At 33.8% G+C, this 51148-nt stretch overlaps 3 protein-coding genes across 4 annotated transcripts; 2 read left to right on the forward strand and 1 right to left on the reverse strand.

Moving 5' to 3' along the window:
- The first annotated feature begins 5410 nt into the window (after positions 1–5410).
- On the forward strand, positions 5411–24192 carry LOC109813423 (phospholipid-transporting ATPase 3). 2 transcript variants are annotated; one of them, XM_083070082.1, is made up of 27 exons: positions 5411–5717; positions 8931–8996; positions 9859–9920; positions 11181–11262; positions 11667–11777; positions 12770–12847; positions 12942–13038; positions 14111–14217; positions 14441–14506; positions 15060–15181; positions 15665–15755; positions 15849–15926; positions 16014–16130; positions 16300–16446; positions 16525–16629; positions 17315–17457; positions 19167–19268; positions 19356–19419; positions 19519–19737; positions 21358–21523; positions 21640–21719; positions 21805–22044; positions 22253–22474; positions 22557–22724; positions 22839–23201; positions 23312–23418; positions 23541–24192. In XM_083070082.1, the coding sequence occupies exons 1-27, from the start codon at positions 5547–5549 to the stop codon at positions 23845–23847; spliced, it is 3681 nt and encodes a 1226-aa protein (XP_082926208.1). In that variant the 5' UTR covers positions 5411–5546; the 3' UTR covers positions 23848–24192. The 2 variants fall into 2 exon arrangements, with proteins under 2 accessions (XP_082926208.1, XP_082926209.1); XM_083070083.1 differs by lacking the exons at positions 5411–5717; positions 11181–11262.
- A 4002-nt stretch (positions 24193–28194) lies between these two features.
- LOC109813420 (uncharacterized) lies at positions 28195–35889 on the reverse strand. Its single transcript, XM_083070081.1, has 6 exons — positions 35040–35889; positions 33654–34767; positions 32162–32569; positions 30181–31782; positions 29041–29640; positions 28195–28560 (listed from the first exon to the last, which is right to left on the reverse strand). The coding sequence occupies exons 1-5, from the start codon at positions 35525–35527 to the stop codon at positions 29101–29103; spliced, it is 4152 nt and encodes a 1383-aa protein (XP_082926207.1). The 5' UTR covers positions 35528–35889; the 3' UTR covers positions 28195–28560; positions 29041–29100.
- Positions 35890–43076: 7187 nt separating this feature from the next.
- On the forward strand, positions 43077–49445 carry LOC109813436 (uncharacterized). The gene is made up of 5 exons (XM_083070084.1): positions 43077–43648; positions 43921–45034; positions 45957–46364; positions 46744–48345; positions 48609–49445. Exons 1-5 carry the CDS (start codon positions 43140–43142, stop codon positions 49140–49142), a joined length of 4167 nt encoding a protein of 1388 aa, XP_082926210.1. The 5' UTR covers positions 43077–43139; the 3' UTR covers positions 49143–49445.
- Positions 49446–51148: the final 1703 nt, after the last annotated feature.

Genomic DNA, 51148 nt, shown 5'->3' on the forward strand with positions numbered 1-51148 from the left:
TTATTAACGGTTGCAAATAAACCTCACCACCAAAAACACAGGGTAAAAAGCCAGTCTGAACTTCGTCATAACAAAAATCAGGGTGGAAATAGCAACACCTAAACAAAACTTGCATAACTGAGAAGTATAATCCATAAGACAGTCAGAAACAGGAAATACAAAAATTATCCTATACAGAGGCATTGTCACTAGAACTCTCGTCGACGTCGTCCTCTCGGTCTAACCGCCCGAAGCGGACAACCTTCTCTAAGTGCATCCCGGAAAGGTCGAACCCCGGCGCAAGGAGCCTAGCCTGCTGGGCCGCCTTAAGAAAGCCTCTCTTATGTTCCACCACGATTGAGCGCTTGACTTCCTCGAGTCTCTTCCTCAAAGCGGCATTCTCGGCCTCTAGAGCTGAAAGACTCTCCCTCTGATGGACCACCTCCGCCTCCTTAGTACTGAGGACCACCTCGTCGCAAAGACGTTCCTCAGATACAGACACCATTTCACCCTTCCAAAAGGATATCAACTCCTCCAGAGAGCGAACCTGGCTAGCATAAGCCTCGTTAGAACGGAGGGCCGCCTCTAACGATCCCCGGGCATCGGCAAGATCCCTCTGCGCCGCCTGAAGCTCGACCCCCTACAGCTTCGCCTCGAGCAGAGTGGCGGCCAGAACTTTATTCTCCTCCATCAAGGGCTGCACCTGGCCCTTCAACCTTGATAACTCCTCCTGCTGTCGGGACCATTTGCGCTTCCAATAATCCACAATGGCCGTGCCCCTCTGCAAAAAGATCTGGGCAGCGTCAAAACTTGCCACGGGCCCGGCGGATTCAAACATCGCTTGATCGGCCGCACTCAAGGAGCCCTGCAGAAAAAACTTCTCAGGCGTCAGCGAGGCGCTCCACCAAGAGTCGATCGCCTCCGACGCACTCAGGTGCTCCAACCGTGTTGGCGCACCCTCCTGAGCATAACGATACGCAAGGTAGGGACGCTTGGGCGGCCCCCTCGTCGCAGGCGTAGGAGCCGGAGCCCCAGAACCAGAGCCCTCACCACGACGATCGGTTGAGGAGGAGGAGGCCACCGGCCCAACCGCTGGTCCAGTCGCCGGGACGTTACCCCCCACCACCGGTGACCTTCGACCATCAGAAACCCCTGCGGTGCTCCCCGCCTACAAAAAATATAGAGCAAAAAAATATAAAAATTTCACCAACTAAACAAGAGACGCAACAATGTAGCAGATCACAGCCACACGCTGCCCACCTCAACAATAGGAGCGAGCCGCCCAACGGTCGGAATCTCCGCTTCAGAAGGCACACCAGCTTGGCCAACGGCCCGGGAAGTCGAGCCAACGACAGCCTCCACCTACGAGGAACGATCCCAACTCAGAAACACTAAGAAAAAGCATGCAAAGGAAAAGCTAACAAGGTGACAAATAGTCCCTACCCCTCGACCAGCAGCCTGCACAGGCACTCCAGCAGAAGGGCGGAGGGGCTCGATATCCGGCTCCGCCACCCGGGCCCCCCCGCCAATAGAGAGGTCCCAGTTGAGCCCGCCGCCTCGACACCGAAGGCCCCTGGAACGACCCCCTCTGCCTCGTGAAGGGCAGCGACTCCCCCGGTCTCCGCTGGGACCCTCTTCCTCTTCCGGTTTATCTTCTGGGTGGAGACCTCCTCCTCCCCCTGGACCTCAGGACCCTCAAGCTCGGCCACATTGTAGTCATAGCGCTGCTTCCAACCACACCACGGGTCCCTTCCCACAATATCTAAGTACAGAAATCAGAGCACATCAGCAGACATTAAACCCCAACAGCTAAACGAAAACAACAAGATACCCACCCTCCAAGTCTCTCTCCCTGTGCGCCGAACGCTCGAGCGACAGGATGAGCTTGCAGTCCAGCGGACGAGGAAGTGCCTTCAAAGCTTCAACAGCAGCCGTCTCCGACAGCGTTAACTTCGACGGATCCACCCCATGAAACCCAACAAGGTCGTGGCACCAATAGAAAGGAAACCTTGGCAGCCCGCCAAAGTAGAATCCCCCGTCCTCCAAAGGGTTGACACCAGCAAGAGTAACCCGAAAAAACTCCTGTCTGTAATTTTTATATGAAGGGGAGTAGGGGGTAAACAGACCCCCCTCCTTACCTCCATTTAAAGACAAGGTCCCGTACATAGGACCACCCGCCTTCAACTGGTAAAAAGAAAGGAAGACCGACAGGGATACCTCCATCCCTAGAACTCCACTCAAGATCTCGAACGCCCTCAAAAAGCCCCAGCTGTTGGGATGCAACTGACTGGGGGCCGCATTAATATAGTTCAAAAAATCACTTTCGAACTGCGTAAAGGGAAGGCAAACACCCAAATCTCTGAAAAAGCTCTCATATACATAAAATGAGGGGGGATCAGCAGACCTTTTCATGTACACACCCTCGCCAGCCGAACAAGGCTCCAGTCGGACCATCCGAGAGACGGAGGGGTCACAAATCCTGTGCGTCTCCCACAGCGAATCGACCTCCGGTTGCGAATCAAAGACACTCGCAAACCTGGCCATTTCGTGTTTGACCCACTCATAACCAGGAATGCCCAACTCTGAGTCTCCGGGCGGAGGCGCCCCTTTTGCCTCGGCGGCGACCACCGCCTTGCCACGTACCCTACCCCTAGTGGAGGCAGAAGACTTGCCGCCATAACCGCCAGCCATCAAGAAAACACAAAGAAAACGGAAATGAGGAGCAAGCAAAGACGAGACGTGCGCAAGAAGGGAAAAGGCGCGAGAAAGGGAAAAGCCTCTCCCCGAAATTCAAAACCGCCAGGCTACGTGTCGACCAAGGGGCACGCCTGACAAAACATTAAATGCAAGCCATCATCGCTTAACCGCCATTTCCTTTAGTGCGCCGACCGCACGTTTCAGAAATGAACAGCCGCGCCACGTGGCGAAGCTCCAGATAGCGTACGCACCAAGTCGCTCCCCCTCCAGCAAGCCCGGTCTTAACTCCTCAACCTACGGCTTTCGGAGCTCGGGGGGCTAGTGTACTAACCGTACTTCGCACCCGGGCTCCTAGCCCGGATTAGTGTTGCAAACAAGTAACCCCGGGCACGCGGTGCATGACGTCAGCCCGACATTTGAGCGAATCATACCTGATTCCGAGGATCTCGTCCCAGACCAGATCCGCCCTTCAATTATATCATATCATATCATGATATATCTTATCTCAAGCCCAAAGGCCCAAGACAACCCTAACTCACACAAAGGTATGTGCATTATATATATACGAGACTCATACTCATACAAACCCTAATTTTAGCATCGGAGTCTCTTTTGCAGGTACCTCCCCCATCTCGGAGCACCAATACACCCAGCGAAGGAAGCTCACCAATCTTACCCGGCGGATCAGCTCTACAACAGATTTCCGGTAAGAACAGAAATAGATGACACTTAACTATTATTGTTTTTAAAGTTAAACTCTGCTAAATAAAAACAATAACTTTGATATACATAATATTAAAAAAATTTAAAATAGAAAAAAGTTAGAGGTAAGCCCCTCAAATATATGCTAACAAAATAATATACATATGCTTGACATATTATAAGTACGCGTCATTTACTATTAAATGATAACAAATACCATGTTTAAAATTTGCAAATGCTTGACATGCCATAATTAAGTGCGTGCTATATTACTATTAAATGACAACAAATACGATGTTCTATATTACTATTAAATGATAACAAATACTATGTTCAAAACTTATACAGACTAAAATTAATAATAAATACTTAAATTTTTTTGAAACAAATTTATCATTTTTACATAAACTAAAAAAATAAACATTATAATTTGTTTATCCCTAACCAAAGGACTTGAGTTTGATTTTCATCTTATGGAAAGTAATACTTTATTTTTATAAAGATTAATTTAATGAGAAAGAGTTATAATTCTTTATAAGAAAAATAAAAATAAAATTGTTTATCCTCAAGTCTCTTGCTGAAGGATGATGAGAACTAGGAAGCATCCGGTCTTTGCTTTGTTAAATGGAAGGTATTACTTGATCCGAGTAGACCTGGAAAAATGAGTTGGCTAAGGAAAATAATAATCAACAACTTATGAATTTTGAATACTTCTACAAGGAACGGGTCAAGGTAGCATTGAAAAAACAATTGCAAGTTACACGTCGCTTGTTAAGAAAAATGGTTAAGGTCAAGGGAATGAATTTTGGAATTTTTCTTTTGACACAGTCTGGAAATTAATCTCGCTTGCAATAATACAATTTTTAGGGATGATAAATAAATTCATATCCGTGGATATTATCCGAACCTATCCTGACTTTAACGGGAAATATACGGTTTGATAGTTCCCGTACCCCTATCCATCCTTAGTTTAATACTCACCCTCTATTTAATTATATTAAATAATTTTAATATTTTATTATGTGTAATTATTTATTATAATGTGAAATATTTATAATTGTTTAATTATTAAGAAATTTTTTGATTAAAATATGAGATAAAAAAATAATTTAATTATAATTATAATATAATAAAAAAATAATTTAAAAATACTGTATATTTTTTTACAATTTTTCTGATAGATACAGGTATGAGTATGAGTATGTTCGATACTCGATGGGGACGAGAATGAGGATGAAAATAATATATACAAATACGGGTACATGGATGAGTTTGAGTTGCAAGATCAAGGACGAGTATAATGAAACCCGTATCCGATTCACTCCGTTGTCATTTCTAACAATTCCCTCTCTTTCAGTATTATATTTTTTTTTTAAGATTTAGTTTTCTAAAATGATAATGGGTAAAGTAACTAACATTAATTGTAAATAAAAACAATAATTAATAGTTTAACATATTTTCAATTTGTTATGTATATAATATTAATTTATCTGAGATTACTTGTTTTATTATTTAAAGTGAATTATTTACTTAATCATAAAATTAAATTAAAATTAAAAAAAAAATCTATATTTATAAAGTGAATACCTGTTATTCATGAATAATATTTTTTTTTGTTTGTCCCTGGAGTATCCATCACTGATAGCAGTGACTAATTTTCTCGTTACGTTGGAGACACCTCAAAGGATGAGATAGATAGTCCCAAGATTTAACGTGACTGCATACACAAGGCAGAATTCGAATCCTCCTAGCCCCAAAATAAGTATCTTTTTACTTATTGTTATGTAATTTTCATTATTTTTTTAATATAAATTGAAAATGTCCAAAATATTTATAGAATTTAATAAAATAAAAATATTATTGTGATGCGAAGAAGGGAATGTAGCGTGAGCCCGAGGGAATTTAGCACGCCTACAGCAACGCGAACGCGGGTTCCGGAAAAAGAAAAAAATTAAAAGTTTTTAAAAAAAAAAGAAGAAGGGAAGGGCAAAATGGTAAAAGCAGGTGTGGGGGGGTTGAATCTCTTGGTTTCAGCGTTGTTGGAAGGAGCACCAAACCAACCCAAGTAGCGTTTGCGCCTTCGAAATTCATTGGCGTGTTAAAATAAAAGCAATTGGTTGGTTGATTCGCAGAGAAAGAGAAGAAGCGATCGCATGAAAAATTGAACCATGAAGGGATGGGATGGGATTCAATCTACTTTCTCTTCGCGATCGAGTTCCACGTTGGGCCATCAAACTACCTCTCGAACGGTTCGACTCGGCCGAGTTCAGCCTCAGGCTCCCACTCACCGCACCATCTTCTGCAACGATCGCGAGGCCAATCTTCCCATCCGATTCAAGGTTCCCTCCTATTCCTCTGAGATTTCCTTTTTCTTCTTAACTAGCTTCCCCGATTGCTTCTTTTTTTCTTTTCATATTTTTATTCGTCTTTGTTTTTGCGGTTAATTGCCGTTTGTGCCTGGCTATGTAGAGCTTGACGATGTTTCAGTGTTTGTTTGAGTAAGTTTGTTGATTGTGGAAGTTAGTGATTGGTTAATTGGTGTTTTGTTGATGTGTAATTGTAACGAAGATCCAAGGTTAGTTCAACTTTGATGAGTAGACGTGTTTCTTATTTAAACAAGTGCGTTTTGATTGTTCTTCGAATTGGTTGAAGAATTTCCACCTGCAAGTTCCATTTTACACTTCGAAACTCTAAATAAACTATCATTTTGTTTTTACTGGGTCTATTCGTTGACGGAAGATAGTCTAATAACACCTACGGAGTTTGCTTGAGGAATGCCTTGTCAGTCACTTAATAAAAGACAGTGAAATTCATTCACATGGACGGTTCAGCATTTCAAGCTGCTATCAAATAGAATAATAAGAAATAAAAACATGGATTACTTCGTTTTGGCGTTTTCCTTTTCTTTGAAGGAGACGTTTAATTTAATGTTTTGATTATGAGATGATATAAAGTTCGGGTGGGCACATCCTTTCCTTTTCAAGTTTTTTTGAATTTACTTCTCAAGTAATTTCTCTCACCAGACAATATAGGTTTATGAATGACAACGTTAGAGAGGAAGTTGGGGTAGCACCTATTGTAAAAATGACGGTAGAATGCTCGCCTTAGGTGGTTTGAACAAGTAATGGAGAAGACCTGTAGCAGCTCTAGTGAATAAAGTAAATCAGATGAAGGTCACCCCTGTTGCTAGAGATGTACTATAAGTGAAGCAATTAAGAAGGATTCAGGATTCAGAGGTTAATAGTTCAATTATAGACATGATTTGCAATTGAACTTTATGGTGCAGTTTGATTCATGTGGTTAATTCTACCCAGAGTTCTCATTGTGCACTTTAATGGCACTAGTGACATTGCGTTGCTTCATGGCTATGGCTGCTCCATTGAAGGCCATTGCGTCACAGCTTGCTGTTGCACCTGGAGTGGTGTAAATTGTGGTCATATTAGTGACTATTTGCGGCATTAGTGTGCATGACTTTGGTTAATGGTTGAAAACCAGGGGGAGTGACAATTTCATGATTTTGCTTCCCTTATTTGGGGTTTGAAATCAAAACCCTATTGCAAAACAATCATGCGCCCGTGTTTCTGAAATATGACCCATTATTCTTTGGCCGTATCCCTGGACATTTCTACTGTTTTGCAGCACCTTTTGTGGTGTTTCGGCCTTGTTCTGTTCTTTGGCACCATCTTTGATGTTTTGTTCTTTTGTTTCTATTCAGTTCAGTCTCTTGCTGTTCCATGCTCTTTCTTGGAGAATGTTCTTCCCTCCCTTTCATTTTATATTCAGAGTTTGTCTTCATCCCTCTACTTTTCTCTAATCCCTACAATATCAGAAGTTGGCAATTCTGTATATTTAGTCTTGAGAAATGCTAAGAACACACTTTTTGACACACTCTTTTAAACACTCAAATTTTACTTGCTTTGCTTCTCCCCATCAGATGTAAGTCTAACTGTCCCCAATACTCTAGTCTAACTGTCCAAGATGTCCCCATCTCCAGCCTCTCTAATATATTCAGTATATTTTCTTTTAGTGTGCTCAAGTCTAATTAATTGTATTCAGAGTGTTAGAATATTCAGAAAATATCTCATAATATCATTGTTATATTCAGAGTATCTTATGTCTTGTTTACTTTGACAATTTTTTTTGGTTTAATTACTTGTTTTCTTTTTTATTACAAAAATGCCCAATTATTTTAACTTAATTTATTATTTTCTAAGATTTATATATGAAACAGTGAAAACAATATAAACATTTTAATACAAAAAACCTTTGAATATAATTAAGTAACATTTTTATTATCAAAATTGAAAACTAAAATCATTTTGTCAAGTCAAATATACCGTTAGATGATCTTTTAGGAATGCTTTCCTTATTTCATCATATTTCCTAGTATATTTCATATTTAATTAGCATTTGGAATCTGAAATTAGAGTAAGTAGGGATTGATGCTCTTTGTATTTTGTAACATACTGGTACATGCTATATATCAATATCATATTCTATTATTCAGAGTTTGCTCTCTCTTTCCTCCTTTACTTAAATCCCTATAATTCCAATTGGTAACATTTGACATCGTTTTGAAGTTATTTGTTACATTATGAAGGTTTAACTGCGCCAATTGATTGCATTGTTCTATTTTTTCAATGTTTAAGATTGGCTGAGAGTAGGAATAGCAATTAACTGCATTTTAGAACTTTTTGTAGCATTTTTTCTGAATAAAAGGCATAGTGTAAAAGAGTAATTTACTCTCATGTATAACTCCTTTCTGTATTTAGTTTAGTAAACAACTATAGGTGAATAACTATAGTTAAGCTGTAACTGCTTTAGTTCACAGTTGTCACTAACCTGTGTCCTGTAGCTAAGCCTCTGTATAAATACATCACTGTAAACAGAAGCTTAGCACCTTTTGTACATTTTACTCATTTCATAATATACAGAATTTCATTTCTTTCTACAATGTTTGATTTTGAATTCTTAAAACAGTTTTTGAAAGTTATGAATTGATATGAAAGAAGTTAGAATCTTGTGAAGCATAAAATATAGGTTATTGGTGAGTGAATTTTTATTTTCCAAGACAGTATGGTTTCTAACAGTTTGGATCTTTCAGATTATCTAGGATGGAAAATGTACATATAAAAAGATTGTGATGTCTAACATTGCCATTATTTTTCAGTCAGACATTTGAAAATAAAAGTTTCGTGAAATTTTCCTCCTTTTTATAAGTTAGCTTTAAGCATGAATGTCAGTTGAAATTTAGTTGAGGAAATCATAGTGCAGTTTGCCTTACAGTTAATTGATTAATAATTAATATGAAATCAAATTGATTTTATTTATTTCTACTGTTATGCTATGCATACATCTTAAGAATGTTCATTAATTTTTTGTTTCCATGCTTCATGGAATCAGAGTTTTCCATTTCATACAAGATATTATAATGTGTGTCTGTATGTGTGTGTGTGTGTGTGTGTGTGTATATATATATATATATATATATATATATATATTTGACATGCCTAAATTTAGTAATTTTGATTAGTTAATATCCATCATTACAGGGGAATTCTATATCAACTACCAAATATAACTTCTTCACCTTTCTGCCAAAAGGATTATTTGAACAGGTAAGTTACTCTAAGCTTTTGATTTTGGAGAACATGTGAGATGCAATTGATTTCCAGTTTTTTTTTTAAAAATGAGGCTTTTCTTACCATGTGTTTTTGCATTTTCTGGAGACTATATTCTTCAGTAGTTTTTGAAAGTACATTGTGGCTCTTTCAGATGACACACTTCGGCTTATATGATTTGTGCTATGTTTTAGAGCACTTTTTACATTTTTTATATGTTCATTTCGTCAAGGAACATTAAATGTATGGTTATTGTTTGGTTGTCCAGATTGATGTTTGTCTTGAGGTACCAACCAGTAATGAATTAATTAATTTATGTTTTGACTAGTGGGATCGAGACACTTCGTGACTTTATTAAAAATAAAAATTAAGTAATGAATGTATGTTGATCTAGTGTTATGATTAGTCCATTAATTTTAAGATCTTGATTTTGGTAAAAAATATTTTTTTTCCAATTTTTTAAAATGAAAGGGTATAGTGGTCAACAAAATGTGGAGACCAAGGTGGTTACTAAAATGAGTATCCCTTTATATATTAGTATAGATATGTGATTATTTGAGGCATTCTTTACACTGCTGATTATGTTTTGTTTTGTTTTACTGTCTTTGATTCTTTTTCCTCTTAAATTAGCCTTCTTGCATCGGTTCTGTTACAAATTCACGAGAGTGGAGTCACATATAAAATGGCTCTACAACCTGTGTTCTCAAATATATTTGCCTTTATTTTTTCTTATTTATTCTTATTTATAAAATTGTATATTATTGACTAAAGTTAAATCATGCTTGTAAGTGATGGGGTTATCCTTTGTTACATTATCTTATGTTACTCAGAAGATAGAAAATTTCTGTTTGTCCTGCAGTTCAGACGGGTGGCTAATCTCTACTTTCTTACAATCTCAATTTTGTCAACCACACCAATTAGGTATGTAAATACTAGTCAACTTCGCAGTTAAAAGCTTATTTTGCAAGTTGCAAGCATTATTGAGATAAGTAAGCAATTAGTACTCACTGGAGGGGCATAGTACCATCTTAATTTTTCATGAAAAATTATCTTCTTCAGTTGACTGCTATCTTATGGCAAGGGTGGTATTAGATCTTGAATACTTAGGTGCCTTTTATTAGAGTGAGTATTTTTATGGATAAGATGCATTGTGGCTACATTGGATCTTAATCTTCCTCAATGGGTCTAATATGGGAATTTATTTTTTGTACTTCATGCATGGTTGATATAGGACAATGAAAGGTTTAGGATTTAATGGTTTGCATTCAGGATTTTCTATGGTTAATTCATGGTGGAAATTGGTGCATTGAAGGTTCATTGGGTAATCCGAGGATTAGTGTTGTTTGGAAGCCATTGAACAGGTTTAAGGGTCAAATTCGTGGCTATTAGAAAGTTGTGTAGAATACCTGCAAGGCAATGACATTAGAATTTGGGGTTGGGAAAAATTAAGCAAGAGATAGCTAGGGTTTTGGTCCTTTTTTTATTTTGATTAAAGTTTCTTTGCATTGATCGAGTATTTTGGTTGACAAGGTATTATATTAAGTGAACTTGGTATTACTCAAATGCTCTCTGCATGATCTGTTATGTGTCATCTTGAATTTCTAACAATTTCTCTAGGAATTATATTGATTTATTGGTATGTACTATGTAATTTTCCCATTCAACTCATTGTTCTCATCGTTATGGTTGTTGTGCCATATCTATTTGTTACTTTATTGATACACCATAACAAAACAAACAAGAGAATGGAAGGAAACGAATGCTATGTGGGGAGATTATTTTTTATTTGGAATTCAGCAGAAACATAGACTAACATGGACAACACTGAGTTACAGTTTATAGCTACTTTCAAGAAGCAAATTTGCAAATGGGTCCAACCAACTAGATCTGATCTAGCTTGACCGAGTTAACAAGCTAGCTTTCTATTAGTAGAGTTCTACTTACGAAAATCTTTACCATTTCATTCATAAATTAATTACTTAATTACTCTTAGCTATAGTAGCATTTATCCTGTTTTTCTTGAATCTTGCATTATGCTTTACTACATTCCTGCCTTGCTTTAATTGTTATGAAGTTTGTTATCAATAATATGTACTTCATATGGTGAATGCATTATGGTAAAATTATATTTTCATGAAAGAAGTTAGTTTAGGTCTAATTTCAAATTTTCTTATGTTGTAGTCCTGTGTCTCCAATAACTAATGTGCTTCCTCTATCTCTGGTGCTTCTTGTCTCTCTTATTAAGGAAGCTTTTGAGGACTGGGTAAGAATATCTTTAGCTCTCCTTGGACATTGCTTTCTTTTTAACATGTCTTAAGATTTTGAGGGCAAGCAGCAAGGGAATAAACATTTCATCTTTCAGACAGAAATTTAACGGGAAACATTGGCAGAGGGTGGATGTTATAGAAGAATGTTGAATATATATTTTCTAGAATGTAGAAATAATCATTTAATTGTACAAGGTGCTTAGTTTCTTACAAGTTTGTGAAATAGTTTACATCTTTTGTTTAAAGAATGTGGCTATGACCTCATTTTATTTTATATTTCTTAATGGCATCCTTAATTGAAATTGTCCACACTTTCTCACAGATTGGATTATGCCAATAGGTTTCTATGTCTATTCCTCTTACTAATTTTTTTCTTTCCCCTTTAAATTGTGTATAACAGAAGCGTTTTCAAAATGACATGTCCATAAACAATAATATGATAGATGTTTTGCAAGATCAAAAGTGGGAGTCTATACCCTGGAAAAAGTTGCAGGTTGGAGACATCATCAAGGTGAGTGTATCATATAATTCTGTCCTAGATTTAATTTTGACATGTACTATGTTTTGAGCTCGGACTTGTTTTGTGCCTGTTCTATATATGCTATTTCCCTCTTCTATTCCATAAATATATGACCAATGTACTTATAATGAGTTGGGAATCCTCCCCCTTGATGTAGCTTTTGGGTTTGAGTTTGGCCTGGTTCATTCTTAATTTTAATATGGTATCAGAGTGTATCCATTGCAATGTTGGGCCACTGCAAACGTTTAGTCCCAAAAACTTCATACTCCGTGTGTTCTGTCTTGGGTGTGTTAAGATTTCATAGTAGGTGGGTATATGGTTAAAGTACTACTTGTAATGAGTTGGATAATCCTCTCCCCTTGAAGCTAGCTTTTGGTGTTGAATTAGCCCTACTTTATTTTTTTATTGTAATGGGTGAAACTCTTTTTTATCATCACGGTTCTATATCTAGATAACAATAGTTTTCCTTCTTTCCATTATACAATATTAAGTAGTAATGATTTATTTAATTTAATTTTATTATACAGAAACCTAGCACTATTATGGCTTTTTTTTTTTTAAATTTACTCCTGTACCCTTGGTTTATTTCTGTTTTGTTTGTTTCACAATGTTGCAGATAATTTGTATTGCTTACAATTGTTGTATAGTTTGCTCAAATATTCGATTATCTTGTTGGATGCTTTGGTTTCGTTAATATATTTGGTTGAGATGTGTGTATTTCTTTCTCTTTAGTATTTTTGAATCTATTTTTTGATTTCTGAGCTGCTGAATTATATTTTTGAATTTTTTTATTGGTCTGAAAAAGATGTGTGGGGTGGAAATCATCGATTTTTGTCATGGTTTTAGTTTCCTTTTCAATATATGATTTCAATTCTTAACTGTATGTATGGTTTTCAGATGTGTGTAATATAAGACCCATGGGTTTGCTCTCCTGAGCTGTTTGTTATGATTTTTCTGTTACTATAGGTTATACTGTGTTGCAGGTTAAGCAGGATGGATTCTTTCCTGCAGATCTGCTTTTATTGGCTAGCACTAATGCAGACGGTGTCTGCTACATTGAGGTTTATTTATTTATATTTTTCAATCTGGTGTGAGTGTTTTCTTGATGTTGTTTAACAGTGCTTGCAGCTTATTAACATTGGGTTTGGGTGACAGACTGCTAATTTGGATGGGGAAACCAATTTGAAGATTAGAAAAGCATTGGAAAAGACTTGGGATTACGTGACTCCAGAGAAGGCATCTGAATTTAAAGGTTATATTTTTTAATGGATTTACCTATAATTCTACAGTTCCTCTAACCTTTATTTAATTTGCTCAGAATGATTTTTCATATGTGCTCTTGCTGTTTAAGTTCTAGGAAACATGACAACATTTCAACCATTGTTTTTTACTTTAAACTTATAGTTAAATAGGTTCGTCTGACATTATTATAATTTTGGCTCATCTATCCGAGTAATTAGAACAAGGATTCACATTTACTCAGTCCATTGTGTTGTAAGTTATTATGGACTGGTTACATGCCTTGGTTTCTTTGAGATGTAATTCTGCTTCTAATTTAATTTGTTGTATGACTACAGAAATGTAAATCATCTTTTCAATTGGCATTCTCTTCTGGGTATGGGAGTTTAGCTGGTGAAACAGTATATTGGTATCATGTAGATATGTCCTTGTTACTTGAAAACACACTATTGGATTTTCATTCTTTTACTCCAATTTTTTTAATATTTTATATTTATTTTTTATCTAGCTTCCATGAAAGTTGCTACAAATTTATAATCTCTTTTTCCAATTTACAAATTTATAATCTCTTTTTCCAATTTATGTATTCAAATTTCCATGTTCACATTCAACATTCTCCTGCATTAGATCAGTTGGGGATTCAGGCTGAGTAAAAGTATTACATATTTGTGTAATTGGTTGCAATTCACATCATATATCCTGCTGAATTAATCATCCTAATAGATGGAAGTGTTCAATTTTGGAATCACAACTAAGATTTAAGCAGGATAATCTTGTTAGATACTAGTAAATTTATGTTAATGATAAATTCTGTATTTTATGTGGTTAATTGTTCCTCATATGGTGGTATGTTTTTTTGTTAATAAAAATTCCTAATTTGTAATTGGTCTTCATAGGACTTTTTGTGGCTCTTTGAAACTATTGTCTTTAATTTTAATTTTTTAATGGAATATTATTCTGAAGTCAATGCAATTGCAAGACTTATTTATTATCAGGTTGATGAATGTAAATTCCAATGCTTAATGCAAAATTTGATTTCTTGCTTATTTGTTCCAAGTTCTGACAAGTTCTCCAACTATGTGCAGGTGAAATTCAATGTGAACAACCAAACAATTCCTTGTACACCTTTACTGGAAATCTTCTAATTCAAAAGCAAACACTGCCTCTCAGTCCAAATCAAATTTTGTTGCGAGTATGTTAACACCCCCCAAAATGCTATTTTGTGTCTTTTGTTCTGGTGAACTGTTTTTTGTTAATAAACTAGCAATAGTTGTCTCAATCGATAACATGAGTTTTGTGTTTTTCTTTGTTTGATTGGTTTGAATCATAAATTGCTCTGTACCGTATGCTGAAATTTTGTTTACATAGTTTGTGAAGCTGGACTTGCATTGACATGGAGTCTCTTGCCTTTTCAGGGTTGCAGTCTCAGGAATACAGAGTATATTGTTGGGGTTGTTATATTTACAGGACATGAAACAAAGGTTTGCTGAATTTCCTGTTTCTTTTGCATCCTTTTCTTCACAAAATATTGAAAAGAGAAAACAAAATGAAGAAAAATAACATTTTTTTAACATAGGAAACCAAATGCTCACTTTAAAAATGTCACCGTTGCTTACAGATTTTCCTTTGATTGTTCATGAATATTCTGTCATTTTCAGTGCAAAGTTGAGCATAGGAAACTGAATTAAAGCAAGGTGGCATTTTTTTTTGGTAATTAATGAAAAATTGAAAATATAAGCATAAATGAAAACAAAAGCAAACCAAACATGCTCAAAAGATGTAGCCACTAGTTATGGTTTTATTTTACTTCTGTTCCTTACTTTTCTGTTGGTGTTGAATGTGATGATTGCTATCCTGTCTGTCTGAGTTGCTTTTGTAAATGTGGATTTGGGTTCTTATACCGAGCTTTATGAATTAACTTGGTCTTATATTTGTCTTTTAGGGATATTTTGCTTACTCTCTTGTTGCTCTGTATTTTCCTACTGTTATTGTTCATGGATACTCTTTTACGGACATTTGGAATAAACATTGCAGGTGATGATGAATGCAATGAATGTTCCTTCCAAAAGAAGTACATTGGAGAGGAAGCTTGACAAACTCATACTAACTCTATTTGCAACTCTATTCATGATGTGTTTTATCGGAGCCATAGGCAGGTAAGTTAAACAATTGAGTTTTTCTGGACTCTTTCTAATATGTTGCCAATGTTTACTGGGCTCTAATGTTTTAGTTCATTGTTAACGTTGAGGCTGGGATTGACTTTGTTTAAATTCCACATTAGATTTAGTGTATTGATTTCTGTTATTATCAATAGTGTTTTGACTGGGTTGACATGTCCCTCAATCTTTAGATAAGATTAAAACAATAAATATAGATGAGTCTGCTATGTGTATGAGGTTTAATTAAAGTAATGTAAATACAGAGATAGTTTTAACAATAAAAAGACTAATCTTTTCTGACTAGAAATTTTTGTGAATAACGGTTATTACAGAATGGGATATTGAGGACTGTATTCTTTTTATATACTTTTTAATTAAATGATGATTGTACTTAGGAAAAATGAAACTGTGACTGTAATCCCTTACCGTATAATAGTATTGTTTATTTCTAAATGACATTATTGTATGTGTAAACTGCAGTGCTATCTTTGTAAACAAAAAATATTTTTACTTGCATCTTGATTCATCAGAGAAGGGCTCAGCACAGTTCAACCCCAGAAACAGATTTTTGGTACTGTGTCCTTACTCCATCAAGATGATTAACCATCTCTTTGCTTGCTTTCTCTCTTAAATTATTGTTGTTAATTCTATGTTGTGTTGTCAGGTTTTTCTCCTTACTATGTTTACCCTTATCACACTATACTCAACAATCATCCCCATTTCACTTTATGTGTCCATAGAGGTTCGTGTCTTACCCATTTATTTATGCCCTATAAATACCAAAGTCTTGATAAAGAGAAACTGTAATTTATTTTGGTTATCATACCAGATGATAAAATTTATTCAGTCAACTCAATTTATCAACAAGGACTTGTGCATGTACCATAGTGAAACCAATACACCTGCATTGGCCAGAACTTCAAATCTGAATGAAGAACTTGGGCAGGTAAGTTGCTGCCTCATTTTTTGCTTGAAAGAAAAAAACTATTATTATTGAGGAGGAAGGAAGAAAGTGAAACACATAGTACATGGACAAAATGGGAATGAAAAAAGAAAATTAAACCAAAATAATCAAAAGAAATTTTGACTCCAATTTTTCTTTCTGATTTAATTAGGTGGAATACATTTTCTCTGACAAAACTGGGACTCTGACAAGGAATTTAATGGAGTTCTTCAAGTGTTCAATTGGAGGAGAGGTCTATGGAAATGGTGTGACTGAAATTGAGAGAGGATTAGCAGAGCGCAATGGCATGAAGATTGATGTAATATATTTAAATGTATTGTGTGGAAGTAGTTTATCTATTACAAAGGATTGTGGTTATATTTTATTTTCTCTACAGGAAAATAAATCTGCCAATGCAGTGCAGGAGAGGGGTTTTAATTTTGATGATGCGAGGCTTATGAGAGGAGCTTGGAGGAATGAGCCTAATCCTGATGTCTGCAAGGTAAAAATAACTTTTCTGGTTTACATTGAATTGATGGATGCAGTTTGTTCATTATCTCAACTCAATTTTTTGTTTCTTGGTTCTTGAGTTTGTTCCTTGCTGACTAAAATGGTTTTTATATATGTATCCATTTACTTTTTTTTAATATGTTTCATTTATAATGGCAACTTAGTTGGCTAAATCATTGCTTGTCTCATGTTACGTAAAAATTGTTGCTTGAAATGTATCCTAGATTTCTCAACTGTAACCATCTGTCATGAGTTCCATGCAACATTTAAATGACAGTTGAATACCCAAAAGCCTGTTATTTCTTGGAAATATGTGTGTATTTTAATTTTACGTGTTGTACTATAGGTATGCTCTGTCTATAATTTTTAGAACTTTGTATCCTCGTGTTTGTGTCATATTGATGTATGTATGAATGTCCTGGTGCATATCTACACTTCCTATGTAATAATCAATTCTTATATTTATGAACCCAATTTTCAAGCACAGTTGGCATAGTTTACATTCTTACTTTTGGAAAAATCTTTATTCACATTGGTTAATCATTTTCTCATTTAGGAAATATTGTCTATTGGTTAAGCACTTAAGTGGCTTTCTTTACTTCATGCTCATGGCTTTAATTTTACCATTTAGTTTGTTATGTAAGACAGGAATATTCCTTTTTTTTCCTGTTATGTAGGAATTCTTCAGATGCCTTGCTATATGTCATACTGTACTGCCCGAGGGTGAGGAGTCCCCTGAAAAGATCAAATATCAAGCTGCATCACCTGATGAGGCTGCTTTGGTTATTGCTGCAAAAAACTTTGGTTTCTTTTTCTACAGGTTCAATGTTCAAACTTCTTGATTATGTTCTTTTTATCTGCATAACCAGCATCTAGGTAAGGGAGGGGTAGTGGCATGGTTAAGTATTGAAGATCCAACATTAACTTCATAACCAAGTTTTATAGAATTAAGCCCATGCCAATTGAGCTACAACCTCATTGGCGGTATCTTTTTCAATTAAGTTTTAAAGAATTAAGCCCATGCCAATTAAACCCATTTCTATATGATGGAGATTTTGTCCATTTTTCTTTCTCAAGCTGTTCAATGAATAGTAGATTTTCAATGATCTTGTAACTTGTCTTTCATGCAAATATGTTTCAATAGAAATGCCCCTTTGACTAGATCTTTATGTCTTTATTCTTGAATTGTAGCTGTGCTGAAATGCCAGCAAAAAAAAAAAAAGAGGCTTCAAGTTCTTATACTTCCGATGAGACAATGCATGAAATGAGATCTCAATTATACTTATTTAAAGGATTGGCTTTCAAAATTGTAACTCAAATTCCCGTTTTACTCTTTGTTGTTAACTGAAACAGTAGAAATAGAAATCAGAGAGAGAAAAGCAGTTAAATCTGCATATGAGACTTTGGACTCATGCTGGTTAGCTTGTTTTGGATGAAAATTGTGATATCACTAATTGCTAACTGATGGTTACAAACAAAATAAGATGGTATGCATCTATGTGAGTAGCAAACATAGCTTAATGGGATCAGTGCATGAGAATTGAGAGGTTGATTGGTTGATGCCAACTCTCTATTTAAAACTTAAAATTAGAGAAGTCATAAACTTGGGACATGTTAGGGGAGAGTGAAATTAAAAGTGAATCATAAATGTGTATTGATCTTAAAATGTAAAAACTCAATTACAATAGTCCAGAGGTAACAATTTAGAAAATATTGTGAGGTGTAATACACTGGACTAGGCAAGCTATATATAATCTAATAGGACAGGTTGCATGGTATGTAAAAGAAAAACTCCATAGTTGGATTATAGTGTTCATCTGTTATTAATTGTAGGTAGGCATATATAGTAATATATAATTCAGACTTCAGAGTAGTTAGTGGGCATGTTTGCTACTAAGGTAATAATATGTTTTCTAGAGTATAAAAGAGAGATTCTTGTGTACATTAGGTGTTCTGTTGAATTTTTGGACTGGATGTCTTGTCAATGTAGGTAGTTTGACCAATACTGCACTATGGAATCCGAATTTGATGATGTTACATCATTCTTCCAGTGTATTTATTCGTTTACTGTATTAACTATATGATTCAATTTCCACAATGTGTGTTCACACGAATTATGCATGGAAGAATGTCAGCACATAAAAGCTTATTCAGTATCATTCCGTAATGATTTTGAATTTTAGGATTGTTATTGAAGAAATGAAATGAACATTCCATGATATCGTAAATATTTCTATTAGATTTATTTCTTTGTAACAGATTATGTCTTAACTTCTTCCTTCTCTGTAGGCCTCATTTTTTTTTAAATAATAAAATTTCTTCTTTAATTAAAAAAATGTGGGTATGTCTATCCTACACTCTAAAGTCTGAGTCTGAGTTGAACTGTTATTTGAGAATCGAAGTGGCTACATGAGTGCATGAATCCTTTACAATGGCAAATATGCCTTTCTATTGGTTTGTCAATAGAATTGTTAGATTTAAGGTTATTTCAGTTTGAGTTTAATGCAAATCACTATGATTCTTTGTCAGACGCACACCTACAACGATCAATGTTCGTGAATCTCATGTTGAGAAAATGGGCAAAATTCAAGATGTGTCTTATGAGATTTTAAATGTGCTTGAGTTTAATAGGTAACTATCCCCCTACGGGTACTCTTTCAATTTTAAGGTTTTAACACTTTCTTCTGAGCATACTTGTTATCTTCGTTCCATTATTAGTACAAGGAAGCGTCAGTCTGTTGTATGTCGTTATCCAGATGGAAGGCTTGTACTATACTGTAAGGTAATAGTTTCTTGAGGGTTCCCCACAATATTAAAATGTTGCTTGGATTTGACTAATTGGCTCTAAGATGACATCTTCCACCGAACTTGCTTTCCATAGGGTGCTGATACGGTAATCTATGAGAGATTGGCTGATGGTAATACTAATAATAATATCAAGAAAGTCACCAGGGAGCATTTGGAACTATTTGGATCTGCTGGACTACGTACATTATGCCTAGCCTACAAAGAATTGCATCCTGATGTTTATGAAAGCTGGAATGAGAAGTTTATCCAGGCCAAGTCTTCTCTAAATGATCGTGAAAAGAAGTTGGATGAGGTTCAGTTTATACTACTAGCATGGAAGCTTTTATGTGCATATTTAGCATAAAATAATTTATATATATATATATATATATATATATATATTTTGGAATAGGTTACCTTGATAAGTAGTTAAATTTCACTAAATTATTGCTTTGATGATTTCTCTGTAAAAATTTTTCAATTTACGTTGCTTGTTTGCTTTTTCATTACTTCACCACAACGTCATTGGATTCTATAGAATTAAGATTAAAAATAATCAGATGCACTGTTCCTTTTTAATTTAAGCTCTATACTTGTCTTTGCAGCCAAACTTCACTCAAGCCAAAAGATTAGAAAAAACAACTATGCTAGTGAACAGATTGAAATAGCATGACAATTGAAACTCATTCTGTATCTTCAATTTCTTTTATTTTCTTGGGTGATAAATGATAATAATTTGCTTCATCTCATTGTTTGATAAAATTAAAATGCTGCAATCAGAACGGAACCTGATATGATGATTAGACAAAAGAAAAATTATGCCATTATTATTCTTAGCTCCACAATTTGCAATCATATTTTATGGCAATGGTTTCCTTTTTGAAACTTGTTAGAGCATGTATATGTGTTTTATTTTCAAGATTATGATTGGATTGGTAGAAAAAGACTGTTGGTGTTACTATTTAGTATTTAAAGGTGTTGGATAATGTAAATTATAATGCAAGATTATATTCTTTAAAAAAGAAAAAGGGTCAAATTTTCAGTTAATTTAAACTAAATTTTGGAGATTATGATTAAAAGCTAACAGATTATTTTTCAGTTAACTCTTGTTTTGCCATTTTATCTTCTTAGAATGGGAGTTATAAGTCTAACTCAACCCTATAAAATCGGCTTGTAAGGTGTGGATTGCCTTCCTCTTATAAACTCTTTAATTGTCTTATCTTTAGTCGATGTGAGATTTAGATTTTTTTCAATACACCTTCTTACGTCTAACACTATTAGGCTTAGTATGTGGATAATTGGTAGGTGGGTCTCTTAATGATTTGATTTATATACCTTCTCATGTCCAACACTAATAGACTTGATATGTGTATCAATGGTGGGTGACTTTTTTATAATGTATTTAGATAGCTCTGGTATCATTTTAGAATGTGAGTTATAGGCTTAACTCAAACCTACAAAACCGGTTTGTAAGATAAGGGTTACCCTCCACTTCTTATATACTTTTTAACTACCTTATTTCTAATTGATCTAGGACTTGGATTTTTCCTAATATATCTCCCTTTAATTGATTAATTTAAATGCAAATCAAATACTACAAATATCTTTATCCCTTCTTTGTATTTTTGCTATAAGAAAACTAGAAAAGCAATTATTTTTGACAATACAAATGTAACAGAGTAGCTTAAAACCAATTTTTACATAACATCCAAACTTAAAAGTTATGTCACATAATTGATTATGACAACAATTAATTATATGCGTAATCAAATATTGAAATAATCCAATCCAAACACTATAAGAAACTTGAATTAAATGGCATTTACTATATTCCTGGTTATCAGAAATTAACTTGAGTGCAGAATGTTTGGATTTCATTGTGTGAACATGTGAATTATTATATTTTTTTCTGACACGTCTATAATTGATACAGGTGGCAGAACTTATTGAAAATGATCTCATTTTAATCGGTAGCACAGCCATAGAAGACAAACTTCAAGAGGGAGTACCAGCTTGCATAGAAACTCTTCAAAGAGCTGGTATTAAAATTTGGGTTCTTACAGGGGACAAGATTGAAACAGCAATAAACATAGCCTATGGTAAGACTGTTTTGAATTAGACCTGTTTTTTATTTTTTCTTTTTTATGCTTATGTTAATTTGCCCAAAAGTTTATCTGTAATCATTTTATATATTATTTCCACCCTCTTGCTGCAGCATGCAACTTAATAAACAATGAGATGAAGCAATTTGTCATTAGTTCAGAAACGGATGCCATTAGAGAAGTTGAAGACAGGGTACTTACTTTTTTTGCTCCATGTTTTGCTCATAGTTCTTAGTGTTTCTGACTGCAATAAAAGCATTGTTTTGTTATTTATTTAGGGTGACCAAGTGGAAATTGCACGATTTATCAAAGATGAAGTGAAAAGAGAGCTAAAGAAATGCCTTGAGGAAGCAGAGAGCTATTTTCACTCCCTATCTGGACCAAAGTTAGCACTTGTGATTGATGGGAAATGTCTAATGTATGCATTGGATCCAAGTTTAAGGGTGATGCTGCTCAATCTAAGTTTGAATTGTCATTCTGTTGTTTGCTGCCGAGTTTCTCCTTTACAGAAAGCACAGGTAAAGTTCATTCTGTGTTTGATTGACTTATTGATGTCATACTTATTAATCTTGTTTATATGTAGATTTTTTATGTTGTCTAGGAAGCTAATTTTGAAGTAATTTTTGGCTTAATGAGTAGGAGTGCTTGAAGTATCTACCTAGTAGAATTTGATGTTGTTTAGCTTATGAAATTCTGCCATTATTCATTCACTATCTTTGCTTACAGGTCACGAGTATGGTAAAGAAAGGTGCACGAAAAATAACACTTAGTATTGGTGATGGAGCCAATGATGTTAGCATGATTCAAGCTGCGCATGTTGGCATTGGCATAAGTGGGATGGAGGGAATGCAAGCTGTGATGGCCAGTGATTTTGCCATTGCACAGTTTCGTTACCTTGCAGATTTGCTTCTTGTTCATGGACGATGGTCATATTTACGAATATGCAAGGTATCATGTTTTGTAAACTGCAATATATACTCTTCTGTTATTGTTTATATGTTAAAACACTGTTGAAAATTGATTATTGCAGGTTGTGATATACTTCTTTTACAAGAATCTCACTTTCACTCTTACTCAGTTTTGGTTTACCTTTCAAACTGGGTTTTCTGGTCAGAGATTCTATGATGATTGGTTTCAGTCATTATATAATGTTATCTTCACAGCATTGCCAGTAATCATTGTTGGATTATTTGACAAGGTGGGATATTCTTTCCAACAGTTGACTTGTGCAGTTACGCTTACTTGTTGGTTACCTTTAGAGTTTTTTTTTCATGGATGGCATGTTTTGATTAGTTACTTGTGCCTTTGCCAGGATGTCAGTTCATCTTTATCCAAGAAGTATCCTGAACTATACATGGAAGGAATAAAAAATGTTTTCTTCAAATGGAAAGTTGTGGCCATATGGGCCTTCTTTTCTGTATACCAGTCTCTAATATTCTTCTATTTTGTGAGCACAACAAATTTAAGTGCTAAAAACTCAGCAGGAAAGATATTTGGACTCTGGGATGTCAGTACAATGGCCTTCACTTGTGTTGTAATAACTGTCAACTTGCGACTACTTATGATTTGTAATTCAATCACAAGATGGCACTATATTAGTGTTGGTGGGAGTATATTAGCCTGGTTTATTTTTATTTTTATATATTCAGGGATTTCCACACCTTATGATCGTCAGGTGAATTCTCTTTCTACTCTGGGTGTAGTGTATTGAAAAAGTAACTTTAGAAATTTCCTCATGACCCATTAAGAACGCCGTTAACTTGACCTCTATTTCATTTTCTGCAGGAGAATATTTATTTTGTCATATATGTCTTGATGAGTACGTTCTACTTCTACATCATGCTACTTCTAGTTCCTGCTGCTGCACTTTTCTGTGACTTTGTTTACCAAGGGTAAGGTTATGTTTTGAAGAACAGTCTTTTATAATGATGTTTATTAGATAAAATTGGTGTTGCAGCATCATCTCTCACGGTACTCGATATTTTGCATTTGGGTTTGATTGTTTTGGTTACAGGGTTCAAAGATGGTTCTTCCCCTATGATTATCAGATTATTCAAGAAATGCATAGAGACGAGGTGGATAACACTGGTAGGGCACAGCTGCTGGAGGTAGGAAACCAGCTTACGCCAGCTGAGGCAAGGAGTTATGCTATATCTCAACTCCCACGTGAGCTATCAAAGCACACCGGCTTTGCTTTCGATTCACCGGGGTACGAATCCTTTTTTGCTGCACAGCTTGGTGTATATGCCCCACCAAAGGCATGGGATGTTGCAAGACGAGCTAGCATGAGATCAAAGCCTAAGATTGGACACAAAAAGTAATTTGGAGTAGGATCATTGTACATAGTTTCATTTTTCCACCTTGGGAGCCAGCCTAGGAAATCTGTAAAATTAGAATCTGCCATGTTAAATATGTAGTCATTTTCAATTAGGATATATTCTGTTACTCTTGGGGGGATTAGAGCAGGTTTTCAGGATTCGTTAGATGTACATTCCAGGATATTCAGGAATCCATATAGTCAATTTTGTGAAATTTAGAGGTTGTGCAATTCTTTTACTCGATTCGAGGAGTTCAGCACTTATTTTTTATTGGATTGGATTTACTGACTTGTTTCTGGATATCTGCAATGTCGGATTGTTGAAATTCATGAAGTGTTGTTTCTGATAGCCTTTCTTTTTTCGCAATTAAATGCATTCTCAATTCTTTAACATTCTTCACTAAAAAGTGTCATGGTAAGTGCCTGAACATCAACCATCACAGAAGTAGGCTGATGATCTCGCATTACATTCCTATCAGGTATATCGTGGGTGATGAGCAAAGCTTATAGCAATTTAGCTCACGGTTTTAATGCATGGAGATTAGAAAACAGTGTAAAAAAATCAATTTATTAAATTTTATAAAAACATTTTAATAAAATTTACTCCGATGGAATCGATTCCATGAGTAGTGTTAATTGATTACAATAACATTAGTTTTTTTACTTTGTTTAAAACGTTATGATATTATCGATTGAGTTTTTGAAAATCAAAATATTCTAATTAATTGATTAAGTTATTTGATAATTGATTACATAAAAAGTTAATAACATTTAGGATTCCTGGATTCAAGTTACTAATATAATTAAATACAAAATTTTTGTAACCAATTACATAAGGAACAAAATGTAAACTTGACCACATGACGACATAACCAATTACATTTGTTATACTTTGTTTATGGATAGTAGCAAGATCGAAGTAGTTGATTACATGATCAAAAATATCAATCACATCAAGGTGAATATTTCATTATATAAACTCAACACACTTCATATTTTTAAGGGTTGTTCAAAATTTGATAAAATTTTGAAAATGAGTTTATGAGAGAGAAAAATAATTTTTGAGAAAGAAAAGAAAGAAATCACGTGAGAACAAATACTTTGTAAAAGAAAGTTAATTATTAAAGAAACTTGTTCAAAGCTTTCTCAATAGAGAAAATATTTTCTTTGTGATCAAGAATTAAGTAAGATTAGGAGAGAAGGCTTGTGCTTAAAGGTTAATTCGTTTCATTCCTTTTTGTTTTGTTCTTTGTAATATTTAGAAGGAAAATGTGTCTCAAGATAGGATTTCTTAAGCTTACAAGCTAGAGAAGGGTTCTATAGTCAAAAGAATAATAAAAGATTCCTAAAGGGGTTATGGGATTGCTTTAGGATCTAGGATTGATCACCTATCTTAATTGTAATCATATTTTGACCTATAAACCTATGTGATCAAGGTTGATCATAGAAGACTGAATGTAACTTTTTGAGGAAAGCGAATTAGTATATAAATTTTTGAAATCTTTGTCTCCCTTTTTGCTCATTATCTTGTTTAATATCAATTCTTGCATGTATTCTTGAAATTCAAATTTTATGTTTTTGTATGTGTAAAAGTGAAGCAAATGATCTTTGTACTTGAATGTTAATAAAATTTTCTAAAGTTCAAGAAACTAAATAATTCAAGAACTTGTTTTCAAAAGTAATTTCTGAATTCATAACAAAAGGGGTCAAGAATTTTTTGTTGTGCAACTTTATTTTTTAAAAGATTTAAAAATACCAATTCAACTCTCCCTTCTTAGTGAGCCTTAGGATTAACATAATGGTTTGATAGGTGGGACTAAAAAAGGCCAACAATTAAGATTCCTTTTGTTAGTTCAAATATAGGCTTTTAATTAAGGTAAGGAGAATGGTTTTGGGGTAGGGTATATAGATTAAGTTTTAAGATTCCAAGATTAAGTGAATGTACTTGAGCTTAAGAAGATGGCTTTAAGGAGGAAATAAGAGTAGTATATGTTTTCACCCTAAGTTATAAGATACGCCAAGATCATGAGGAGATATGTTTGGTAGCCTAGAGTGATGGGGGAGATATTTTAGTAGTATATGCTTGTTTAGTGTTGGAAGTCTAAGGTAGAACACCAAAATTTTATAAGAAGTTGCAAAGGTTAGATGTACATGAGTGAAGGTAGGATAATGTACCCATGTGTTTGTGGTTGAGTTACTTAGGATCACAAAGATTTGGGAAAATGATTGGGTAACATTTAGAGGTTTATAAACCCTTATGCTAGGATGATAGTTAGACTTCATAGTGTTCCTTTTGAGTGTTGGTTAGATAGATACTTCAGATTTACCTTTAGATTTTAGGTAGAGTGTCACAGAAGTAGTGAACCAAACATAGGATCGACTCAACGTATTATTACCTTTGGATGGATGGTTAGATAGAAAAAATCACCTTTAGAAGATTTTCTTAGAGTTGTCTTTTTGAGTATGGAAAAGAATGTGGAACACCCTTGAGTTAATCAAAACTAGGGATGGCAACGGGGCGGGGCGGGTACGGGTTTTATGATACCCGTCCCCGTCTCCGCGACTCAAACCCATACTCGTCCCCGTCCCCATACTCGTCAGGTATGTAAATTTTGTCGCATCCCCGTCCCCGTCGGGTATCGGGTATACCCGTACCCGTACCCGTAAAAAAAATAATTTCTTTTTTAAAAAAATAACTTATCAAAAATAAAAGTCTGCATTCAACTTCAAACTATCAAATGTAGGAGACGTTCAAAAACAACCCATGAATTCATACCGTAAAGGTTGGAGCCCCATCACTAGCAAAGATAAATCCACCATCAATGGATCTGATATCATAGACGGAAATGCAAAGGCCCAAGTTTGCTATAACCTGACATGATTACACAAACCCAAAATGAAGCCAAAAAAACATTAAGTCAATTACGTAACAATGGTTAGTGATCCATTAAACACGGCACACACACATGAGCTTTGTGCAGGTGAACGAACTCATCCCAAAAAATTATAAAACCAAGCAAAAGGGGAAACACCATACCGTGAGCCTTCAATATACAGAGAATCTTGCTTCGGGTGACACTCTTCACCTCAGCAATTCCATGAGAGTCTCGAAGAATCACACTGATTTGAGATGGAGTGGTGCGTGCGGGCTGGTGCGGCACTGCGGGTTGTGGCTGCGGGGCTTGAGAGTAGAGTCTCAACTCATCACTTTTAACCCTAGCTAAAAGAAATAAATTCCCAAATGTTTATGGCCAGGGGCAATAGAGTAGCAAGACTCTTATGTCTTAACTTTATAAATGTTAAAAAAATTTAAAATGAAATCGGGTACGGGTATGAAACCGGGGACGGGGATGGAGACGGGGACGGGGACGAGGACGGGGCGGGTAAGTATATACACGTACCCGTACCCGTCCCCGATTTAATATTTTGGGTTTTACTCATACTCGTACCCGTACCCGGTCAAACCGGGTATTCTCCGTCAAAGTCGGGACGGGTTCGGGTATTACCCACGGATACGGGTTTATTTGTCATCCCTAGTCAAAACCTTGTATTAGGACCTAAAGTGGTGCAATAAATTGCTAAAGAGGTTAGACCAACTAAGAAAGGATTAAAGACTACCTTAGAAGATGAAAGAGATAACATGATAAAAACAGAAGAGAGCTTGGGTCTAGTAAGGGAGGTCATGTATTCTTGAAAGTAACTCTTTAAACTAGAATTGGTTGGTATTATGATCTCACAAGCTTTCTTTGTGTCTTGTTAATCCATGCCAATACTTGAACAAGAGTCGACGAAGTTGCCTATCAATAGCCTTATTCCTTTCTCTACCAATTATTCTCGGTGTTCTTTTTTCCTTTCCAATCAGAAAGTATGTTGTGAATAATAAAAGAACATTTTAATTAAGAAAACGTGTTTTATAAAATAATATAAAGGCTTTTGAAATAATTATGTGGATTTTAATTCATTAAAGGGGTTGTAAAAATTGATATATAAATGCATTGAATCACCTCCAATTGGCCTCTTTAGGGTTTCCATACCTTATAAGGCATTAGAAATGTGGATTGTAAAACTAGATCAATCCACCATGTGTTATGATTAATAGTGACCATATTAGATTCATAAGAACATCTACAATGAAAATTGCTCATAAACAATTCTCATCCACTTTAAATAGGTTTTTCTATGTCACATCACTTATAAACAACTCATATTATATTTATACAATTTTTGTTTCAATAAAAATTACTTATAAGCACTTTCACTTTTTAACATCTCATAACTCACTTTTTTGACAACTCATACTATATTTTTTAATAAATTTTAAAAAAATTAATTATTATAGAAGGAATGTATATCTTGGAAAATAAATCAAACTTCTTCATATAGACTCAAGTAACGTATCTTGAAGAATGTATGTGTCTTAATTTTAGCAATTTCCATTGCCATGTTACTCCACTCTCATGGAAATTTGTGACAAGGGACGGTACTTAACTTTTACAAACTACTTAAGCAACCCCGCGGGACTTTTCTCAAACCTTTGTCTTTTCACGAGCTCCATCGCTTCCCTGCCAAAGCGATTTTCAGTAGCAGCACTTGCTTTTCTCTTTCCTTTCCTTCTCTTTTTCCCCCATTATTTTCCCTTTCCACCATTTTACCTCCCATCTCATCCTTGCATTCCCACTGCACAACCTCCCACTCACACGTTCCAATAGTGGCAAGCCTTCGCACCTCGCATATTTCAGAAGCAAAAATTAGACATAAATGTTCATCAAATAATATTATAACACCTAAATATGATCATAATATCATACTTTAACCGTTTTAATTTTATCATTTCTTGTCATCAACAATCAATAAATATTTTGAAAAGGATCACCTCTAAATTTAGTAAAATAACAACTTCAGGAAATGTAAAATGAATCTCATTCATCTTCAAATGTTTCGTAACGAATGTCTTGGAGCCAGTTATACTTAGCATTCATATATATTATATTTTTTTATATAGAGAGAGAAAGAGAGAGAGATTTAGGAGGTCAAAACCGAAATATTTCTTATGTTATATACAAGTAAAGGACTTTTTATTTTATTTTTTCTATTTCACTAAAAGACTATACTTTTATTTATCAGGGAAGGGCGAATGCTTCATATGTATCTAAATAGTACCTAAGTCTTTTAAAAAAAAAAAGTTTTTTATACATACCCACGACCCGATACTCATATGGCATGATTTTAAGAGAAACCGCTTTAGAGGTCATCTTCATTATCGGTAGATAGGAGCACCACCTTCATCACTGCTGAAAAAATTGGCCAATTTTTCTGAGATAGATTGTAGGCCTTTGTCTAGTGATTCTTCGCCTCCATCATAATCATCGTCCCCTTCAAAGATTATATGAACCCCACATTTTTTTAACTCCAACCCCTTATCAAAAGGTGGATTTCTCTTACTCACACACAATGCATCAGCATCTTTCAAAAAAGCTATCAGCTGATGGTAATCATGGAACCTACACAGGTGTATGTGTTCTTCATCTGTCCTTGGCACCCCACGAATGTTTAACACTGTACTAAACAGAGTCTTGCCCTGTTTGAGAACATTTGCTTGAACATCAACCACTCCAGGCATATGTTCTCGCTTCATATTAGGTATATCAATGCCATGGTTGATTGAAAGAACAACACCAACTATTACACCTTTTAGCTCAAGATTTTTAGGCTTGGAGAAGCTGATAGTTTGTCCTGAAAACCATTCTGGTAATTTGCTTCCTGGCATGCTCAAGTTCTGTAAATTCCTCAATGCCACCTGTCATACAAATACTCGGTTTGAAGCAATAAGAAGCAACACTTATTCCTCATTGTTCTTAATTTATATCAGTTAATTATGTATGATATTTTTTTTAAATTAGTCCATTTTAAAATTCTATTCCTTTTTAGTCCTGATGATAAGTAAAATACTCACATTGTTTTATTAAAATAAGGACTCAAATAAGACAACTCAATTTTAGGATAAAAGATTCCGGGTTTTCCTTCGATTACGAGAAGGATGATTTTTCGTTCCTCGACAATAATTTGTTTTATTCCCTCATTTACGAAAATGTATCATATGTAATTTTTGTCCTTCACAAAAAAAATTACTTTTTTTTTTTCGGTTTTCATTTATGGAAATAAGGATTATACATGACACATTTTCGTAAAGGAGAACTAGAATGAGTAAATTTATTTTTGAGTCACTAAAAATAAACATTCTATTTAATCTGGATTAAAAAGATATTTATTCGAATTCTTTTTAAGCCCTTATTCATTCATTGACCAAAGGTTGAGGGATAGAAAAGGCATGAACAACCTTTGAAAGTCTCTTGCGGATTCGTGTGGAACATGCAGTGCAACCACTAAGGTACAATCTTCTCAAGGACTTCAAACTTTCAAGACCAGGAATATCCACCACTTTTACACAGTTTGTGAGTTTCAACTCCTGTAGGCTCTCTAAATTTGACATGTCATGGATAGTTTCTAATACAGAGCAGTTTTCAACATTCAACTCAATCAAGCTTGAAGGAAGTGAAGGGAGAGAGATCAACTGAGTGCAGTTTGGAAGTGAAAGCACTTTGAGAATAGAAAGGCCCTTCAAGCTGGAAGGAAGGCTGTGAAAATCATTCATGCCCAAATTTAAAGTCTCTAATACTGATAAGTTCTCAAATTGATCTGGAATTTTCCCAGATATTCTCCACGCTCGGGCGTCAAGCTCTGTTAGCAAGGTCAGATTGCAGAAGGAAGATGTTAGTACAAAAGGGCTGGGTTTCTCTTCAGGTTCTGTAAGGAAGCTGTTTTCATTGGAATTTAAATCAGGCTTCTTTGCCATTCTCAATGTTCTCAAGCTTGAGAGCATACCGAAGCTTTCAGGTAAGTTTGACACAGCCGTTTCCTCCATGAAAAAGTGATGTAGAGATTTCAAATTTCCGATAGAAGGTGGAAGCTTTCTGAGCATTCTACATTTGTTCAATCTTAAGGTGACAAGATTTTCTAGCAATCCAGTGGATTCTGGCAATTCCCTGATATTTCCATTGACCATGTTCAGTGAAGTAAGAGATGCTAGGTGGCCAATAGATTCTGGTAAATATTCAAGATCTTTACAGTTCATCATCTCAAGTTTCCTCAGTAGCTTCATCTCTCCAATCTCATCTGGCAAATTTGTGATGGTTGTACCATCTAAGTGAAGCTCAACAAGTGAGGCCAAAGTTTTAATTGAATTTGGCAATGAAGTGAGAAATTTACAATTTCCAACTGATAACTCCCTCAGGCAAGATAAAGAACCAATGGCAGAAGGAAGTTCTTTAATTGCAGTTCTATCAAATAAAAGTTCTGTCAGTGAAATGAGATTGCCTATAGACTCAGGAATTATAGTGAAAGATTCACACCACATCAAATTGAGTCTCTCAAGGTTATTCAATGTTCCAACAGAGTCAGGTAATTCTTCTAATCCAGACCGGTATAGAGATAATTCTTGCAAAGAACATAGATGTCCTATAGAACTAGGTAGCCTTCTCAAATGTTGGCAACCTTCTAAAACAAGCCGTTCTAGTTTGGTGAGGCGAAAAATGGACTGGGGCATCTCAGCTATAGCTGTGCTATCAGCATGAAGTGCTTTCAAGGATTTCAGGATGCCTATGTTTTCTGGTAATGTTTTCAACTTGGAGCAGCCAGAGAGAAAAAGGCTCTCTAGATCTTTAAGCCCTGAGACATCAATCGGAAGGTCGAAAAGGTTTGAACAACGAGTCAAATTTAAACTACGCAAGGTTCTCAAACTGCCAATTGATTCATGAATCTTAGTTAGATTAATGCAGTTCTCCAGATCAATCTTCTCTAGATGTTGACACCCAGATAAATCAGGGATAGAAGTGAGTTGCGTGCAGTAGGAAAGGTTCAAAACCATTAAGTTCTGTGGCACCTACTAAAAAATGTGATGTTATACTATATGATATTATAATAACCAAATTAGAGAAATACTACAAGAACACTCAACTTTCGTTAAGTTTTTAAACACGTAATTTTCTTTAAAATTGTTTTTTGAAAGTATAGTTTCATAAAGTGGTTTGACTTGTGTCAACTCTTTCAATTATCATAAAAGGGCTATCAGATTGGTATAAAGATGTTCAAATCATAATAAGAGTCTATTTGAATATAAGGTAAAAGTACTTTTGAGAGTCTTTTTACTTAAAATAAAGAGTATCTTTTAGTACAGAAACTCCCAAAAGTGCTTGTAAGTTTGTATTTAAATAGACTCCAAGTTTTTTCTATTCATACTACATAAGTTAGCTGAAGCATACCTTGGAACCATTCCATGCCCACAAGGTTTCTATTTTCTTGCTGTTTCTGAGATCAAGGACAGTCAGCTCTCGTGGCCAAAATTCCAAAGGCATGCGTTCTAAAGGACACCCTTGCCACTGTAGCCATTTCAGTTCAGCTGGAAGAAACTTTCCTTCTAATTTCAGATTATTGATCTGAAGCTGTCTCAGATTAACCATTGGTTCAAAGGATTTCGTATGAAGTACAACCTCTTTGTTTTCCTCTGCTTGAGGTCGGAGACAATTCTTAAGGCATTGTTTGATGTATGTTGATACATTTTTTAAGCTTAATCTCCCCTGAAGATTCTTTGAAAAAACTGATTCAGCCTTGGTTTTATAAAATCTTTCTTCCTCAAAATCAAACACAATTCCTTGAATAGATCTAGTTCCCTACGTTAAAACAAAGTTAATCAAGAAATTAGCATATAGCGGACTAAAAAATATTGGTACTTCTATCAAAATTTATGTATTTGAATTGTCCCAATCTATGAATAGCATGCAGGTCAAACGTCATATATTAATCAAACAAGGACTCGTAAGTATAACACAACCCAACAAATAATGTAATACCAGTTCCATATCTTGAACATCTAATAATTGACAACGTATGAGAAATCCTATACAATTATTTTTATCATGCGCAACAAAAATATTCCTCTAAATCAAAGAGACAACAAAATTGTCCTAAAGATGTACAAAAAAGAGATGCATTTTGTATGATTAAACAGTATCTCCATTCTGATTTATTAAATAAATGGGCTCAAATCGAAGACCAGTTTGTCTGTTTGCTACTTTGTCTTATAGTGAATAATAATTGATTTTGAACGCTTTTTGTTTGTTTTCTAAATTAACGTATCTTAGTAGGGAGACAATCACTACACTGGGATGATAAATAAATCTTTACATGTGAGTAATACCTGAACTCATCTTCATTTTGATAAGAAATACTCAATTTGACTGGGTACGGGTACGGGTACAGGTAAAATTCAATATATTAAATTGGGTATGGGTACGGGTATATATATACTCGTCCCGTACCCGTCCTCGATTGAATTATGTTAACAAAATTTAATTATTTATTATAATGTGAAACATTTATAGTTGTTTAATTATTAAGAAATCTATTGATTAAAATATGAGATAGAAAAATAATTTAATTATAATTATAATATAATGAAAAAATAATTTAAAAATATTGTGTTTTTTTTTTAAAAAAATAATAATAATTTTTTACGGTTACAAATACGGATACGGGTTTACCAGATACCCGAAAGGGACGGGAATGTGGACGGAAATTACATACGGATACGAGGATAAATTAGAATCGCAAAAATGGGGAGGGATATCATGAAACTCTTACCTAACCTGCCGCGTTGGCATCCCTATATAAAAGTATATTATTATAATCAAACTCCATATGTGTAACACCTTGTGCATGGAAAGATCCATTTGTTGCAATTTTAATAATACTTACCGCGTGACCCTTCAAAACAGCCATGATTTGAGCACGATCCCACAATCTGCTACGCATACCGGGATCAACGAGGTTTTCATCTAGAACAATTTGCCTGCCCATGTCTCTAATTTGATCATGCATCCACAGGGTATTCTCCTGAGTGATTTTGATTAAGCATTTCTGCACAAGTACCGTGATAGCTATCTCACCCCTAAAACCACAACCTCTTAACACATCAATAACATCATCACGCTTCATTCCCATTTGGACAAACAAACAAGCAATATCAAGGAATATGCTCTTCTCTTCTTCATCCAACCCATCAAAACTAATCTTCAATACATCCTGAAGATGCTGTGGCCGAATTTCACTCAGCTTCTTCAGAGCATCCTCCCATTCCTCTTCCCTCCTCTTACCAAACAAATACGAACCAAACACTTCCACAGCCAAAGGCATTCTTCCTGTCAGAGACACTATCTTCTCTGACAAATTCTCAAGATTTTCTGGCGGTTTATTTCTTCTCAGTGCATGGTAACTGAACAACTCTAGAGCTTCATCAAGATCCAATTCCCTAACTTCATACAACTCGTTTACGTGACTCTCGGGTAGAACTTGTGTGTCCCTTGTGGTGATTATAACACGGCTTCCATCGTTAAACCATTCCCTCTTACCAATCAAAGCATGAAGCTGCTTTACATCATCAACATCATCCAAGACCAACAAAACTCGATTCTCACTAATTCGTCCTTTGATAACAGAAAGACCAACATTGACATCACTGATGGTAGGAGACCCTTCTCCAGGGAAAAGATCTTTAATGATTTTGCTCTGAAGGGAAACCAAACCATCATCACCTTTAGATGAAACTTGTCTGACACCGGAAATGAAGCAGCGATGCTCAAAACGGTTAACAAGGGCATTGAAAAGTGCCTTGGCAAGGGTGGTCTTACCAACCCCACCCATCCCATGCAACCCCAAAACCTTGACACCATTGGATTGAACTTCCAACATCCTCATCACCTTCTCAACACGTTCATCAAGACCTACTGCAAACTCGGGCACACCCAAAGGAGTATTACTCAACTCCTTCATAACCCTTTGCACCAAACGCCGAATCAGGTTATCTTCGTTACTAACACAAAAACAACAACAAACAAAAACATTAAAATAATAATAAGGAACCTGTCATGTGAAGGCAGTGAATCAAGCCATGAACATTTTTCTATTAGTATTGGAATTCCACTCGTTTATAATAAAACTTGTGAATTTATCCATGTGCCGTCATTTTGTTTAGTACTATATAATAATAATAATAAATGATATACGATGAGTATTTTATTATTTAATTTAAAATTTGTGTATTATAAGTTGGGAGAAATTTATGGGTGAGCTAAAGAAGTAAACCTGCCGTTAAAAACCCAACCAGCAACGCCACCAATTTTCTTGAAAGCTCCCCTCCACTTTGAAACCGTATTTTCCCCAAACCTTTTTTGATGCGAGGAAAAACCCGGTTCGAAGGGGCCGGTCTGGTGTCGGACCTGGCTCGGGTCGACCCGGTAGAAAACGGGCAAGACGAGCCTCCTTGTGTGGCAAATCTTGGTGAGTTCTTCGAGACACCAATGGGAAGAGGCGTAGTCTTTAGAGATGATCACGATGAACGCTGCCGAGTCATCGATGCCCTCCATCAGCCCACGCGCTATCTCCTCTCCACGCTCCAATCCGACGTCGTCCAGGAACACGCGAACCCCACGCGCCTCCAGAGACTCGTACAGACCCTTCGTGATGGTCCCGCGCGTGTCGCTGCCTCTGAAGCTCAGGAACACGTCCCAGCGGAGCCTGAAAGCTCCCGGCGTCGGCGCTATGACGTCAGTTTCCGGCGACCGGGATGACATGGTGTGTGGTGTTGGTTACTCTTTCCGGAATGAATATTATGCAAGGGTGAGGTGGTTTGTTAAGAGTTAGGAGTAAATTAAAGAAATGTATAAATATAAAGATTAGGGATTTAAGGTAGCGTGTTGTCTCCAATTATTCTGGAAGAGAGAATGAGTGGCATGAGGAAGATAAGCATCAAAAAAAGAAAAGTTATGCATGTAAGGAATTATGAATATATATTGAGAGTGGGAGAAGGGTTTGATTAGCATATAAATGGTGTAACGAAGATTGGAGCAGAGTTGAGAAGAGCGAGAATCTGAGGAGCTTCAAGAATTGTAGTCTGCCCAGTGTGCCCACTGCCCAGCATGTCCAATGAAACGCAGTAGAAATCCACCATATTCTAGTTTTGAGTTTTCAATGAAATTTTAAGGAATTAAAAAATAATTTTAAAATGATTAGTAGAACGCTAATAAAAATTATTAGAAAAAATAATTAATATGTACATTAACAATTTTCTTAATTGGCCATCGTGAGTTAGTTTTTGTTTCTTTATATATCAGAGACTAATATATTTCTTCTTTCTATATTCTCTCTCATTTTTTATTTTTTAATTTTCTAACTCTACAATAAATGATTAATTATGTGATAAAAAATATTTAAGGTTTCATTCTCATTATAAAAGAAATAAAAATTTAAAATATTTTCTTTTTTACTAAAACGACAAATAAAATAAAATGAGAAGATATTAAACATTTTTTAATTATACATTCTATTTCAAAATAAATGACATTTTAATATTAAAAAATTATATTAAGTGATGAGTTCATTTTTCAGTAAAATATTAAATTTTTATTCCAAACTTATCGTAATTCAGTGAATAACTAATGTGATGAAATTATAATCATGGGATATTGGGATGAATAGTAAGTATTACATAATCTTTTAAGGTTTAAATATATTTTTATTTTTTAAAACTTATTGTAAATTTACTTTTAATTTTTTAAATTTAAAATTAGTCTTTTTAGTTTTTATAATTTTAAAAGAAATTTATTTTAGTCTTTATATTTAAATATTGTTAAAAATTTTGTTAAATATTATCATATAAAATATATTTATTAGTATCTTTGTTAGTGAAAACATCACATTAAACTCAAATAATGACGTATAATTATCTCAATTTACCTCTTTCATATATGTTATTAGTAATATGAAAGACTAAAATAATATTTTAAAAAAATTATAGAGACTGAAAACAATAATTTTAAAATCGAAAAATTAAAAATAAACTTATCCTAAATTTGAGACACTAAAAACATATTTAAATTATGTTTCAATCAATAAGTTAATTATTCTACATTCCAATTCAATTGTGCTTTTCATTTTCTTATTTTTGACAATATCTTAAAATAAAAATATTTTGTCTTCTTATTTTTAAAATACAAAATTTTAGTTTTACCATTAATTTAATATTCATTGATCAAAATTTAAATAACCCATTACTACTAAAGTAACGTCATATTAACTGACATAACATATAAGAATAAAAAATTAAAAAAAATAATATGTATAAGATCTTCAATTTTATATATTTTAACAACTGATTGATATTTTATTTTATTAATAATAAATCTTATTAATATTTTTTTTAGTTTTTTAATTTTTAAATGTCATGTATTTTTTTTATCTTATAAATGTTAAAACTTAATGATTAAGAAATATTAATTTAACAAAAAGATCAAAATTTTATATTTTTAGAAATAGGAGGACTAAATTTTGTATTTTAAAATAAAGGTACCAAAATTGGGGATTGACAAAAATAAAGAGATTAAAAACTATAATTTAACCTAATTTTTTTAACATGTATGGAAGAAAAAAAACTTTAAACATTTTTTTAATGAAGAAAGTAATAAATAAAATATATTTTTGCTAACATGGCTTCATGAAAACATTAGGAGCATTTGGTGCTTTAATTAATTAGTTTTAAAAACTTAGAAAATGTTCCTTTTTTTGCTGAGAAAAGTTTAGAGGATAGTTTTAAAAACTGGACCGATTATCGAACCGGTTAAGGTATTAGGTCAGTGGGTCAAAGGTTGAACTAGTGGGTCATTAGTTGAACCGCATGACTTGATTTTTATTTATTTTTATTAAAAAAATATTCATATTAAATATATTTTATACTTATAAATTTTAATAAATTTAATCTTATTTTAAATTTCAATTTTTCTATCTTATTTAAAATTATTTTTATTTTTATTTTGTAAAAAAAATACATAAAAAAATACATGTTAAACAGTATATTAATACAAATTAAAAATATAAATAATATGTACATATATAATATGTTTGTAATTGATATCACAAAATAATATATGTAATATCTACATAGATATTATATTATTAAATATATAATTTAAAATTAATAATATACTATAAAAGTTATTTAAGTTGTATTTGTATATATTACAAACAAATACATTAGAACAAGTAGTCATTGTTATATTTAATAAGACTCTTTGCTCTTCCATTAAGAGATTCAATTTTCATTATTATTTTTGTGGTTTATGGTCCCTTAAAATTTAAAAAAAAATAAGAAAAAAAAGTGGTTGAACCGATTTGACTCACCGGTTTACTGGTTGAAGTGGAAAATTGACCGGTTCAATCCGGTTTAAAACGGGTCGACTGCATAACCGATCTAACTTAAGATTTGGACCGGCTGGACCACCGGTTCTCGGTCCAACCGGTCCGACCGGCCGGTTCGATCCGAGTTTTAAATCACTGGTTTAGAGTAAGATAATATGAAGACTTCATGAAAGGTCAAAATTAACCACCAATATCTTTGAGAATTTGTTAGTAGAATTATAAATTGATCATTTCATTGCATATAAAACACAAGGGAAGTCGATCATATTTGATTTCAGGTTTTAACTAGTAAAAGTAAAGAAATTGAACCTTAGAAATGTTTTAATTACTTTTATTTATTTATTTTTTCTCTTTTTTTATCAAAATGAAAAAAATACAATAATAACAATGAAGATTGAATGCAAGTCTTTCAATCATCATTAACTAATCTTATATAAAATATTAATTAATTCATTTTTATCTACAAAATATATTGTTAGATAAAAAACAATCTCAAATCCCTTTGTTTTTAAGTTTTACTATTAACAAACATAAAGATTTTTTATCAATAGAATAAAATTTTAAAAATTGACTAGGATGAATTTTCTTTTAAATACAATTTACTAGTGAGACGAATCCTAGTATAACATGATAGTTTTATTAAGACGATCATTGATAGTTTTATTAAAACGATCATGTTAATGGATAAGACAAACTATTCAAACTTTTAATTATAAAAAGATATATGCATTAAATATTTATCATTTAACAATCTTTAAATGAGAAATTGACTACTTTTGAATGTTCCCTTAACAAATCAAATTTAAAATACTTCATTGATAACGACGTTCTACAAAAAAGGAAAGAAAGACATACTTTATGTTAGAAAATGACAAACAAATCTCTACAAATACAAAAAGTTGTAGTTGAAAGTTATTTCATTACAACATCCTAACACATGCATGGTTCTACCTACTCAATGTCAAAAGATGATAAAGAACTTCTTTTATCAAATAAGAAGTGACAATTTGGTAAAACATTTAATGTAAATATTTATTACACTAACAAACACTTCTCTCCTCAAAAGGAAAATTGTGAAAATAAACGAAGTAAGCCATAAGAGAGAAGTTCAAAGTTTTACAACAGTCATCTTCACTAAAGCATTATAAAAAGAAGTTTGAACTTCAAAAAGAAATAGACAAAAACAGATATCGATCATTGTAAAAACTACATTCCTTCTTTTTTTTCCTATAAGAAGTCTTTGTACGTAATTTGTTATATCACATCTTACTAGAAAAATGAAACAACCTTATAAACTTTTGTAACTTTGAGTTATTGAATTTGAGTGTAGAGAGACTTGTCTGTAAAAGAATACTTGTTATTTGAATTTGAAGAGACTTGTCTACAAAAGAATACTCAATGTTGAAACTTGAAGAGGCTTTGTGTAAAAAGAATAATTAGATAGATTGCTTGAAGAAGCAATTCAAAGATACTTAGGTGTGAGCCAAAAGTGATTTTGTAAAGAATAATTGTATATTTGATAAGATAATGAAACTTTATATGGTTGGATCAAAAACTGGACATAATCTCAATAATTGAGAGTTTGAGAAAAAACTAATATGAATCTTTAAGTTCATTCTTTACTTCATATGTCCTCTTATAGTTGTTAAGTCACTACTTCATTGCTATGCAAAAAGTTAGAATTTTTGAATAATGCTATTCAACCTCCTTCTAATGTTTCTCTTTTCTTCACACGCACGTATATATGTAAAGAACTTTGTGAACTTAATATATATATATATATATATATATATATATATATATATATATATATATATATATATATATATATCTATCTTTATATATGTGTGTGAAATTACTAACCTACTCTCACTTCTTCTTTTAGTTTGAGTATGTTAATTGTCAACACCAAAATTTTAGGACAATAAAATCATATATCACTTTTGTTTACTTAAATTGCAATAGGAATATTATAACAAATTGAAATTTTTTTATAAAAATTAAAAAAAAAAACTTTTCCTCTCTCCTGAATTCTCTCATTCTCTAACTCTTTTTCCATCTATGTTTCTGGTCATTTTTAATTGAAAACCATGGTCTATCGCGATCTAAAACTAAAATTATAATGAATATAACTCCGTTGATAATCGTCATTGCAATTTCTAAAATTTATAGGAGCTTCCAGATTCCAATCAAGTAATGTCCTAGGAAAAGGAAAATTTTCTTGGTAGATTGCTTGCTAATAAGCCAAGAAAGCTTTGTTTGTGGTTGAAAATATAATTTTAGCTTTCATAATTCTGCAAAGCAATGAACCAGGAAGTGTTTCTAATGGGAAAAGAAAAAAGAGAAACATGACAAAGGTGATGCAACGTATATTAAAGCAGCTCATAGAAGATGGAATTCTTCAATCATCAAGTGTACATCAATATTGACACCAGGATACATACCGACATCCGTTATTGTTCCATCTTCATTGACGGGGCAAAAAGAGAAATGACAATGATAGAGAATAGTGGAGAAGAAAGGAGGATTAAGAAAAGATGAAAATTTTAAATTTTTTAAAAACTAATTTTAAATTTTTATTATAGCTCTGTTGTAATTTAAGTAAATTAATAAAAGTGATACATTATTTTTTTTCCTAAAATTTTAGTGTTTGTTACTAATAACATAGAAAAAGATAAATAATCCTCCTAACATCCCATTTTTCTATTTGAATTCTATTTTACTTTAAATTATCTATCTATATATATTACATCTATTTACCTATATATATATATATATATATATATATATATTATTTTAGCATCAAATCCAATTTTCTTATATTTTATAATAGAAAATATTTTTATTATAAAACTCTATATTATAATTATAGAAATGGAAAATTCAAAGAGAAATAGTGATATAATAGAAAATTAGTTAATAAATAAATTATTTTTATTTTTATTTTAATAATATATTTATTTCTAAATGTGATATTTTTTTTAATGATAATTAATAAATTTGTATTGTGTATTTGATAACCAACTGGAAGAAAGTAAAAATATTTTTTCATAAATATTTTTTAATATATTATAGTGACTAAAATTAATCAAACAATCTATGAGGTTGTAAATTTGACTTTAAATCAAAATAACATTAGAAACAAAATAAAAGGTATAACAATAGAATATTTTATAGAAATTATTATTGTTGGTCAGAAATTTTGGCACAATAAGAATATTTTTTTTTGTATGACATGGATTTTATACATGAAACATCTTTTCAATTGACTGGTTTCTCCCGTATCCATTTCTGTACATATATGCGAGGATTTTGGATATCATTTTTTATTCATTTTCATGTCCAAAGGATTGAGGTAGATCTATGGTTCATTACATTGTGACCGATATTATTCATTGCCCAACTTTTCAAACAACCATTTGTACACATTGGAGATGTATTTCAATTTGTAAACATGATGTATGTGTTGCATATTTGAGATATTTCAAAAGGTTGATTAATTTGTTAAATTATTTTAAATTTAAATTAGATTTTTTTAAGCCTAATTAATATCAATTTTAATGAGATATAATAACTTGACCATTATGGCTTTAATTAATTTTAATGATCAAATATTTTAAAATTAATTATTTTAATTATCATGATTAATTATAACATAATGGCTAAAATCTCCTCCTATAAATATTGAAATTCAGTTAGATGCACTTAGCATTATTCTATTCTTCTCTACTCTCTCTTTTCTAGGTTATAGACTTGTTAGTTTTGCATCTCCAATTGTATCCCAGGAGTCGCGCTTGAATCTCATGCTCATCATAGTTTGCCATCAAATCTTGAAGAGTATCATGTATTTCAGTTTGCAGTTTCACCACACATTCACTGATGGAGTTTAGATTGGGGTGATCCTTATAAATAACATGACTCTTGTAATTAGAAGGAGTTGAAGTATCAAACGATTTGAAACTAGAATCGTCATAGTGGAAGGATCGATAGTATTCTTTATCCTAATACTAGAATTCTTTATCCTAATACTAGAAGTAGAAGAATTGGCATTGAAATTTGAGTTAAGACATTTTATTATATCATGGGGAACTTGCGTAAGAGTCTATGAATAAGTCCTCAATTCGTGTTCTCAACACAATATCCATGGACAACAGTATGTAAGACATGTAATCATGGTGAATAAGTTTACAAGTAACAATGACATGTGAGTAAGACACATGTAATTTTAAAATTTTGTCTCAATTACATTGTGTTTCATCCTCAATGTAAATTGTTTAGTTGGTCATTAACAAGTTAAACGTTTTTTATACACACTAAGAAACACATATTACACATGTTGAACTCAATTAGGTGCCATTAATTGTTGGCTTGTTGTCTATGAATTTGATTTTGATATATGTATGAAAGTTATTTTACTTATTTTTTTAACTTATGTATGATACACATAATGAATTTGATTTCAAAGTATTTATGCAAGTTATTTATTTATGTTTCTTAAGTAATATAATTGATCTTTAATTAAAATCATTCTTTTAGTATTGTGTGTATTCTTTAATTTATATTGCATAATAAAATTATGCATCTTTAAATTATTTATAATTTTTTCTTATAAAATTTTTAAGCTATAAGATAAAAATCATGTATATATTGTCACAAAAAAAATCATGTATATATTAACTAAAGTAAATAGTAAATTTAACATTTTAATAAATATATTTTAAAATATAACATTTCAGTATTTTTTTAATATTATAATAAAAAGTCCTAATAAAATCTTAAAATAACTAAAGTAACATATTTGTGAAATTACATGTACCAAAAAAAAATTTAAGCTTAATAAAAAAGTATTAAAAAACAAACCTAGTAGTAAGTATTACATAAAGTTTGATTGGACTTATTGGTCTTCGTCAACGTACATTCAATCATTCATCAGCAGAAATGACACAAGTGAACTCCAACCTTATGTATTCTAATTCCAAGTGATAATTTAAAATGAAAAATTATATTCCCACGATGTCGTCTCGGTCGCCGGAAACTGACATCATAGCGCCGACACCGGGAGCTTTCAGGCTCCGGTGGGACGTGTTCCTGAGCTTCAGAGGCAGCGACACGCGGGACACCATCACGAAGGGTCTGTACGAGTCTCTGGAGGCGCGTGGGGTTCGCGTGTTCCTGGACGACGTCGGATTGGAGCGTGGGGAGGAGATAGCGCGTGGGCTGATGGAGGGCATCGATGACTCGGCAGCGTTCATCGTGATCATCTCTAAAGACTACGCCTCTTCCCATTGGTGTCTCGAAGAACTCACCAAGATTTGCCACACAAGGAGGCTCGTCTTGCCCGTTTTCTACCAGGTCGACCCGAGCCAGGTCCGACACCAGACGGATCCCTTCGAACTGGGTTTTTCCTCGCATCAAAAAAGGTTTGGGGAAAATACGGTTTCAAAGTGGAGGGGAGCTTTCAAGAAAATTGGTGGCGTTGCTGGTTGGGTTTTTAACGGCAGGTTTACTTCTTTAGCTCACCCATAAATTTCTCCCAACTTATAATACACAAATTTTAAATTAAATAATAAAATACTCATCGTATATCATTTATTATTATTATTATATAGTACTAAACAAAATGACGGCACATGGATAAATTCACAAGTTTTATTATAAACGAGTGGAATTCCAATACTAATAGAAAAATGTTCATGGCTTGATTCACTGCCTTCACATGACAGGTTCCTTATTATTATTTTAATGTTTTTGTTTGTTGTTGTTTTTGTGTTAGTAACGAAGATAACCTGATTCGGCGTTTGGTGCAAAGGGTTATGAAGGAGTTGAGTAATACTCCTTTGGGTGTGCCCGAGTTTGCAGTAGGTCTTGATGAACGTGTTGAGAAGGTGATGAGGATGTTGGAAGTTCAATCCAATGGTGTCAAGGTTTTGGGGTTGCATGGGATGGGTGGGGTTGGTAAGACCACCCTTGCCAAGGCACTTTTCAATGCCCTTGTTAACCGTTTTGAGCATCGCTGCTTCATTTCCGGTGTCAGACAAGTTTCATCTAAAGGTGATGATGGTTTGGTTTCCCTTCAGAGCAAAATCATTAAAGATCTTTTCCCTGGAGAAGGGTCTCCTACCATCAGTGATGTCAATGTTGGTCTTTCTGTTATCAAAGGACGAATTAGTGAGAATCGAGTTTTGTTGGTCTTGGATGATGTTGATGATGTAAAGCAGCTTCATGCTTTGATTGGTAAGAGGGAATGGTTTAACGATGGAAGCCGTGTTATAATCACCACAAGGGACACACAAGTTCTACCCGAGAGTCATGTAAACGAGTTGTATGAAGTTAGGGAATTGAATCTTTCTGAAGCTCTAGAGTTGTTCAGTTACCATGCACTGAGAAGAAATAAACCGCCAGAAAATCTTGAGAATTTGTCAGAGAAGATAGTGTCTCTGACAGGAAGAATGCCTTTGGCTGTGGAAGTGTTTGGTTCGTATTTGTTTGGTAAGAGGAGGGAAGAGGAATGGGAGGATGCTCTGAAGAAGCTGAGTGAAATTCGGCCACAGCATCTTCAGGATGTATTGAAGATTAGTTTTGATGGGTTGGATGAAGAAGAGAAGAGTATATTCCTTGATATTGCTTGTTTGTTTGTCCAAATGGGAATGAAGCGTGATGATGTTATTGATGTGTTAAGAGGTTGTGGTTTTAGGGGTGAGATAGCTATCACGGTACTTGTGCAGAAATGCTTAATCAAAATCACTCAGGAGAATACCCTGTGGATGCATGATCAAATTAGAGACATGGGCAGGCAAATTGTTCTAGATGAAAACCTCGTTGATCCGGGTATGCGTAGTAGATTGTGGGATCGTGCTCAAATCATGGCTGTTTTGGAGGGTCGCACGGTAAGGATTATTAAAATTGCATAACACTGTCTCACAACATATGGATCTTTCCAAGGATGAGGTGTTACAGTTTAGATTAATAATTTAATATGTATAAACAGCACTACTTGTATGACGTGAAGTGCCTCAGGACTAAGAAACGTTAATATAGAAAGCTTTACAAACAAAATTCATCCAAAATAATTTATTCATTTTTTATTAAAAAAGTGAGTGATCGGATAAATTATGACATGTTCTATAAGATGGTAGTATGATGATCCCTGATAATAGAATAATTTCCACTGTCCTCATGCTGGAGACATGGGGTAAAGACAAATAAAATATAAGATGAAATCACAAACAGACAAATTGGCCTTTGAGATCATTTATTTATTTAGAGTTTGTGTGGAACTTATCCGGATGCACTTCTGAAAAGAAAACGTAAAAGAAAAAAAATGAAATACTCCGTAGTGAAAACTAGCTTATGTGTGATTACAAATTAGTTTATGTGTAAGTTAGTTTTAATTTATAAAAAAATTTAGTTCATTTTTTTTTTAAATTATAAACATGTTTCTGGATAAATTTATCTAAACAAACACTCAATAAAGCGAAAATGTGATACTATTTAATTATTCAAAAATGTTTCTGTTTTTGTTTTCAAACCTTTAGGATAATTTGGAGGAATATTTTGAGATGCATGCATATATAAAAGATAAGCGTGAGAGGTAAAATAATTGTATACTAGTTCTCATATGGTGTCGATTATTTGATGTTCAAGATATAGAAATTGGATTACATCCTTTATTGGTTTTAGAGTTATACTTACGTGTCATTGTTTGATTATTAATATATTACGTTTGATCTGCATGCTATTCATAGACTGGAACAATTCAAATACGTAAATTTTGATATAAGTACCAATATTATATATATGCTAATGTAGGGAACTAGATCTATTCAAGGAATTGTGCTTGATTTTGAGGAAGAAAGATTTTATAAAAGCAAGGCGGGATCAGTTTTTACGGAGAACCTTCAATCGAAATCAAGTTTAAGAAATGTATCAGCATTCATCGAACAGTACCTTCTGAATTGTCTCCTACCTCAATCTGATCAAAACAAAGAGGTTGTACTTCATACGAAATCCTTTGAACCAATGGTTAACCTGAGACAGCTTCAGATCAATAATCTGAAATTAGAAGGAAAGTTTCTTCCAGCTGAACTGAAATGGCTACAATGGCAAGGGTGTCCTTTAGAACGCATGCCTTTGGAATTTTGGCCACGAGAGCTGACTGTCCTTGATCTCAGAAACAGCAAGAAAATAGAAACATTGTGGGCATGGAATGGTTCCAAGGTATGCTTCAGCTAACTTATGTAGTATGAATAGAAAAAACTTGGAGTCTATTTAAATACAAACTTACAAGCACTTTCGGAGTTTCTCTACTAAAAGATACTCTTTATTTTCAGTAAAAAGACTCTCAAAAGTACTTTTACCTGATATTCAAATAGACTCTTATTATGATTTGAACATCTTTATACCAATCTGATAGCCCTTTTATGATAATTAAAAGAGTTGACACAAGTCAAACCACTTTATGAAACTATACTTTCAAAAAACAATTTTAAAGAAAATTACTTGTTATAAAAACTTAACGAAAGTTGAGTGTTCTTGTAGTATTTCTCTAATTTGGTTATTATAATATCATATAGAATAACATCACATTTTTTAGCAGGTGCCACAGAACTTAATGGTTTTGAACCTTTCCTACTGCACCCAACTCACTTCTATCCCTGATTTATCTGGGTGTCAACATCTAGAGAAGATTGATCTGGAGAACTGCATTAATCTAACTAAGATTCATGAATCAATTGGCAGTTTGAGAACCTTGCGTAGTTTAAATTTGACTCGTTGTTCAAGCCTTTTTGACCTTCCGATTGATGTCTCAGGGCTTAAAGATCTAGAGAGCCTTTTTCTCTCTGGCTGCTCCAAGTTGAAAACATTACCAGAAAACATAGGCATCCTGAAATCCTTGAAAGCACTTCATGCTGATAACACAGCTATAGCAGAGTTGCCTCAATCCATTTTTCGCCTCACCAAACTTGAACAGCTTGTTTTAGAAGGTTGCCAACATTTGAGAAGGCTACCTAGTTCTATAGGACATCTGTGTTCTTTGCAAGAATTATCTCTATATGGGTCTGGATTAGAAGAATTACCCGACTCTGTTGGAACATTGAATAACCTTGAGAAACTCAATTTGATGTGGTGTAAATCTCTCACTGTAATTCCTGATTCTATAGGCAATCTCATATCACTGACAAAACTTTGGTTTGATAGAACTGCAATTAAAGAATTTCCTTCTGCCATTGGTTCTTTATCTTACCTGAGAGAGTTATCATTTGGAAATTGTAAATCTCTCACTTCGTTGCCACATTCAATTAAAACTTTGGCTTCACTAGTTGATCTTCAGTTAGATGGAACAGCCATCACAAATTTGCCAGATGAGATTGGAGAGATGAAACTGCTGAGGAAACTTCAGTTGCAGAATTGTAAAGATCTTGAATATTTACCAGAATCTATTGGTCACCTAGCATCTCTTACTACACTGAACATGGTCAATGGAAATATCAGGGAATTGCCAGAGTCCGTTGGATTGCTAGAAAATCTTGTAACCTTAAGATTGAACAAATGTAGAATGCTCAGAAAGCTTCCACCTTCTATCGGAAATTTGAAATCTCTATATCACTTTTTCATGGAGGAAACGGCTGTGTCAAACTTACCTGAAAGCTTCGGTATGCTCTCAAGCTTGAGAACATTGAGAATGGCAAAGAAGCCTGATTTAAATTCCAATGAAAATAGCTTCCTTGCAGAACCTGAAGGGAACCCCAGCCCTTTTGTACTAACATCTTCCTTCTGCAATCTGACCTTGCTAACTGAGCTTGATGCACGAGCCTGGAGAATATCTGGGAAAATTCCAGATGAATTTGAGAATTTATCTCTATTAGAGACTTTAAAGTTGGGCCTGAATGATTTTCACAGCCTTCCTTCCAGCTTGAAGGGACTTTCTATTCTCAAGGTGCTTTCACTGCCAAACTGCACTCAGCTGATCTCTCTCCCCTCACTTCCTTCAAGCTTGATTGAGCTGAATGTTGAAAACTGTTCTGCATTAGAAACTATCCATGACATGTCAAATTTAGAGAGCCTGCAGGAGTTGAAACTCACAAACTGTGTAAAAGTGGTGGATATTCCTGGTCTTGAAGGTTTGAAGTCCTTGAGAAGGTTGTACCTTGGTGGCTGCGTTGCATGCTCCTCACAAATACGCAAGAGACTTTCAAAGGTTGTTCATGCCTTCTCTATCAAATGAATAAGTAATGGCTTAAAAAAAATTGATCCTACAATGATGATCTGTCTTGTTTTAGTCCTTATCTAGATAAAACAATGTGACTTTTGTCCTTAACTATCAGGACTAAAAAGGAATAGATGGAGTAATTTAATAAAAATCACACATATGCAAGTCATACATAAATTTAAAAAAAAAATCAGGAATAAATTTCCTGTTGCTTCTTATAGCTTCTAACCAATTGAGTATTTGTATGACAGGAGGCATTAAGGAATTTACAGAATTTGAGCATGCCAGGAGGCAAATTACCTGAATGGCTTTCAGGACAAACTGTCAGCTTTTCCAAGCCTAAAAATCTTGAGCTAAAAGGTGTACTTGTTGGTGTTGTTCTTTCAATCAACCATAACATTGATATACCAAATGAGAATCGAGATGACATGCCTGGCGTGATTGATGTTGAAGCGAATGTTCTCAAACTGGGCAAACCTCTCTTCAGTACAACGTTAAACATCTGTGGGGTGCCAAGGACAGATGAAGAACACATACACTTGTGTAGGTTCCATGATTATCATCAATTGATAACCTTTTTAAAAGGTGGTGATACATTTTGTGTGAGTAAGAGAAATCCACCATTTGATGAGGGGTTGGAATTAAAAAAATGTGGGGTTCATTTAATCTTTGAAGGGGATGATGATTATGAAGGAGGCGAAGAGTCATTGGACAATGGCCTGCAATCTGTCTCAGAAAAATTGGTCATTTTTTTCAACACTTATGAAGATGGTGATCCTATCTGATATGAAGATGAGTGTCAAAAGGAAGTGGATAACTGGAGATGCCGGAACAATTGCCAATATCTTTTCCTGTTACACTTCAAAGCGATTTGATTTTTCTCTTTCTGATTGGTCTATTATTTACTTTGTGCTATAGGAGTTGGTGTTGTTTAGAAGAGATTGATATATATTAGATAATCGTCTAAGACCATGATTGCCTTTTAGTAGAATTGTCTTTGTTATAAGCTCTCTTCACGAGCCCAAGGTGTTATACATTATAGAGTTGTTGAGATATTTTAAAAGACTTGAGTCTCACATTGTTTGAAATTGCTTAAGATTATATATTTGTAAACTAAAAAATCTTGAGAGTATATGTTTAGAATAAATTTTGATATTATTTTAAAAATTGAGTTTGAGCCTAAATTCAACTCTAAAAACTAGTTGTTTAGATGAAGGTTACCTTAATTTACATGCTCTCCATTCCAACAACAAAATGTGTCTCGTAATGCACAAACTTGTTTGAGTTAGATTGTGCTTTCTATAGTAAATTTTCCCTCTAAATATTTAGAGCTACGTACTAAATAATTCAATTTCCAGATTAGGTAAAAAATTAAATAAAAAATCGTACCACTTGATCGTTGGTGGTGAAGAGGTATCATGCTTTGAAGTGCATGCTTTTGCACTCTAAATCTATAGGTTCCTGTAATTAAAATTAAAGAATCATATATTTGAGTGCATGGTGATGCTTTTGTCTGCAACACATCTGATCACTGATTCGAGTCTTGGGACAAAATTATTAATCATATCTAACGTAAGTGGAACATCTAACAAGTGTATAGTGTACGAATCCATTAAAGAAGTTAAGATTCATGCTGGGGAAATTTTGTTGCCTTTTATTTGTTTTATTAACCATGTACGTGGTTGGATTTTCTTTTTTTACCGTTGCCTTTCTCTGCCACAAAAGCATAGTGATGCACACACCCTAGTAAAAGTAATAGAGTATTTGCCACATTATTAAGGTATTATGGCCCAACATAGGAATAAATAAATAAATTATTCATATCAAACATAATAGAATACAAATTGTTAAGTCTAATGGAAGTTGGTTTAAGTATGAACGAGAGTCTCAAATTACATAAAGTTTGATATGTTAACTTATGTTATATAAATGAAAAAGATCTATAAACTTAATATCCTAAAATTTTGGATTAAAATGTGATATAAATTTACCTATGTGATTTTTTCATGAGTTATTGCAAAGATCTCTTTAATTTTTAACCTCATTCCGCTCCCAACAATACATTTTTCTTGAGCTTCGTTTAGCTCTTACCAAATGAAGATTTTCCTTTTTCATTTTTTATGCACCGGGAAATTAAAGGGTGCCAACTATTTTTTTTATACATAAAAATCGAACATAAATATTAAAGAGGTGTACATCATGCACGCTTTTCATATATACAATTTTAAGAAAGATTACATACCATTCACGTCAAGTCAGAAATATCGGGTGTGCGATATCGAACCAACATCGGTCATTGAGACTCACCTCGACATCAAGATCAATTAATTATATTGGTTAAAAGATTATATTATTTGCTAATTGATAAGATAAAGAGATAAGAACACAATTTTATCTTAACAAATGAAATATTTACACAAAGAGAAAATAATCTTAATTAATGTCAAATATCAGAGTCTCATTTATAGGTATTACAAGAGATTCATCCATCACCCCAAGGACATCAACACCAAACCAACTTCATGTGAGAATAAATTATAAATTAAAGAATCCTGCACAAAATTAAAGTATGAAGCTGGATGCTTTGTTCCATGTCTGGAATCCAAAAGTTTCGAGAGGAATGGTTATCACTCAGAATGGTGGACAACCATCCGGTTGCAGATGAAAGAAAATATAAAAGGGATTCATGTTTTCTTTTTTCATGACAAATCCACAAAGATATGGGAAATCCTATATAGTATAATTGTATAAATGATCTTTTCACTTCCACTGCTCAAATATGTTCGCCAAC

This window comes from Cajanus cajan, chromosome 3, assembly GCF_000230855.2.
Source record: "Cajanus cajan strain Asha chromosome 3, NIPB_CcT2T_4, whole genome shotgun sequence".
Taxonomy (NCBI): domain Eukaryota; kingdom Viridiplantae; phylum Streptophyta; class Magnoliopsida; order Fabales; family Fabaceae; genus Cajanus; species Cajanus cajan.

Coding starts and splice junctions, on each gene's coding strand:
- LOC109813436 (XM_083070084.1), top strand. CDS start 43,140: ATGAAAAATTATATTCCCACGATGTCGTCTCGGTCGCCGGAAACTGAC. Junction 43,649..43,920: donor GGTTGGGTTTTTAACGGCAG/GTTTACTTCTTT, acceptor TTTTTGTGTTAG/TAACGAAGATAACCTGATTC. Junction 46,365..46,743: donor GGGCATGGAATGGTTCCAAG/GTATGCTTCAGC, acceptor ATTTTTTAGCAG/GTGCCACAGAACTTAATGGT.
- LOC109813420 (XM_083070081.1), bottom strand. CDS start 35,527: ATGTCATCCCGGTCGCCGGAAACTGACGTCATAGCGCCGACGCCGGGA. Junction 34,768..35,039: donor GGTTGGGTTTTTAACGGCAG/GTTTACTTCTTT, acceptor TTTTTGTGTTAG/TAACGAAGATAACCTGATTC. Junction 32,570..33,653: donor CTGTTTTGAAGGGTCACGCG/GTAAGTATTATT, acceptor GTTTTAACGTAG/GGAACTAGATCTATTCAAGG.
- LOC109813423 (XM_083070082.1), top strand. CDS start 5,547: ATGAAGGGATGGGATGGGATTCAATCTACTTTCTCTTCGCGATCGAGT. Junction 5,718..8,930: donor ATCTTCCCATCCGATTCAAG/GTTCCCTCCTAT, acceptor CCATCATTACAG/GGGAATTCTATATCAACTAC. Junction 11,778..12,769: donor AGGTTGGAGACATCATCAAG/GTGAGTGTATCA, acceptor ACTGTGTTGCAG/GTTAAGCAGGATGGATTCTT.